Raw genomic sequence first — 72,089 nt, forward strand, 5'->3', positions numbered from 1 at the left:
CTATACATATTTGAAAAGCACTTATTTGGATGATAAAATGCTGCAAGTCCAAACATTGTCAGGTTTCCTCTTTGACTTCATAGTGCAGAAAACTACTTCTGTATTTTTATGAAAAGCTGCATTTTTAGTATTAGATTTAAAATGCATTTAACCCTGTATGATTGATTCCTGAAATGACAGTACTTGGAAAGCCAACAAAAGAAGATTTTAAGTTCATTAGAAGTTCAAGGGCAGGGTAAGCTACAGAATAAGACCATGCCTCACACACCGCAAGTAATTATTTGAGATGCATTTAAATTATGTGTCATAAAATCCTTTGTATTGTGACAATAAAGTTGCTCTGAGTATATCTTTGTTGCATATGTTTGTGGTGATATTTGTAATCTAAGCAATAAAGCTTGCCTGAAGATCAGATCAGAGGACAGAGCCAGCCACAGAGTTAAACATAGAGGTCAGGCAGTGGTGGCACACCTTTAATCACAGCACTTGTGATCTCATCCCTTTGCTACCAGTATTTGGGAAGTGCACACCCCATTAATCCCGGCACTAGGAAGGTTGAGACAGTAAGTGATATAGCTGGGTGGAGAAAGGCACATAAGGTGAGAGGAGACAAGAACTGAGCCCTTTTGGCTGAGGACTCGGGGGCATTCGGTCAGAGGATTCGTGGAGTTGGCCAGGTGAAAAGTGGCTATAGTTTCCTCTGATCTTTCATCATTTACCCTAATATCTGGCTCCGAATTTTTATTAAAATGCCATTTAGGATTCATTCAACATATGTTCTCTGAAATATCTTAACTCCCACATCATACAATTTTTTTGTTGTGGTTGTTTAGGTGGTCCCTCTAATAAAAGGAGTGGGCTATTTTCTTAATATGATGGTATTATGTATTTTATATCCAGTTCTATTCTTACTGAGTGACTAATACAATCATTTGGTCTCCAATATGAATTTATTGTTTGTTCATGCATTCAAATGGTTTAATTGGTATGTATAAATAAGAATATATTACTAAGACTATATATTTGATATAAATAATGTAAATAATACATAATATAAATATGTATTAAAAGAACATTCTCTTTTCACTATAAATTTATTTAGATTTTATTTTAGTTAAATCCTGTCAATCTAATAATTACATTTTACTTATTATTTATTATTAAATATTATTATTAACAATTCAGACTATATTTGCATTGGGGTGATGACAATAAAGAATAGTATGAAATGCACAGTGTTCTAGCATATCTTAAATTCTACAGAAATACTCAGCCTCTTGTTTGCTCTCACCAAATTTCAAAATTTAATTCAATTTAGTAGTGGTAAATAACTTGCGATATCATTTCTTGAATATTGTCAATAGATTTTTTCTTTTATTTTGATTATTTCTTTTTAATTTTCTTTTAATATTTTGCAATATTATATACCAACTTGGAGTGATGTCTATATTCTTTTATACATATAACATTTCAAATGCAAAGGATAATGAGTTTAATTACTGAATATATTTAATTTTGGACAATTAATACCATTTTAAATATAAGCTGTGATTTGGGTAAATTAAAATGTAAAAAAGTCTTTAATATGAAATTATTTAGATTTCTCAATTACTGCTTTTATTTTGGATATTTTTAAAAGACTACCCAAAATCCACAGATACAATCAAATAAAAAATACTTTAGGTAGACAGGCCCAACGGTGGAGACAAGCAGACGCAGGTAGGCCTGTGGCAGCAGCCCACAGAGGTAGACGGGCCCAGAGGCGGCCCACAGAGATAGACAGGCCGGCAGTAGCGGCCGACAGGGACATATAGGCCAGGTGGCGGCCCTCAGAGGTAGACAGGCCCGGCAGCAGTGACAAGCAGAGGTAGATAGGCCCGCAGCGGCAGCTGGCAGAGACATACAGGCCCGGCGGTGGCCCGTAGAGGAAGACAGACCCAGCGGCAGTTGACAGGGACATACAGGCCCAGCGGTGGACCACAGAGGTAGACAGGCCCAGGGATGGAGATAAGCAGACGCAGCTTGGAACAGGGGCGACTCTAACCCCAACACCTGGGGAAGAAGCTATCTCCGTGGGTCGGAACCAGAATGAATCTGAACACTCTGTCTGAGGACAACCCATGGCCCAGCTGCTGATCCTGTGAAACCCAACAACTTGGAGGTGTTGGTGAGACTACCCCGCTCAGCTGAAACCCATCTGGGAGGGGATTCAGATGCCTACAGTTTTAAGTCTGAAGAAACAAGATCAGCTGAGGAGTTGACAAATGAACAAAACGTGACCTGGGAACACAGAAGAAGACGCTACCCAGCCACCAAACCAGATCAACAGAATCATAAGTATATACTTCACTGACTGAAATCAGCTGCCCCTGAAGAAATAGCCCAATAGCACCAATTTAACCAAGAACCCCTACTAAACCAAGACTAAAAATTAGAACAAGAGAGGCACTCTCAGACACAGACACCACCTGCACTGCACAGAGGAAGAGATGAGTAGACGCCAGTACAAAAATACAGGCAACAACATAAAGACCTATATGGCAACATCAGAATGTAGTGATTCTACACCTGCAAGACCTGAACATACCAAGACAGAAGAAACAGAAGAAATCAACCCTAAAAATGACTTTAAAAAGATGATAGAGGCCCTTAAAGAAGAAATAAAACATCCTCTTAAAGAGGAAATAAAAACTTCCCTTAAAGAGGAAACGGAAAACTCCCTTAAAGAGGAAATAAAAACTTCCCTTAAAGAGGAAATGAAAAACTCCATTAAAGAGGAAATAAAAAACTCCCTTAAAGAAATGGAAGAAAAAAAAATGAACAAAAAATGGGAAGAAATCAAAGAAAGCCAAGAAAAAGCAATTAAACAGATGAAAGAAACATTTCAAGATCTGAAAAATAAATTTGAGACAATAAAGAAAACACATGCTGAGGGAATGCTGGAAATAGAAATCCTGACTAGACGAACCAGGAACTACAGAAACAAGCATAACCAACCGATTGCAAGAGATGGAACAGAGAATCTCTGACACTGAAGACACGATAGAGAAAATAGATTCGTCAGTCAAAGAAAACACTAAAGACAAAAAAGTCGTAACACAAAACGTCCAGGAAAATTGGGACACCATGAAAAGACCAAACCTAAGAATAATAGGGATAGAAGAAGGAGAAGAATACCAACTCAAAGGCACAGAAAATATATTCAACAAAATCATAGAAGAAAACTTTCCTAACTTAAAGAAAGAAATACCTATGAAGATACAAGAATCTTACAGAACACCGAATAGGCTGGATCCAAAAAAAAAAAGTCCCCTTGCCACATAATAATCAAAACACTAAACACACAGAACAAAGAAAAAATATTAAGAGCCACAAAGGAAAAAGACCAAGTAACATATAAAGGAAAACCCATCAGAATAATACCAGACTACTCAATAGAGACTATGAAAGCTAGAAGATCATGGACAAATCTCATGCAGACACTAAGAGACCACGGATGCCAACCCAGACTATTATACCCAGCAATACTCTCAATCACCATAGGCGGAGTAAACAAAATATTCCAGGATAAAACCAGATTTAATCAATACCTGTCCACAAACCCAGCCCTACAGAAAGCACTAGAAGGGAAAGTCCAACCCAAAGAAGCTAAACACATCCATGAAAAATCAAGCAATAGATAATCCCACGCCAACATACACCACAGAAGGACAACACAACACAACCACAAAAAAATAACAGGAATTAACAATCACTGGTCATTAATATCCATCAATATCAATGGTCTCAACTCACCTATAAAAAGACACAGGCTAACAGAATGGATAAGAAAACAGGACCCATCCATCTGCTGCATACAAGAAACACACCTTAACTTCAAAGACAGACACTACCTCTGAGTAAAGGGCTGGGAAAAGGCTTTCCAAACAAATGGACCTAAGAAACAAGCTGGTGTAGCTATCCTAATATCTAATAAAATTGACTTCAAACTAAAATCAATCAAAAGAGATCAGGATGGACATTACATATTTATCACGGGAAAAATCCACCAAGATGAAGTCTCGATTCTAAACATTTATGCTCCAAATACAAAAGCACCCACATTCATAAAAGAAACACTACTAAAGTTTAAAACACACATCAAACCCCACACATTAGTAGTGGGAGATTTTAACACACCACTCTCACCAAAAGATAGATCTACCAGACTGAAACTTAACAAAGAAATAAAGGACCTAACAGATGTTATGACTCAAATGGACCTAATAGATGTCTACAGAATATTCCATCCTAACACAAAAGAATATACCTTCTTCTCAGCACCCCATGGAACCTTCTCAAAAATTGACCACATGCTTGGACACAAAACAAATCTCAACATATACAAAAAATTGGAATAACCTCCTGTATCTTATCAGACCACCATGCCTTAAAGTTAGACCTCAACAACAACAAAAATTATAGAAAACCCACAAACTAATGGAAACTGAATAATGCCCACCTGAAACATCAATGGGTCAAGGAAGAAATAAAGAAAGAAATTAAAGATTTCCTAGAATTCAATGAAAATGAAAGTACAACATACCCAAACTTATGGGACAGTATGAAAGCAGTGCTAAGAGGAAAATTCATAGCTCTAAATGCACACACAAAGAAGATGGAGCAATCCCATACCAATGAATTAACAGCACAACTCAAAGCTCTAGAACAAAAAGAAACAAACTCACCCAGGAGAAATAGACACCAGGAAATAATCAAATTGAGGGCTGAAATCAACAAAATAGAAAACAAGAGAACAATACAAAAAATCAATGAAACAAAGAGTTGGTTCTTTGAAAAAATCAACAAGATAGACAAACCCCTAGCCAAATTAACCAAAAGGCAAAGAGAGAGCACCCAAATTCACAAAATCAGAAATGAAAAGGGAGACATAGCAACAGACAATGAGGAAATTGAGAGAATCATCAGATCATACTTCAAAAACCTCCACAAAAGTGGAAAACCAAGAAGAAATGGACAATTTTCTGGATAAATACCACATACCAAAATTAAATCCATTTAAATAGACCAATAACCCCTAAAGAAATAGAAACAGTCATCAAAAGTCTCCCAACCAAAAAAAGCCCAGGACCAGATGGTTTCAGTGCAGAATTCTACCAGACTTTCAAAGAAGAACTAATACCAATACTCTTTAAAGTGTTCCACACAATAGAAACAGAAGGAACACTACCAAACTCTTTTTATGAGACTACAATTACCCTGATACCCAAACCACACAAAGATGCAACAAAGAAAGAGAACTACAGACCAATCTCCCTCATGAACATTGATGCAAAAATACTCAACAAAATATTGGCAAACTGAATCCAAGAATACATCAAAACAATCATCCATCACGACCAAGTAGGATTCATCCCAGGGATGCAAGGATGGTTCAACATACGAAAATCAGTCAATGTAATACACCATATAAACAAACTGAAAGAAAAAAACCACATGATCATCTCCTTAGATGCTGAAAAAGCCTTTGATAAAATCCAACACCCCTTCATGATAAAGGTCTTAGAAAGATCAGGAATACAAGGAACATTTCTAAACATAATAAAAGCAATTTATAGCAAGCCAACAATAAACATCAAATTGAATGGAGAGAAACTCAAAGTGATACCACTAAATTCAGGAACAAGACAAGGCTGTCCACTCTCCCCATATTTATTCAATATAGTACTAGAAGTTCTAGCTAGAGCAATAAGACAACAAAAGGAGATCAAAGGGATACAAATTGGCAAGGAAGAAGTCAAACTTTCATGATTTGCAGATGATATGATAGTATACATAAGTGACCCCCAAAACTCTACCAGGGAACTCCTACAGCTGATAAACTCCTTCAGTAAAGTGGCAGGATACAAGATCAACTCAAAAAAATCAGTAGCCCTCCTATACACAAATGATAAAAGGGCTGAGAAAGAAGTCAGAGAAACATCACCCTTTACAATAGCCACAAATAATATAAAATGCCTTGGGATAACACTAACTAAACAAGTGAAAGACCTTTTTGATAAGAACTTTAAATCTCTAAAGAAAGAAATTGAAGAAGATATCAGAATATGGAAGGATCTCCCATGCTCATGGATAGGTAGGATTAACATAGTAAAAATGGCAATCTTACCAAAAGCAATCTACAGATTCAATGCAATCCCCATCAAAATCCCAACACAATTCTTCACAGACTTGGAAAGAAAAATACTCAACTTTATATGGAAAAACAAAAGACCCAGGATAGCTTAAAGAATCTTATACGATAAAGCAACCCTTGGAGGCATCACCATCCCTGACCTCAAACTCTACTATAGAGCTATAGTAATAAAAACAGCTTGGTACTGGTATAAAAACCGACATATGGACCAATGGAATCGAATTGAAGACCCTGACATTAATCCATGCACATATGAACACCTGATTTTTGACAAAGGAGCCAAAACTATACAATGGAAAAAAGAAAGTATCTTCAACAAATGGTGCTGGCATAACTGGATGTCAATATGTAAAAGATTACAAATAGATCCATATCTGTCACCATGCACAAAACTCAAGTCCATGTGGATCAAAGACCTAAACATAAATCCAGTTACACTAAACTTAAAAGAAAAGAAAATAGGAAGCACTCTTGAACGCATTGGCAACTAGGCAGTGGGACCAAGTCCTGTGCTCATTGCATGAGTTGGGTGTTTGAACCCTGGAGCTTATGCAGGGACACTTGGCTCAGTCTGGGAGGAAGGGACTGGACCTGCCTGGACTGAGTCTACCAGGTTGATCGCAGTCCTCGGGGGAGGACTTGTCCTGGAGGTGGTGGGAATGGGGAATAGGCTGGGAGTAAGGGGGGGGGGGGGGGGGGGGGAAAATAGGGGAACCCATGGCTGATATGTAGAACTGAATGGTATTGTAAAATAAAATATATATATATATATATATATATATATATATATATATATATATATATATAATAAAATACTTTATCAGGAATAATGCCATGTTTCCTTTAAGGTAGAATGCCTGCCAGCACTAGTCGGGTAAAATTTAAAGTCACAAAATTAAAATCACCATTTGGCAGTTCCCAAATCCGTAGTAATTTTAGTCCATCACGAGTACATACTAAAGGAAATGTAAAATGTGTTTGAAACATGGCAAGTGTACTTAGTCCTGACTGTTTCCCTGGCAAGTATTTATTAATTACATTTTTTAAAACTTTTTATTGATTCTTTGTGAATTTCATAACATGAACCCCAATATCACTCATCCTGCTATCCCTTTGTATTTGACCTCTGCCTTTGCAACCTCTCCAGCAAAAGAAAACAAAAAATAAATATAAAAAAATAAAATAAAATAAATTTGCTGTGGAAGCTGTAGTGTATCATGTTATGTCACTCAGTCTATCCTGTTGTTGCCCTGTGTTATGAAGATCCTGCAGCTTTGGTTCCGCTGGAGCTGGATCCTTCGCATGCTGCAGCAGTTCTTAGATGGGGTAGACGGTGGGGTGAGCCAACCCAAATCCAAGGATCTGTGCCTGGGTGACAGCTGAGTTGGTCAGGCAGTCAGTTCTACATCCATGCCGTCAGGGCGAGCTCTTCCCCTTTGTCCAAGTGAGGGGTGAGGGCAGATCTCCTGTTTGTTGCAACTGGCAAGAGGTAGGACCGGCTTTGGGCCAGCTCTCCCACCATCAGGCCACCAGGGCTAGCTCAACACATTGCCCAGGTGGAGGACATGGCCACTTCTGTCTCCCACAGGTGGTGAGGTGTGGGGCCAGCTCCCCGGTTCTCATACTCTCAGAGCAGGCTCTCATGCCCACACCACCAGGGTAAGCTCTGCTGTTCTGCCCAGGCAAGGTGCAGACTTGCTCTCCTGAGTGCTATAGCGAGGGGCAGGACCAGCTTACCATCTCTCAAGCCTTCAGGGTCAGCTCTGTGCAGCCTTTGTACATCAACATAACCCCCAGCAGTAGTCCAGACTAGTAGCAAAGACCATGTCCTCATGCCTGTTGGTGGTAACATGGGCCACAGACATTGACCCAAACCATTGCTGCGGGACCATGTACCCAGACATAACCCGCAATGGCAGCGGGCTATTCCTCACCACCATCACATCTCCATTCTGCCTTTCTTCATGGCGACTAAGCTATCCATTCTTCTTTCTTTACTACCATCTCTCCACCAGGTACTTACTCATCTTAGTGATATTGTCTCTGCCCACACCATGTGGTTGTGGGCAGGGCCTCTCCAGTGTCTCTCATGCCTTCCTGGCCCACACTGTGTGAGCTACAGGCAGAGGCATCTTGGGTGTCTTTTGCCCCAACTTCGCAACACAGTGTTGGCGGGCCACCTCAGGAATCCTCCACCTTCCCTGGCCCAGCAATGCTGTGGTTGCTCATGGGTATCCTCCACCCAGTATATATTTAATTTGGAACAATTAATTCCATTTTTAATATGAGCTGTGATTTGGTAAGAATTAAAATGTAATAAATATTTTAAATAAAATAATTTAGGTTTTAAAGTGTTCAATTATAGGATTATCAGCATTGCATATCAAAGTTGCAGAGAAACTGATGAATAAATTGGTTGGTAATTACTAAGCTACAAAACTCAAGATACCAACATATGCATTGCTACTGTACTTGTGGAGTCAAGGGATTCCAACCTTAAGTATCTGGAAAGTAAATATATCTTAGAATCTGAATTAGAGTCTTTTCTTTGGAAAATAATGGATTATGTTAAGGAATTAAAAGCAAAGCTCTGTGCTTCCCTTATGTATAGAAAAGAATCAGTGCCTAACCAATACATATATTGGATATATATATATATATATATATATATGTGTGTGTGTGTGTGTGTGTGTGTGTATGTCTGTATATATATATGGACTTTGGTGCATTTTCTAGAACATAATTTCTAAATATTTAGAATTTTGAGTGCCAAAATATCTATTACTCTGTGGTGGTATTGTGTTCCCCAAAATATTGTGCACCCTAATAAACTTATCTGGGGTCAGAGACAGAACAGCCACAACATTAAACATGAGGATAGGCAGTGGTAGCACACGCCTTTAATCCTTGCATTCCAGAGGCAGAAATCTATGTGTTCAAGGATACAGCCAAGCATGGTGACTCATGCCTTTAATCCCAGAAAGCTAGCCTTTAATCCCAGGGAGTGGTGGTAGAAAGCAGAAAGGTATATAAGGCATGAGAACCAGCAGCTAGAAGCATTTGGCTGGTTAAGCCTTCAGGCTTCTAACAGCAGTTCAGCTGAGATTCATTCTGGATGAGGACTCAGAGGCTTCCAGTCTGAGGAAACAAGACCAGCTGAGGAACTGACAATGTGAGGTGGCTGCAGCCTCTTCTGTTTTTCTGATCTTCCAGTGTTCACCCCAATACCTGGCTCAGGTTTGATTTTATTAATAAGAACTTTTAAGATTCATGCTACATTACTCACATCAGACTTCTAGGACACACCCCATATCTTCTGTTAACCTGGTTACTCAGGATTTAGACAATTATATAAAGTAGATTTAGAATGGGATCTGCACATGTCCCACAGATTAACCATATGCCTAGATTAAGGGGTTGGATTAGGGAGAGAAGACAAAAATGTTTCCCCCCACCTTTCATAGAGCATGACACATTATTATGTTTGGGGAGTTATTTTCATTGGCAGGATGGAAATGCATTAAAAATGATCAAAGAATAGTAAGAAGTTAAAGAGAGGTGACAAAACCAAAGTGGAAAATGTCTTCAATTGAATGGCATAGTTCATTGACAAGATCTAAATCTTTGAAGACAATGGGTTTTCTTCAACTCTTCTGTTGAATGGTAGAAACTAAATGTTTATGCAATTTTATGCCCCATTCAGACACTTGATTTTGCAATCTTAAGTTTAAAACTCTGGAAATTATTTTAGATAACTTTAATTTATTTTAAATGCCCAATGTTTATGTATGGCAAACCAGCAGAGAGATAATGATAACTACATGTTTATAATTATTTCTCATTATAACATAAATCTAAATTACAGTAAGTATCACAAAAAGTTTCAAAGAAGCATTTACTTGCCCTGGCTACATTCTGAAGCTGTGTTCCTAACTGTCACATGTCATATAGTAATAAATCTTAAAATACAATTGAGACCTATATTTTCTCAACTTTCTCCTCTTTAGCAATTATGTTTCACACTGTGTCTCTTATTGTCTGTGATTAACCACTTTATGCTATATTTTAAAATAGAATATTCCTTTATTTTTATTATTACATCTCCACAAATATATGAAGATACAAACACATGAAAATAGAAACCTAAAAATAGTTTTTGTAAATAATAGATATCAAATCTTCAAATGTATCACAAAATATTATGTGTCCATTGTAATGTCTTGGCTCCAGAAAATAGGTTCAATGCAATTTAATTTTAAATGAAATTGTAACCTTGAATTTTATCACAGACCTTACAAGATAGGTGTATAATCATTGGTAAATTAGATTTTAATAAGAGCATTCCAAATAACACAACAAATTCCACTTAAGATATTCCAGTACCCACTGTACTTCTTCATGTATGACTAGTGCTTTCAGTAGAAAAACATAAGAATTCTACTAAAGAGAGATGCTGATGATGACTATGTCTAAATCCTTGTTCTTTATGAGAATTTTATTGATTTTCCAAAAACATAGCAGTAATTAATGCTGGGAAAGGAAACTAAAATGATATTTGTAAGTGACAAAGCCAAAAAATCATGAAGGATAAAACTATTAAAGGTCATGGGAAATTGTAAAGTTTTAACATGATTTATATCAAAGCATATCAGGAGAAATGGTCTATTTCTTTATATGGACATCAATTCCATAAACATGCTAATTTTATTATACCTTTTGGGGTGTAACCTGAGTAATTGTGTGCTAGGAAATCCTCTTATCTGTGAATGGAATGACTTGATATAAATCTTATAAGTAAGCCCTTGTTAGCATGCTATTTTTTATTCATTTCACATACCAACCACAGATGCCCCTCTCTTCCCTCCTCTCTCCCCCCAGACTTGCCCCTCCACGCCCCCATTTGCTCCTCAGACAAGGTAAGGCCTCCCATGGGGAGTCAGCAGAGCTTGGTACATTCAGCTGAGGCAGGTCCAAGCCTCTCCTCCTGCATCAAAGCTGTGCAAAGTGTCCCACCATAGGTAGTGGGCTCCAAAAAGCCAGCTCATGCACCAGGGATGGATCCTGATCCTACTGCCAGGGGAGCCTTTAAGTAGATCAAGCTACACAACTGTCTTGCTTATGCAAAGAGACTAGTCCATGTAGGCTTCATCCAATAACTGATGGAAGCAGAGGCAGAGATCCACAGCCAAGCACAAGGCTGAGCTCCAGGAGTCCAGTTGAAGAGAGAGAGGAGGGATTCTATGAGCAAGGGGCATCAAGATCATGATGGGAAACCTACAGAGACAACCAGACCAAACTAGCATGTTATTTATGAATGACATAGTCTACCCCATGCTTTATTCACTAAGATTTTCATAATTATCTTACATCATTTTTACTCCCATAGGTGAATACTGTTGTTACAATCAAATGACACATACCAAAAAATTATTTTGCAATATATTTGTATATTTGTACTATCATCAATATTTGGAACATTTGCAACAGATATTATAATAATAGATACTGTCGTAGATAATTTTTTTTTATTGCTGTGAAAAGACATCATGAAACTGGCAGGTCTTATAAAGCAAAACATTTAACTGAAGTGACAGCTTACAGTTTCAGAGGTTTAGTCCATTATCATCATGGTGGGGAGCATAGCAGCATTCAGGAAGACACGGTGTTGGAGAAGTAACTGAGAGTCCCATGCCTTGCTGGTGACAGAATGTTATCTAAGACACTAGGCAGTGTCTTGAGCATATATGCAAACTCAAAGCCTGCCTCCACGGTGACAAATGTCCTCCAACAAGGTCACACCCACTCCAACAAGGCCACACCCACTCCAAGGCCACACCTCCTACTAGTGCCACTCCCTTTGGAGGCCATTCTCTTTAAATCACCACATATACTAAGTCAACCATTATGAAATGTAAGTCATTTTAGAAACATTAAGGGGAGAAATATTTTGGATTAGGCATTTCCAGTATAAATTTATGCCCCATTATAGAAACATTCACTTTTGTATTTTTCTTATCCCATCAGGAATAATCCAAGAAAATATTCTCCCACTAACACTACAGTTCACAAGTAGTGTGGAAACCCTTTGGAGGTCAATCACTTCAACAGAGTCACCAAAGACCATCAGAAAACACAGATATTTGCATTACAATTCATAACAGTACCAAAATTGTGGTTATGAAGTAGAATCAAAAAATATTTTATGGTTAGGATCACCACAACATGAGGAATTGTATTAAAGGATTGCAGCATTAGGAAGGTTGAGATCCATGGCACTAACAGTTCACATATGCCATGTGTATTTTGAAAAATCTGTGAATAGGTGTTACTACATTTAATTAATAGTAACCCTCGGTAAGAGAAAATTTACTTTATCCACATTAAATGTAATCGTTAACTAATTCTTCTCAAATAAAATTCATTTTAAAATGAACAAATTGAACCTTAACCAACAAAGTAATATCCACTTCTTTTTCAGATATTTACTATTTCTCAAAACATAAAATACATTAAGAAAAGAGCCTAGTAACAGTGAAAAAAATCATGCAGGCTTATCAGGCTAGAACTAGAAATGTTTCTTCTCTGTACCTTTGAAAAATAATTAATTAAAAAATTTCTAATATAAACACACAACCAATGGATCGTATTATATCCATGACTCCCATTTACAGTATCTTTATGACATCACTTCACAAAAAATGATATAAAATGACCTAATAGACAGTAACATTGGTTGCTTATTCCCCCTCCCAAAGAATGACTAGCTACTCATGATGTGTTAGGTTTTAACCTTCCTTGGAAAGCTAAAACCCCAAGTTTGCATCAGATCATATTAGAAAGTCTTGATTATTCCAAATGGAAAGCACAACTCACTTAGATGTACAAAAAAATTATTTAGTTTACTTTTAATGCTGCCTGAAAACAAGAGTTTCTTTGGGATTAAACACAACTCCACAAGTATGTCTTACACTGAGAATTTCACCACTTTGCTTTTAAAAGTGAAAAGTCAAGTAAATAAAATGCCATTTTCTCTTTATTTAAAGATTCAATAACTTTTAACATGGCAGTTTTCCACAAATGTCTCTACAGAATAAAAATAATTGCTCTCAAAATGCCAACAGAAGCTTTTACATAAATTGACAAGGTTTTAGTTAAAAATGTAATGTAAGTGCAAAGAAACAGAAATGAGCAAAACAAACTGTAAAGAATGTGAAATTTGGAGACTGAGCCATGCATGTACAACATGTTCTATGATTCCTTGACAGATATGAAATTATTGTCTGAGCATAAGCATAAATTCACAAGATGATGCAAGCCTATTAAAAGTTTCAAAATAAACCCTTCAGTTACAGTTGGGTAAGGTTTTGATTAGATGCCATGCCATTTTGATGAGGATGAGCTAATTGTTACAGTGTTCATATTTAAAAACTGAATATCAAGTCAGGCGGTGGTGGCGCACGCCTTTAATCCCAGCACTCGGGAGGCAGAGGCAGGCGGATCTCTGTGAGTTTGAGGCCAGCCTAGGCTACCAAGTGAGTTCCAGGAAAGGCGCAAAGCTGCACAGAGAAACCCTGTCTCGAAAAACCAAAAACAAAAACAAAAAAAAAAAAACAAAAAAAAACAAAAACAAAAAAAACCCTGTATATCAATGTACCAAAATATCTTAAGATATTTAGCAAGCTTGACATTGGACTAATGTAATTGAGGTCATCCTCAGTTATACAATTAGTGTGAGGAATGCCTGGGGTATATTATTGCTCATCTCAAAATTGTTTTTAAAAAAGACATTTGCTTTAGATCATACGAAACAATTGTCTTCAAAGTGAATATACCCATACATATAGGAACTTTATCTAACTGTATGGGGGAAAGCTCATGAATCCTCAATCATATACAAAGAACCATAGGCAACTAATGAGTGCTGAAAGCAGGAGAGGTTGTCTTTACCAGGAAAGAACACACCAATTGGTTGTCCAGTGCCAAAGGGCCAGCTTGTCACATACAAACAACACTGTATAGACTGATTAGGTTATATTTAGGAATATATGTATATAATACATGCAATAACCATTAGTGGGAAAAGAGGTAATGTAATTGAAGGAGAGTGGGGAGTGGTAAATGAAACGATTTGGAGTGGGAGAAATGTAATTGTAATTTCAGAAATTAATATAAAGCGAACTATATCTATAGAAATTCCTAAAAGAAAACCTGACAAAATATTTTCATTCACTCTGTAGTTTTAATATGTCCATAGCAAAACACCAAAAGCAGAAAATACAAAATACATTAAAACATTTGGACATAAGGGTAGGGTGAGAAGAGCAGGCATGCCAGCATGGACTCTAATGTGTAAGGGGTACTTATTGTACTGATGGAGCCTGGAGTCCAGCATGTACTTTGATAAGCTATTAGGCACTAGAAATAGCAATTTCTCCATTCTGCCAAAGGAGTGATAAAGAAATGGCTCCTTTGGAAGAGGAAAACTGGCTTCACAGGTTCCTGAGGAGTGCTGGCTTTTAGAATTTGAATCAGACAGTATGTATGTTTGATTTACAGTTAACCTTGTAGATATTTTTACAAACATCTTTGAACCATCAATAATCTATTAGGCCATTGCTAAAGACAATAATAGCTACAACAATTAAAACTACTCCAAATATTTAAGTCTTTTGTTTTACAGTTCAATCATAATACTTCATGTTTTTCATTTAACATGTCTGTTTCTATTTTTCTTTTCTTTCTTTTTTTATTTTTATTTTTTTGAGACAAGGTTTCTCTGTGTAGCTTTGGTGTCTTTCCTAAAACTCACTCTGTAGGCCAGGCTGGCCTCAAACTCATAGAGATCCACCTGCCTCTGCCTCCCGAGTGCTGGGATTAAAGGCGTGTGCCACTACCACCAGCAGCATGTCTGTTTCTATGGACATGATTTTAAGTCCTTAGACTACGATTTCTCTCTTGAATTCTGTTTGACAAAGGATTCCATCTGCTATCATCATATTCTTTTCTAAATTTTTGATTGAGCGTGATCTTCAACTGTCTTTAAGATCTCTGTAAATTCCAGGCTCATGATTCTCTCATTTACTGTAATCAGTTTACTTTTTCCTCTTAGTGTCTAGAGAGGCAATTCAAACAGTTTCACTTTTATTCAGCAATTTATTTCAAGGACAAAATGGAAAAGAAAATCAATTTTCCTTTATTTCTTTCCTTGTTATTTATTAATTGTGTGTTCATGCGTGTGCATGTGCCTTTGTATGTGCTTCTATGTGTGTGCTTCCATGTAAGTGTGCTTGTGTGTGTGTGTGTGTGTGTGTGTGTGTGTGTGTGTGTGTGTGTGTTCATGCTTGTACATGAATGCTGTGGCATATATAGAGAGGTAAGAACACAGCCAAGCAGGAAAATCCTATTTCATGTGTGCTCCAGGGAATGAAATCAGGGTGTGAGGCTTTATGGCACATACATTAATTCATTGAGCTAATCTGTTGCTCCATTAGATGTCTACTAAATACCTACCAAAATGACACAAATAAATTAAAATAGCCAAATGCATACACGTCATCATATGTAAGTATATTACCATACATAGAAACCTAAAGTGAGAAAGTGAACTTGGTTTGGTTACGAATTGTTCACTGAAGACTGCTGTGTTCAGAGTTTGGTCCACAAGTTTTGTATCGTATAATTGATAAGTAATTGGTTAATGTGGGTCCTAACTTAGTTAACAGATTGAACTGTTGATGTATGACTGGGAATAGTGAGAAACCAGAGGATGCACCTAATGGGTAGAAGTAGATCTTTGGGAGTGTGTCTGGAGTGCAATGTTGCTCCCAGCCTTTGCTTCTCTCTTTGTTTCCTCTCCCTCTTTCTCTCTCTCTCTCTGTCTCTCTGTCTCTCTGTCTCTCTCTCTCTCTCTCTCTCTGTGTGTGTGTGTGTGTGTGTGTGTGTGTGTGTGTGTGTGAGAAAGAGAGAGAGAGAGAGAGAGAGAGAGAGAGAGAGAGAGAGAGAGAGAGAGAGAGAGAGAAGGGGCCAATGTGAAATAAACAAAGTGTCCTTCAAAACACTCCTGCAGCCATGATTTCTGCTTAAGTTATGACCTTAATTAATAAATCTATCCAACAGTAGGCTGAAACCAGGAACCAAATGAAATTCCTCATTATTTTAAGTTATTGCTCTTGATTTCCTTTAGCAGTGAAAACTGATTAGCATCTTGCTATAACTAAGGTTTCGAGGAAACCTTTACCCCTTCCTACTGGATAAAATTAAGTCATCTTCCTAGGCAAAAAAAAAAAAAAATAAAATAAAATAAATAAAAAATTTTGCATCAATGAACAACATTGACGATTGCAAGATTAGCCTCAGGCTAACAAGACTGGTGTTTAATCTCTGCATTTCTGTGCTTCTTACACTCTTTTCCTAGCCTAGTCTTTTGGTGTTAAATAATCAGTATATACTAGTGCACAAAAGAAGATTAAAGCTTAGGTTCCACTGTGTTTGCCTTTCATAGTATTTGATGATACTCCTGTACAATGAAAAAAGTTTTCATATACAGTCTGAAACAGACATACTTTAAAAATTTAACAAAAAACATTTAATTCCTACTTTGCTTTAACCTAACTATATAGTTTTATAATCTCTAAATTTAAATTTTATTTTTATGCCCTGTTCGACTTCCCAACATGATGGAAGTACCCCTGAGAGTAACTTTTAACAACGCCCCCACAACTCTGGGGTCCTTGCTGCCACCAGGTAGCATGTAGCCAGGCCACAAACCTTTCTTGTCTGTATGAGCAAAAGCTAAATTTGCCATACTTGGAGAGCCCTCTGTATACTGAAGTGGGACTCTGCCATGCTGTGCTCAAGATGCTGGTGTCTCTGTACCACAGTCCACATGAAAAACACAACAAAGAAGTTGTTTCTTGCTCCATTTATGTGTTCTAGAATCCTTTTCTTTTTAAGCTTTCTCAGGTCTTATGTGGAAATTCCTGCCCCACTTTGGTTTGGCTCCAAATAGAGGCTTTTCTGCATCCTGCCTGGTTCTGCAGCCACTTATAAAATAATCACTCAGAGGCTTATATTGCCTATGAATGCTGGGCCTATTGTTCTGGCTTATTACTAACTAGGTCTTACAACTTAAATTAACCCATTTCTATAATCTATATTTTGCCATATGGCCATGGCATTACTAGTCTGTTGGCATCTTAAACTTTGAGCTGCTAGATGATCTTCCCTTCTTCTCTCTGTATCTCTACTTGGATTTCCCACCTGGCTCTATTCTGTCTTGTTGTAGGCCAAAGCCGCTTTATTCATCAACCAATGAGAGCAACACATATTCACAGAGTACAGAAGGATATCCAATATCACCTGGATTTATCATGTCCTCATTTTCATTTAGTATCAAGGCTCTTATATACTTCTCTTTTATTCTTCCTCATCCTGTGTTGGTGCTCATTTTCTCAAATGGTTTATGTTCTACAAAAACATTTGAATTTGGTTTTTGTAAAATTTGAGATTAAAGTTAACCTGTATTCCCTATTTACACAAAAAAACTAATGTAAACCATAACATTTTCTATAATCTCTTAAAGTTGAAATTATTAAAATTTCTAGAAGGAGCATTTTGCATTTTTATGATTTAGAAAAATAGTTGCCAGGCTCACAGGAAGTTAGAATATTTGTGTGAAATGTATATTGTTCATTTTTGAAGTTCAAATTGCTAAATAACTTCTGATGTTCTAGGAATAATTAACCTGAAGTAGGGATTTATCACCTTAGAAATTCCTTTGGCATGTCCTAACTGGTGTCTCAACTTGTACACCAAAGTCTCATTAAAGAGATGACTGCCTTTGTAAAGCACTTTCATTTGAACTGTGGTAAATGACTGGATTATAGTTTTGCCATCTCGTGCAAGTATTCCTTAGAATACTTTAAGTACTAAAGCCATCTTGTGCAGAACTGGTTGGTCTCTTGACCAGCCCTAAATTCCTGCCCACTAATCTGCATGGGGAAGTCCTATCAGCATTTAATAAAGGCCTCTCAGGAGTCTTTCTCTTCAGGTTCCCCATAATAGAACATGCCTTTTAAAATTGTCATTTAAAAAAAGGCCCTACTTTTTATCAGTGAATATATTTATTTATAGCTTCAAACCTCTATCAACATGGAAGTAGAACTACAGAAAATGTCTTGGTTACAAGCCTTATGACTATGAATTTGCCTCCATGGTTTGTATTTTACTGCCCCATTAAATAATTCTCACATTTTTTAATTGAGTCCACTTTTCAAAATATTTTTTCTAGTCTTTTCTACATTTCTTCTAACTTTCAGGGACAGGAGGAACAGACTGATAGACATAAGAGGTAAAAGTAGATTTTGCTTATTTTATCTTTAGCAATCACACAAGCAAATATGACTATAAATTTCATGTATGCAATGTTAACTATATATTTTACATGATATATCTAAATTGGTTAATTTCCAAATGTAACCATAAGTTTCTCTGATCCCACCCAACCCCACAGTCCCATGTTTCTCCAGTTCCGCCAGGCCCGCCTGGCCCCATGGCCCCTCAGCTGCTTATAAAATAATCACTCAGAGGCTTAATATTAATTTCCAGTTCTATAGCCTATTGGCTCAAGCTTCTTGCTAGCTAGCTCTTGCAGCTTAACTCAACCCATAACTATTAATCTATGTATCTCCATGTGTTCCATGGCTTTCCTTCATCCCATTACATGTTGCTCTTTGGATGGCAGTTGGGTGTCTCCCCCAACTCCATCCTTCTTTGTCTTGTCTTTAGTTTGAATGTACCACCTACCCATATTCTACCCAGCCATAAGCCAATGAATGCAGCTTTATCTTAGGAAGGAAATTCAGTTTAATAATTTTAAACATCAATAATTCTTTTCCTAACATTTTAATGTCTTCTAATTGATATTAAAAACAATCTTTCAGCATCTTTATAGTAAAAATTGGTCTTATTTTCAAAATTCTGAGTAGAACAACATTGTGTGGTTCACACGGAGCTTTATTTTGTGTGTACAGCTGTTATTCAAAAGTGGAGGCCAATAAATAAGTTAAATAGAAGATGGGCTTCAAAATAAAAGTTTAGAGTTCTCATCATTAGTTTTACATAGTTTTAAAGTCAAAGACCCTAATATATTCCATGGGAAAATAGGAATATAAGACAGATGGAGAGGTATATACCACTAGTGCCAGAACTTGAAAGGCTAAGGCAAGTCATCATTTTATTATCTTCATCTCAGCCGTAGATATACAGTAAGACATCAGAAAAAAAACAAAGATAAAGGCTGATATAGTGTCATGAGCTAGAAGGTCCATTATTCAGAAGAATCAGCAATCCAAGGTCAGCCTTGCCTGCATAGTAAAACTTCAGTAAGCCATATATATTTCATTTACACACATAAATACTTCCTATTATGGGAACTGAAGACTAGGGTGTTTAAAAAAAAGGGCTTCAAACTTTTGAAAAGTTTCAAGAATAAATGTTAATTTTGCTAAGCAAATGAAAGTAATAATTTGTGAAATATTAAGCCAATTTTCAATATAGGCACACCTAACAATTATTCCTGTGTTTATGTGTTACATTACCTTAGCTGCTTGAAAATGTCTAAATGCTGAAAAAGAGTTTTAAGGGGATGGAGATCTTTTGTATTTAGTGATTGAAGTGGCAAAGGTGAAGTCCCATATTGTCACCCTAATTTTTACTGATGTCATTTCTGGCCAAAATGGTATACCTGCATTCAATGAAGAAAATATTATCATCAATAGGCATCATGAAATGTGGGTATGAATATCATAAGAGGCATTCACCATTTTATGTCTTAGCCATATAGTCATGATGACTCATAAGCTATATCTTCAAAGGTTACCTTTGTTCCCGCTTTCTCTTTCTTTTATAAATCATATTATAGGAAAAGCAGTCTTGGATTGAATTGTAATCCAATAAAATAAAATCATGAGCCACTATAGTTCCAGAAAGTATAATACATCTTTTCTTGCAAATATGGTTTCTAGTGAGATTTCTGGAATATTGAACGTTCATAGCCGGGAGTGGGAAGGATCATAAACAGTTGTAGCTTGTGCAGGAATTCTTGCTTTTATTTGTCAAGAGGCTTCAGATAGATATAGGTTTTTCTCTCTTTTGAAATCCCAATTATTGCTCTTCCTGTACTGCCTCATAATTAGCATTGTGCTGTAGATTTATGCCCTTCATTCTGCTTTTTGATAAAACGTGTAACCACATAAAGATACTTTAATGTTCTTTAATGACACAGTTAATCTAATTTTATATTAATTTGGCATAGCAATTTAGATGCCTTTTCAGGCTTCTTTGATATCCTAATTAGTGACAGAAGCCAATGTGATAAGTTTCTGGTAACGAGAAAGAACATGAAATTGACTGACAATTATCACCCTAGTCATAAACATGAACCCAGACCAAGTCCAACTCAGAGCAGGAGAAAGAGTAGGTACAATTGCCCCAAACAGTTTTATGATGAACCCAGAATAGAAGTGGAAGCCATGATTTCAGAATCAGCCCTTGATTTGTAGTAATTGTTACAATTCCTACAGCATCCTTGAACCTGTTAACATGTGAGACACAAGCATGCACATGTGAAAGGAAATATAAAGCTAATTGTTTTTCAAGTTTCAACATTGTCATAGAATTAGTTTCCTTTTATAGTTGGTAAGTCCAAAACTGTGCTTTTAGTAGTGAAAGAGTAAAACCCCAAGTGAAATTATATGGCTTCAGAATTGCTATTTAACTCTATAGAAGTCAATCAAGGAGCATAGAATTTTGGACCTGGTAACTGTTTGTTTGAATTACTACCTTAATATAGGTTTGTAATTTTTTGTACTTATGAAATAATTACACATTGAGTTACACAATTACAAAATGATGATGTTTTATAGAAAACAATAATAAAATTAATTATGAAATCTCATAAAAATATGAAAAAAATAAACAAGGTTTCTTATACGATATCTCTACTATATTTGGAAACTTCCCACTGAACCAGCCTCATTGTGCAGTGGTTAACATAACTTTGAGTCCAGTAAGATAGACACATGCAAGTTACAGTAAATTTGTTTCCTAGGTACACATAAGTAGCAGCTGACAGTGGGAGCTTAAGATTCATTGTGAGCTGTACGTGATGGCTTAGGAAAATCTAGATATAATTTCCCAAGTGACTATTATTTTAGCACAACGTCTGCATTTGGTCAAGTAGAAAGTAATTTTTAAAAGTACTAATTTGCTGTGAGAGAGCAATATTGTGTCAGAGCTAAAGTATAAACTTTAAATCTTTTTCTGAAAGCGATAATTTTAGAAAGCAAGATTGGATAAGGACTTGCCTTTAATGGTGCTACTCAATTCTTGATTTTATTTCTCAGTTGGCCATGGTACTACTGTTACTACCTCTGTAAGAAAAGCCAGTTTACTCAATTTAAGCCTTCCCTTTTGCTGTGCCTTTTCAGTTCATAAACAATTCACACTTCTTGAACATGTCTTTGTAATCAAAGGAGGAAAAATAATAACTGTCTATTCTTTATTTCCCAAAATTAGAACATCTAATTAGAATGTAATTTCACCACGGGGAAAGTCACAAATCTTAATGACAGTGAGAACTGATGAAAAAAATTGTGTTTTCCAAATAATGATTTCAGAATTAAAGTTACTTAAAGGTAAGGACTAGTCACTATTCAGTGACACCAGTTTCTAGCAGATTGCATGAAATTTTGAGAATAAAGCCAGGAACCAGGAGAGCTAATATTTGAACCCAAGGCATTCTGATCTAGACAAAAGACATCGAATACTTCTTAATGTGCTAGCCACCATTCTTTGAGGTAGATGAATATATAACTCTAATAGCCTGTTTTCTCTTTTCTGACACTTGAAACAAATGCTTCAAGTTTACATAATCTGAAGTCTGATTAGGTGAAAAAAATTTAAAGTTAAAACTTTAGTATAATTGCAGGGTGGTGGTGGCACACACCTTTAATTCTAGCACTCAGGAGGCAGAGCCAGGCGGATCTCTGTGAATTCGAGGCCAGCCTAGACTACCAAGTGAGTTCCAGGAAAGGCGCAAAGCTACATAGAGAAACCCTGTCTCGAAAAACCAAAAAAAAAAAAAAAAAAAAAAAAAAAAAAAAAAAAAAAAAAAAAAAAAAAAAAAAAACCTTTAGTATAATATAATTTAAAAGTCATAGTGAGCTCTAGGTGTTCTAACAGTTTTAGAAGACTTTGCTGAGATTATGTTAAACATATTAAAATTTAAGAAAGTTAATGGTGGTAGCATTGTTGGAACCATTAAAATCAAAGTGATTAATTATAAAATATAGCAAAATTTTCATTGATAATTGAGAATTAATGTTATAAAAATAATTATTAAAATAATGTAACCTATTTCTCAGTAATTTCTTATGATTTAATTATGAAAGTCAAAGAAGTAACACTTTTTAAGTTTTTAAACATGCTATTGTTTGAATTTGTCTACTCCATAATTCAAAGTAAGCTAGTAATAAAAGTGGAGCTGTTAGAGGTGCCTGGGTCACCTGAAGAATAATGCCTGGGTTGATCTCCAGCCTAGCTAGTGGTAGGTAAGTGGTTCATCTGAGAAATGGCCTAATCTCTGCCTCTAAGCAGACTGTTTATTTTTAATCTGCTTCTTTGGGTGTCATATCAAAGCAATTAAATTGTGTTTGGAAAAGGTGGACAGAACGCTGGTGAGGTAGAAATAGTAAGATCCTGAATTGAAGCTACAATGGGTACATTGTGAGCACAGAATCTTTAGACCACCCTTTGCTCCATGGTAACACTATCAATAACAACAACAACAATAATAATAGTAAATAAGCCAGGTGTGATGTCATGTATCAATCACATGGAAGACAAAAGGAGGCAGATCTCTCTGAGTTTAAGACCAGCTTGGTCTACATAACGAGTTTCAGGATAATCAGGGATATGTATTGTGATCTGCCTAAAAATTGACCCCAAAAGAAAAGAAAGAAATTTTCTCAAGTGGAAAAGAAATAAAGGCATGTTTGGATATTTGAATACAGTGAGGTCTCAGGAGAAAATTCAAAGTCTATAAAATTAAAAACAAATACTTATGAGGTACATGTATTGTCATACACTTAGCATTTTGTGTATTAATTTTTATATCTGTAAGATGGGAATAACAAAACTAATATGATAGTTTTGGGCGATAATAAATTAGAAACTTAAGGTAAATTTTAGGAATGACAAATGACTTAAATATATAATCAATCTTGTTTTTCTTCCCTGTTTAATATTAGGAAAACAAGAAAATATATATCTAAGAAAACAGAAGTGCTGAAATATTGATACAACAATACAAACTAAATAATAGTTTCCTGAAATGAAGGGTAGAATATAATTCAGGGTATGCTCAAAATGAAGAGCCTTTGGCATCTTTTGAGAAATACTGCATTAAGGTAGGCGAGAAACCAGAGAGAAAATTTTGTGACACAGATCTTGATTTGGGTAGCTGAAGAAATATCTTTGTAGCAGGAGGAGCAGGAGAGAGCCTGCCTCAACAAGGTGGGTATAGAAAACTGACACACTACATTTGTCCTCTGACTACCACATACATACTGTGACACACATGTGTACTTTCACACACTAATGACAAATCACAAAACAAAATTAAAATCAAAGTATCTTAAGGCTTCTCTTCTCTATTTTATGATAGTGATATGACTTCTGATAGTCATAGAGACTCTCATAAAATCATTGGAACAAAGTAAGAAAGCAGACTACAATAGTGTGGCCTGGAATTTCATGCTGCAACTTGTTCAGCGTGGCCAGCTGAGCTCTAGCAAGGGCAGAAATGTTGTGTTAATGATGATGGTCTCTAAACTGTTGCTTAGAGGTTTACTACATATTGAGTGAATGTCCTTTCTTGACAAATCCAATATCATTATTAGAGCACTGTCATCCTGAGTCAATTAGAATTACCCACCAACATGCTGTAATGGGCATTACTCACTGTGGACAGAGTCGCTTTTTCCCCTGGTTGGTAAGATAAATGTTCAAGTGCTGTATTTTGCATTAATAGTCTGGTAGAAAGCATCAAATGTTGTTCATCTTTCTTGCTGTACACCTGTAGGGCTGAAATGATGTCTCTGGAACCTTTGCTCATAGCCTTCTGAGCACCTAGACAAGTACTGCATGAGGATGGAGGAGAAACATCCAGCCATGCAGGCTCTTTTTAGATGCCAAAAAGGAAAAATGAATAAATAAGCCCAACCCATAAAACCTATAAAAAATTGTGACTTGGCAGTATCAAGGTCTGGAATTAGGGATAAAGGTCATTGGGAAAATCTGAATTACTCTCTAGATCCTATTCTTCTTACACATTCTCACTAACTGTGATACATTTAGGAAAGAAAAAAAGAATTTAAACACAAAGGATGGCCTGTTTTTATCGGTTTATAATAAAACAATGTACACAAATGGGGGTCAGGCTTATGTTTCATAAACATAAGAAAAGTACATTTAAGTGTACATGTACGTAATATGTAGTAAGTATGTTAATTACATCTCATTTTATATTTATTTGACATTATTTTTATGTGTGTCTGTCCGTCTGAGTATATGTATGCCACATGTGTACGTTCCTGTGGAGGCTAGGAAAGGGGGTCACATCACCTTAGTCCTGAGTTTCAGGCAGTTAGGAAGAGCTCAGTACAGATCTAGGAACTGAACTGGGGTTCTCTGCCAGAACAGCAACCTCTCTAGCCTTGTAATTTATTGTTATAATATTAAAAATATTGGTTGGAACATAAACAATAAATTAATTAAATTAAAATATCTTTAAAATGTATATTTGATAAATATGTAGCCATGCAAGGCTCAACCAAACCAGTGAAGACAAAAATACAGAGAAGAAATGAACCTCAGGAGTAACAGTCAGTCCAAGGTAAAGGACAGAAAGCTACCATGCTAGGAAATATCTTCACTTTTTACATAATAGTGTCTTTTATGTCATTTATCTTTTTTGAGGGAAGGATTTTAGGAAAGAATGGGTGGGACAAGGCTGTAAAACATTCACTTGCCACATTTTGTGGAAAATATTTTTAAAGTATCTTTGGAATATAAAATCTTTATACCTTATCTTATTCACATGGATAAGTGTCAGTTGCAAAAAGTGGATATATAAAATTTGTTCAAAACGATGTTTCTTTTTTGGTGTTATTGATGTTCTTATTGTTATAAGTAGCATTTTTGGCAATCTTCCTCATTTAAAGTATTTCTCCCTTCCTGTCACTTGAGATGAGCAAGAAATTGGGTGTTTGTATATTGCCAGCTTACGTTAATGCGAGGTTACTCTTTAGGAAATGGGCATTGCTGGACAACTAATCCTCAAGAAATAGAACAGACAGAATTAAGGAGAAACTTCTGAGCAGTAAGTATTGTTAAGATGTGAAGGAGTTCATGCGTTCCTTTGTATATAAGCTTATATTATTACCAATTACCTAATAATATAAATGTATGTATAACCAAGGATGTGCAGTGACTGGAAGCCATGCATCTTAAGATATCCCAATTATTTTGGAAAATACTTGGAGATTCCTCCAATATTAAATATATAACACAATGTAGCTCAACCAATATACTGTGAGGTACTTGTTTGTCACCCATAAAAGCACTTCTATTGTCCATAGGAAGTTTATCATAATAACAGCACACTGGGAAAAATGTATATTCATATATATACATATGTGTGTGTGTGTGTGTGTGTGTGTGTAATTTACATACATGTAGTAATTTAGACATATACACACATATATAGTAATCCCTGGGTAACCAAATGAAAGATGAAAGAACAAATGAACAAATAAATGAGTAGTGGTGCATTTATAAAACATAAATTAGGATTACAGGAAAACAAAGTATTGATATGCACAGCTACATATTGATACCATAAATTAGTATGTTGAGTGATAAGAACCATAAGTAAAGGACATAGCCTGTTAGTTAACATTTAATAAAATGAGAATTACTCTCTATTTTTATAAATTAGAACCATAATTGCCAAAACTTGTAGATGTAACCAACCGTCTTATTAAATAAGAAACACAGAAACAATGTAAAAGAGAAAGCCGAGAGGTCAGAGCTCAGAGCTAAAATCTCACCCTTCCTCCTGCTGTCTCAGCTTTCCGAAAAAAGAGAGCTATTTCCTTTCTGTAAGTCGCTTTTCCAGTCATTGTGCCTTCTCATTGGTTGTAAACCCAAACATGTGACGGCCTCGTCACTGTCTGAATGTACAGCCCCCTAGGTCTTAAAGGCATATGTCTCCAATGCTGGCTGTATCCCTGAACACACAGAGATCTATGGGATTAAAGGCGTGTGCCACCACCGCCACACTCTTGCTATGGCTCTAATAGCTCTGACCCCCGGGCAACTTTATTTATTAACATACAATCAAAATCACATTTCAGTACAATTAGAATACCACCACAAAAACTGAAATAAACAAGGTGACAAAACAGGGCTGTAGTTGATAAAGAAGCTTTGGTAGCACTTGTTAGACTGTTCTTCCAAGGCACAGGATAAGAGGATATGGGGCTTCTGTCCTGTGGAGGAAATGATGCTTATGATTGGATGGAGAAAAAAACAAACTATAAGAAATTGAAATTGCCAATAACTTGATCTTGGGCTTCTCACCCCAAGAAAAGCAAATTTATGTCTTTATACATCACTCAGGCTATGGATGTTTGTTTTATAGCAGCACATACATATTTAGGCCAAAATGTAACTTTTTAAAAGTATAGAAATTTGGGTTTATGTGGGGAGAAAAACTATTATTAATGCTAAAATAGATAAAGGACAATGTAACAATAGCAAAAAATTGCAAAGTTGGGCAACAGTTGGAGGAGACACTAGAAAGGGATTCAAATATAACATATTACAAATGGCTTAGTTATGAAAACATACCAAAGTACGTTATGTTCAAATGAAGTACAGATTTATGTATTTGGAGTATATATTTACTGGCCAGATATGCACAAGCCAGTGATCATAACCAATCAAATGCTGCTACAAGATAAATTTGAAAATAATAATAAAAGTCCTCAGATATCAAATATATCACAGATTATAGCTTGGGACCAGGAAAGCACCATGAAAAGCATCTAAGGAAATATCACCTCTGCAAGACCATTAGAATAGTCAAGCCAAGCACAATCTGCTTGAAATATCACAAAGATATCTAAATCACACTGGATAAATAAACCCCAGTCATAAACAAGAGAAAAGCAGATACCAACAAGAATTCCATGCTCCAGCAAGGCAGAGCCTTCACTGATCACCTACCTGATGTATCTCAAAGGCTCATAGTACAGGTGGTGTAATTGGGATGATGAATGACTTTGAAGGATCAAAGTATACAGTGGGAGGTTAGGAACAATCTGAAATTAAAGGAACAATTCAGAAACAAGAAACTCAAACAGGTGACTAACCTAGATTTTGTCTGAAATCCAATTATGTGCTTTTCCCATCTCCATTTAAGTCTTTAGCTGAATATCAATTATTTTCAGCCAACAAAAGCATACACAATCTGAGCTAAACATGAAATGTCACTGTTGGAACACATGCTATCAGGCAATGTTTTCCACAAAAGAAATTGTTTTGGTAGTTTAGGATTAAATTTAACATGATGACTCTGAACTTAAAAAAAAAAGAAAAGAAAAAAGAAACAGACTGGATAGATATTCTTTGGGATTGATCTCCACATTGGCAAAGCTATGAAAAATAGCATGAAGAACAGACATAGATTCATTTGTCCTTGTGTGTTTTGTATCTATTTTTATTTGTCTTTAATAGTTAGCTATATGCATTACACCATCAGAAAAAATAGCATCCCCAGAGGGATGGATTTCTGAGGCTCTGCAGGACTTGTTCAACAAATCTGCCTTATAATAGATTGTTTTCCACAGAGATTAAACTGGAGAAAACATAAAATGATAAAAATGTACTTTAAAGTTGTCAAAAGTGAACATCTGAGTAAGAAAAGCTCATCTTTACCCATCAAGCCAAATTTCTTAGAAAAATATAGTACTTTAACAAATGGCATGATAAATTGCCCAAGTAACAACTTGTTATTTTATTTAAGGAACAGTAATAGACAACCACAGTCAGTTTCCTTCACTCACCAGAAGGGAAATGCAGAGGATGTGTTGGCTAAAACTATTTTTACTCTCTGCATTTCTTTTCCATTTCCAAATGTGCATCTCTCCTTTTGTGCACAATATACTAATTAACACAAGAAAGTCCTCCACTCATTCCTTCATAGAGCCTTCCAACTTATATTTAATTTCTTGAGTGATGAATCTTTACAGTGCAATATTCATGTTTTTCTTCTCTCCACATCCCAAAAGAGAGGGGAAAAAAAGAGTTGATCATGAAATGAGGGCTTGAAGAATGATTTTTCTCCTTAGTGCATCAGACAGCCTGAGGATTCTAGGTTACCTTGGAGAAATGCTTAAATGTATTAATTTGAGATACTCATGCATGTCCAGCATTTCCATAACATCAACATGATCCAAGTTTGATGTACAACTGACTGAATGTCAATACCTTTCTAGGACATTGCCTTTGCAGAGTCTACGTAGAATTAACCACAACCTTTAGGACAGCCTGCTCCAAGACAACACCCAAAGAATGAAAAAAAAATTCACAGATGCTGTGAGGGCTAGACCTTTTTTTGTTGTTTGTTTGTTTGTTTTGAGGCAGGGTTTCTCTGTGTAGCTTTGCGCCTTTACATCATAATGGGCAATATGGCACCACCAGAACCTAGTGGTCCTACAACAGCAAGGCATGAATATTCCAAGACAGATGAAGTAGAAGAAAATTACATTAAAATAACATTATAAAGAGAATAGAGACCCTTAAAGATGGGAGAGGGCTGGGGAGTGGAAGGAGAGAATAGAGGGGGATCTGTGGTTGTTATGTAAAATAAATAAAAAAATTTCTTAATAAAAAAATAAAAATTCCCATAAATAAATCAAGAAAAAGACAAACAAAAAAATAGAATAACTCAATAAATCACATAAAGAAAGCCAAGAAAAAACAATCAAATAGGTAAAGGAAACAGTTCAAGACTTGAAAATTGAAATAGAGGCAATAAAGAAAACACAAAGCAAAGGAAATCTAGAAATGGAAAATCTGAATAAGTGAACAAGAACTACATATGTAAGCATCTCTAGCAGACTACAAGAAATGGAAGAGAATTTCTCCAGGTTAAAGATACAATAGAAGGAATAGATTCATTGGTCAAAGGAAAGGTTAAGTCTAAAAAATTCTTCATATAAACATCCAGGAAACCTGGGACACCTTGAAAAGACCAAACCTAAGAATAACATGGATAGAAGAAGGAGAAAAATACCAGTTCAACAGCACAGAAAATATATCCAACAAAATCATAGAAGAAAACTTTCCCAACCTAAAGAAGGACATGCCTATGATGGTACAAGAAGTTTACAGAACACCAAAAAGACTGAACCAGATAAAAAAGTTCCCTCATTATATCATAATCAAACCACTAAACATATAAAATAAAGAAAGAATATTAACAGCTGAAAAGGAAAAACATCAAATAACATACAAAGGCATACATATCAGCATTACACTTGACTTCTCAATGGAGACTAAAAACCAGAATGTCCTGGAAAGACATTTTGCAGACACTAATAGACCATGGAGGCCAGCCCAGACTACTATACCCAGAAAAACTTTGAATCATCATAGACAAAGAAAACAAGATATTCCATGACATAACCAGATTTAAATAATACCTATCCACAAATCCAGCCCTCCATAAAGCACTAGAAGGAAAACTCAACAAAGGGGAGTTAGCTGCATTGATGAAAGTACAGGCAATGGATAATCTCACACCAACAAAACTCAAACAAGGGAAACACACACACACACACACACACACACACACACACACACACACTACCAACAACAAAAGCAAAAAAAAAAAAAAACCAGGAAATTAACAGTCACTGGTAATTAATGTCTCTTAATATCAATAAACTCAATTTATCTATAAATATACACAGGCTAATAGAATGGATATGAAAAGAGGATTCATCCTTCTGCTGCATACAAGAAACACACTTCAACTTCAAAGACAGACACTACCTCAGAGTAAAGGGTTGGGAAAAGACTATCCAATAAAAGAAGCAAGCTATGTCTATATCTAATAAAATGGACTTCAACCTACAATTAATCAAATGCACTCAAGGATGACATTACATATTCATCACAGGAAAAATCCAACAAGATAAAGTCTCAATTCTGAATATTTTTGCCCAAAATACAATGATGCCCACATATGTAAAAGAAACATTACTAAAACTTAATTCATGCATCAAACTCCACACACTAATAGTGGGAGACTTCAACTTCCCACTCTCACCAATGGACAGGTCTGCCAGTTAGGAACTTAACAGAGAAACAAGGGAACTAGGAAATGTTCTGACTCAAATGGACTTAATAGAGATCAACAGAACATTCCACCCAAACACAAAAGAATACACCTTCTTCTTAGCACCTCATGGAACCTTCTGTAAAATTGACCACATAGTCAGTCACAAAGATAATCTCAACAAATACAAAAAAAATTGGAATAGCCTCCTGTATTTTATCAGACCACCATGGCTTAAAGTTAGACTTAAACAACAACACAAATTACAAAAAGCCTATGAACTCATGGAAACTAAATGATGCTCAAATGAATCACCACTGGGTCAAAGAAGAAATAAAGAAAGAAATTAAAGACTTCTTAGAATTCAATAAAAATAAACACACAACATACTCTAACTTATGGGACACTATGAAAGCAATACTAAGAGGAAAATTCATATCACTAAAATCTATAGGGAAAAAAGAAGCAAACTCACCAAGGAGCAGTAGATAATAGAAATAATCAACCTCGGGGATAAAATCAACAAAATAGAAACAAAGAGAACAATACAAATTATCAATGAAACAAAGAGTTGGTTCTTTGAGAAAATCAACAAGATAGACAAACTCTTACCCAAACTAACCAAATGGCAGAGAGAGAACATCCAAATTAACAAAATCTGAAATGAAAAGGGGACATAACAAGAGATACTGAGGAAATCCAGAGAATAATTAGGTCATATTACAAAAATATGTGCTCCACAAACCTCAAAAATCTAAAAGAAATGGACAATTTTGAGGATAGGGACCCTATACTAAAATTACATCAAGACCAGATAAACAATTGAAATAGACTTATAACCCCTAAGGAAGTAGAAGCAGTCATTAAAACTCTCCAAAACAAGAAAAACCCATGGCCAGATGGCCTCAGTGCAGAATTCTACCAAAATTTTAAGGAAAAGCTAATATCAATACTCCTCCAATTGTTCCACACAATAGAAACAGAAGGAACATTGCCACTCTTTTTAAGAGCCTGTAGTTACCTCTTTAGCTCTTTGTTTCTTCCTTTTCTCATGTGGTCTTCATTTACCATGGTCTCCTATTCCTTGTTCTCCCTCTCTTTTCTTGATCCAGCTAGGATCTCCTGCTCTCTTTCCCTCGACCCTCGCCCTTCATTGCTTCCACTCATGTCCAGGCTGTTCATGTAGATCTCATCCATTTCTCCATGTCTTTTTTGGGGTCCCGTTTTCCAGGTAGTCTCACTGGTGATGTGAGTAGCAGTCCAGTCATCCTTGTTCCACATCTAGCATCCTCCTATGAGTGAGTACATACCATATTTGTCTTTCTGAGTCTGGGTTACCTCACTCAGGATGATTTTTTCTAGATCCATCCATTTGCCTGCAAACCTCATGATGTCATTGTTTTTCTCTGCTGAGTAGTATTCCATTGTGTATATGTGCCACAATTTATTTATCCATTCTTCAGTTGAAGGGCATCTAGGTTGTTTCCAGGTTTTGGCTATTACAAACAATGCTGATATGAACATAGAGGACTGGACCTGCCTGGACTGAGTCTATCAGGTTGATCCCAGTCCTGGGGGAGGCCTTGATCTGGAGGAGGTGGGGATGGGAGGTGAGCTGGGGAGAAGGGGAGGGGGACAGGAAGGGAGAGAACAAGGGAATCTGTGGCTATTATGTAGAACTGAATAGTATTGTAAAATAAAATAAAATTAAATTAAAAAAAAGAAATAATTCTGGAAATATTTTTGCTATCTAACTCACCCACATGCCCAAATGGCTAGACCTACAAGTTGCCTGTCTCTATTTACATTGTTCAAAGTGCAACCTGGAGCATGAAGCTAAAAGACACAAGGATGAGTGCACATGGGGAATGCAAAATGTGTCAAGGCTGTCTCCTATTTAAGCATTTGCCAGAGACAGATGCATATTATCATTAAAGGTATTTTTCTCTATTAAAAAAAAAGAACCTGTACTTACTCTAAAACACAAAACACTCAAAGATGCAATGAAGAAAGAGGATTATAGACCAATCTTCATGAACATTGATGCAAAAACACTCAATTAAATACTAGCAAACTGAATCCAAGAATACATAAAAAAAAAAAAAAATCAACCACCATGATCAAGTAGGTTTAATCCCAGAGATGCAGGGATGATTCATCATATGAAAATCTCTCAATGTAATCCACCGTATAAACAAACTGAAAGAAAAAAAAAAAACATGTTCATCTCTTTAGATGCTGAAAAAACTTTGACAAAATCCAACACTTGTTATGATAAAAGTCTTGAGAGATAAGGGATACAAGAAACATACCTAAACACAATAAAGTTTTTAATGCTATTACGGAAGGTTTAGAAGTAAAAGTTTGAAAAGCGACTTTAAACAAGTATGGGGAGAGCAGACAGCCTTGTCTTGTTCCTGATTTTAGTGGAATCGCTTTAAGTTTATTTCCATTTACTTTGATGTTGGCTGTAAATTGCCTTTATTATGTTTAGGTATGTTCGCTGCATTCGGGCCTATGCTGAGACATTTAGCGTTGGTGCAGGGAGGAGGGGACTGGACCTGCCTCAACTGAATCTACCAGGCCGGGCTGAATCCCTAGGGGAGACCTTGCCTTAGAGGAGGTGGGAATGGGGGTAGGTTGGGGGGAAGGCTGGGGAGTGGGAGGAGGGAGGACAGGGGAATCCGTGGCTGATATGCAAAATTAAATTAATTATAAAATAAAAAATAAAAATAGATGCAAAATCAAAAACAAAGTTTGAAACGTGAATAATAATGGCTAAGACCAAATATATTAATCCCTAATAAATCCATTTTAAATAGCATTATGGTAGTGTGTGATTCCCTGTAGCCAATTCTTGACGAGTTTCCTCAGACCTTCAATTTTTCTGATTCCTTGTCACCATATCATGAGCAACTGTATTCCATCCTATCCTTCTGCCATAATTGGTGACCTCACCACAGTCAGAAAGCAATGGCACCAACTACCCATGGATTTAACCATGGCAACACATGATTTAAAATAAACCTTTCTTCATTCTTGAATTGTTTCTCTCAGGTATTTTAGTTGTGGTAAATTAACAACATGTATGTAATCGTTCTATTCATAAATTAAAAATATACAACTTTGGCAGGCTTACTAAAAATATAACTGAATTGTTAAAAGGAATATTTATTAATTGTTTACATATTATTTATGCTCCTTGTACATTTCTATATGATTACAAAAATAATATGGTGTTTTAATTTTATGATTATACAGGTATTGCCTTATTTCTTTAACATAACAAACTAAAATATTATAAGGTAAAACAAAAACTATTATATCAGAGTTGTACAAGACAAACTAACAGAAGGAAAAGAGCTCAAGAAAAAGCACAAGAATCAGAGACTCAGTTGTTTTTGCACTCAGGAATCCCATAAAAACACTAAACAGGAAGCCATAATATATGCACAGTGTACCTGGTGAAGACCTGCACTTTCCCTGTGCGGTGCTTCAGTCTCTGTAAGTTCGTATGTACTGTATCATGGTGGTAAAGAGGGCCTTGTTTCCTTGGTGGCCTCCATGCCCTCTGGCACCTCGACTCTTTCTGCATCTTCTTCCATGGGAATTCCCCGAAACCTGAGTGGATGCATTTGATGGAGACATTCTGTTTAGGGCTCAGTGTTCCAAGGTCTCTCAGTCACTACATAAGGTCTAGCTGTGGATTTCTATATTTATTACCATCTGCTTCATAAGGAAGCTTCTGTGATGATGGCTATACAGGCACTGGTCATATTTGTCTACCTATAATTTAGTGTTTTAATTTTATGATTATATAGTTAATGTTTTAATTAAAAACGTTCTATCATCAAATTTCATTCTTTTTCGATTTTTTTTAAGACTATCTCAGGTCCTTGAAAATTACATACAAGTTTTACCATCTATGTTGCATTAGGTATATTGGAAATAGAACCCAAAGTAACAAAAACACTTCAGGTCTGTCAGGAAACCCACACATGTTCTGAATCAAAATGAAGAGAGTTTAAAAGATTTACAATTGAACACCACACAAATTTACTTACCAAGGTTCTATGAAAACAGAATTGAGCAAGGAACATTGATTAGATGAGTTCACACCCAAAGAAAGAAGAATTGGCAGAAAATATGGAACTTTGAATCTGTATCAGAGATGAATTTCATGGTCCTTACTATATTTCTCTGTAGTAGAAGATTAGCCATTTTTGTTGTTGTTATTCCTTTTTATTGCCTTTGAAAGCAGGTGTTAGATGGCCTCTGCCATTCTATCTTTCCTTTACCCCATTACATGTTGAACATTACCTTCATTCCTAGCTTCTGTGTACTGACATCATCATCACCGATGTCACAAGTGGTCAATACAGAGTAGGCTCCACCATTAATGTTTTGGCAGTTCTGCTATAGATTTCAAGTGTCGCCAGTGATCTATCACAGCTACAGAATCACCCCATTCTTGCTCCTGTGCGATGGCAACAGAGCAATTTAGAAATCAATCCCTGTCAACATACTTGCCCTTGCTCCACCTTTGTGCCTACTGATGTCCTCAGGCATTTGCTGCGAGCTCAAACCATTAACCTTACTCTGATGACTGAGTACCCAATGACTCATCATTACAGTATTGTCAGAAATGACAGGGAAAGAAAAGCCACAGCAGTCACATACAATAGTACCTATAATACAAAAACCGGAATCTTCCCTGCTCACAATCACTTCCTTATGATGTCTAAGAGTACTAGTGAGACACAAGGAAATGCAATCCTAGGAAAGCAGATCTGAGGTAATAAGTGCAGTTTGATTTATACGTTACAGTTAAATTTATAGTGGTTTTATTTGCACTAGTTTTGCCTGAGAGACAATTTAATGATTTGATCAAGGTCTTCAAAGGGAAATGATAAGGAGATATCTGATTTTACACTTGTCCTCACTATTTGTTCAGACTAGGATGAAGATCACAACAGATAATGACAACATTGAATAGTTATTCGGAATTATATGTATTTATCTCCTCCAGTGTGCTTTGTGGGAAGTTTTACATAAAACCCTTTCCCATTTTTAAAAATTATTCAATTAAATGTTATGAAACGTAAACTTGATTCAAGACAGGGTTCCGGTTTCACATTATCATCACAGAACATATACTTCAGGATAAAGTAATTTCATCATGTGGTAAAGACTGCTTTGATTTCTGTTTTATGAATGATGTGATTCTTTTCAGCAAAGGGGGTTTGTTTAAATGAGTATATGTATCTTACATTACATATGCAAATCACACAGATGTGCATGTAATAGCTATTACATATGTATATTTTATATATATACATATATAATAACTATTACATATATACATGTGAAGAAGTTTAACTTATGGGATGGGAAGATGGTTCAGTTGTTAAAGGCCACTACACAATCATGAGTAGCTGAGGTCAAACTCCAGCACACATGTAAATGCAGAAGTGGTATGCACTGGCAATCTCTGTGCCTCTGGGATAGATAGAGACAAGTGCATCCCTAAAGCTTACTGGCCAGGTTCAGTTGAAGACCGAGTCTCTAAAACTAAGAATGGAGAGGAACAGAGAGAGACTTCCGATGCAGACAGACATCTGCCCTCAGCATGTTGAAGTGTGTATTCATGCTCAAATGTGTGCACTAACATGAAAACAAACATGCACCACACTAAAAGAGAAGTGTAATTTATTTTATCTTTTATTTTAGTTTGCCCTTTAATCAATACTCAAATGTATGTAAATTATATAAATGCCTAACTTCTTTTGATCTGTGATCCATATTAATGATGACTCCACAGAACATCTAAGCAATAATCTGTTAGCCACATAAGGCAGTGCGAAAATTCCCTGTCATCTAATAATGAATTGCCATGTTTTCATTATTTCTGCAAACTTTTGCACTATTGTTTTCTAATGTGCCAATTGTCACTTTTTTATGCATCCTTATTTAGGTTGGTACAAACTGGAAATCTTACTCTTAATTATGATTATTTTTCCATGGAAATGATGGATGACATAGTTTAATTTTCAAAATTCATTTGATTTGTTTGTAGGAAAAAATTGACATAAGGAAAGAATGGATGTGTAGTGTTTGCCTTCCAGCTACTAGACACAGTACAGCAGGGACATACATCCATTTACTCATCGCTGTCAAAATAAAGCTGTCACATATATGCAGGACTTGTCAGTGTGCACATCGCAGCATTTTGTGAATGCTGAGTGTTGGCAGGTGGAAGTCTCCTTCTCTTCTTCCTAGATCCTGCCTTCCTCATGTTTGGTGCATTTATTTCCCCTTACCCCAGTTCCTTGCAGATGTCCTTAGACCACCGTTTCTCTTTACACTATCAATTGTCCTCTGAAAAGTTATACGCTGTATTTATATCCGATGAAACAAACTAGGAGACAATATTCACTTTGAATAAATTTAATACCTGTATAGGGACTGGAGTAAGTGATGAGTGAATATGTAGAGTGGATAAAGTCATGAGTGGGTATTATTGCTGAAATGGGCATGGCCATGTCAAGAACCAAAACTTGAGACCCACAGGAATGGCAAAGTCCTATACTGTCGTGTGCATCTTGGAGTGAAGTTCAGAGGGATGGCAAATCCTTCCTAAGGTCAGAGTACAAATTGACCAGTTTGTGCAAAACCTAGCAACTGCAAGTTACTACTCCAGGATGTTTACAGCCTAAAACTGCTTGCATACAGAGACCTCCTACCAAAACAAGATAAGCCCTCCCTTTTGGTGCTTCTAATAAAAGCACTGGGATTCTGTTTTGCTTTATAGGAGTTAGTATGGCTCCATCAAAGTACATACAGCCTACCTGATTCCTATTAATCTGTGTTCCTGTTCCTGTGTCTGTCCCATACCTGAAATACATTGATTATAATATAGCACATCTAGTATTTAACCAGAGACTGGATATAAATAAATAGATATATGTAGTCAGAAGTTTTCCTGTGTCCTGCCCAACCCTGTGAGGTCTAGACAAACCTCTCTCATCCACAGTCCTGCAACCACCTATAACATAATCATTCAGAGACTTAATATTAATTGTAAACTATATGGCCTATGGCTTTTATAACTTAAATTAACCCATTTCTATTAATCTATGTTTTACCACATAGTCCATGGTGTTACCTGTGTTCCATTACGTGCTGCTCCTTGGACTGCGGGATGGCATCTTTTCTCTCTCTCTTTTCTTCTTCTGCTCTCTCTGCTTGAATTTCCTGCCTGCCTCTAAGCTGCCTTGCCATAGGCCAAACAGCTTTATTTATCAACCAATCAGAGCAACACATATTCACAGCATACAGAAAGACATCTCACAACAGATATATATATATACATATACATATACATATATATATATACATATACATGTATATATATAATCTCTGTGACTGGAATAAATGAGTGCATTCCAACAGTAAGATGGGAAAGAAAATATGTTTATTTAAATCAAAAATTTTAATGAAAAATCTTTCTTATAATTATAATTAGAAATCATTCTTCCAGGGTCCATAGCATGGTCATCTCTTACTGTAAGGCAAGAGAAAAAGAGCCTGAGATAACAGGATAACATTCTTTCATTCTCTGACACAACATCTCTCAACATATGACATGTATTTTTCTCCAGTTCCTAACCAAAAGACAGAATGATTTGAAGACTCATTTCTGCCTTTACGTGGTTACCTATCATGATCTTCATCAATATTTTCATTGTGTTTTAACTTGCTATTTTGTATGTCAAAATTTAGAGTAGAGTTTAATGTTCGTCTCTGTATATCTATATGAATTTCAAAATGAAGGGTTATTTATTTTGTTCTGAAAACTAAGATTCTAGTATATGATGATTATTTACTTATCTTCTAAGATTTCTTCATTTTTGCATTTGTGACTTTTGGGGGTGGGGTTTGAGACAGGGTTTTCTGTGTAGTTTTGGTGCCTGTCATAGATCTTGCTCTGTAGACCAGGTTGGTCTTGAACTCACAAAGATCCGCCTGGCTCTGCCTCCTGAGTGCTGAGATTAAAGGCGTGTGCCACTGCTGCCTGACTCATTTATGACTTATTTATACCAGTTTAATATGAATGATACTGCATACAGGAGAATTTTTCATTAATATATGGTACTTACTGAAATGATTTTGACTATGCTGTAACTAGTCATATTTACATAAAGTTAATTTTTTTTTGTATCAAAAGTAATACAAATATCTGCCAAGGCCACTTTTTCAGCTTGGCCCCCTAAAATGTATTGGTATCTTCTCCATTAAAGTGTGGTGTTTTTCTGTTTTGATTGTCTGACAATGAGAAATATGCAATCGGGGAAACATCACTTATTTCCATTCTTTACAGGTCAAACAGCAGTGATTTGTTATTCATAACCTGAAGTCTCCCTCTTTCACAGATTATCTGCTTAATTTTCTTCTCACTATACCCAGTAATAAATTTTCTGAGTATGAACAGACTTCATATTCAGAGGGTGTTTCCTAAAAATAGCAGTCGAAAGCAAGCATCTGTCATCTTATGTCAGCTTCTCCTCTGTGAATCCCAGGGGATTCTATGCATCATTAGTATATAATCAGGTTTTGTTTTGAATTAAATATCAACAAAATAACAAAGTCAAAGAGAAATATAGGTTTTTACCTCATCTTAAAGTTGAAAAACCTTGTGGAAATAGCATGCTGCAAGAAAAATTATATTTCAAGAAAATAAATTTTATAAAAAATCATTTGAATATTTCCATATACAACTTTCAAGAGAGGAGAAAATATTTGAACTTGACTCAATATCCTTTATAATTTTTGGAAATGAAAATTCAATCTATTATTAAATTTGCTAGTTTCTGGCTTAAGCTATTCAGTGTTTCCTGTAGATGCATAAAATAAGAAAGTCCAGGTAGCTTTATAAAGACAATATGTTTACTTAATACTTAGGTCTGTGTCGACTATAACAAAACAAGTTTAGAACACAGAATACAGTGGACTTAGTGATAGCATTTCTGCTTTAGGATGTCAGTCAAAACTATGCAATTGAAAACAGCAGATATAAACTCCATTTAGGTAACCACTGCCCACTGATTCAAGGAAGCAAATAGCTGTCAGCTGTTTTAAACATGGTCAAACTGTATGGCTGGGGAAGTTATACGCCTAATAGAAGAATTTATTGAGTTGTAGTGCTTAATGGTCATGTCAAACCCTCTTATAAGTAGTTTTATTTAATGTTCAAGATTATTATTTCATGCTGTTAGTCCTCTTAGAGAAAAGTGTAAGCTTAAATCCTGGTTAATAATTCTGAATTGTTGGGAAAATAATCAAAACTCATAAAGCTCAAGGGAAGCATATATTGTACTATTTTGCTGTTTGTCTGTTTTCAATTTGACACAAATTATAGTCATCTGAGTAGACAATTCTCTCATTAAGTTGGCTTGTCAGCAAGTGTATGCCTGAAATTTTTTATTTGTTTAAGGATAGATATTGACGGGTGCAGCCCATTCTGAGTAACACACACTGGTTAATTGATTCTCAATTATATAAGAAAGCAGACTGAGCGATGTATGGAGAACAAGCCAGAAAGAAGCTTTCCTCCATTGGCTTCAGTTCTTAGAGGCTTTAGGTTCCTGCACTGCATATATCCGGTCCTGAATTCATTTGATGATTGAATGTAATAAGGAAGGTGAATTAAACTCTTCCCTCCTGAAAATAGTTTTGATCCTGCGATCAATATCACAGCAATAGACAGCAGAACTAAAAAGAAACTTGGCACCAAGTTCATGGAGTTTTACTGTGCAGAAATGACCACATTGTTTTGGAAAGATTTATTGTAAGACATTGGAACCTTGAGCTGGAAGTCACTGGATGCTAACTGAAGAACTTATTGTGTGGAACCTTGAAAGATAATAATTAAATGAGTTGCAGATGATGGAAGCTTGATTAGTGACTTCAGAAGGAAGAAAGACTCTATCAGGGAAGTTCACATGATATTTTAATTGAGAATATCTGGTTTCTAGTAAGCTGTGCCTGAAGAATAAGTTGTGATTAAAAAGACAGTATAACTGAAATAAAAGTTGCCTTTCCTGGGACAATTGATGCTGGTTATCAGATGCTGAAGAATCAGCTGCAATTAATAACAGATCAGCTGAGATGAAATACTCTGAAAAGTATTCCTCCAGGCCAGGCCACAGTTATGGCACAGAGGATACTAAAGCCATAGCTTAATCTGGAAGCCAACTCAGATACCAGAATTGACAGAATCATGGAGATAAGCTGAGACTTCACACCATGTGGCAGGTTTGGAGTCCTGAAATAAGAACAAAAAGGCCACTGGTGAAGGTCAGACTCAGTTGCAATGGAGACCTCAGCACATTAGACACACCAGAACCACAGAATGGTCATAAGTTAAAGTAGCAGTAATGGACTAGAGCTGTCCTCAGTCTAGGAGCAAAGCTGTGTGCATGCTGTAGAGGGCAGAACCAGGAAAGTAGAGCTACCCAAGCTGTTCTGCATACAGAAAATAATGAGTTCTAGACATCAGATATTGAACTATTTAAACTTCTGGACTTAGATTTTTGTTTTGAATTTGGTTTGTGATTGTGTCTCTTTTCTTATCTCTTGTAGTAGAGATTGTTTCATTTGCTTTTGATCTCATTTGAGTCCATAGACAAGATCTTGTCTTGGACTTTTAAAGAGAACTTGATATAGATAAATAAATGAAGATGGCCTCCATGAACTCATAAATTTGACCACCTGTCCTCTGGTAGTAACATTGTTTGGAAGGAATTAGATGATATGCCCTAGTTGGAGAAGATGTCACACAGAGGGTAGACTTAGAGGTTGCAAAGGACTTGTACCTTTCCAAGTCCCTCTCTCTGCCTCATGATTGTATCTCAAGATGTGAGCTCTCAGCTACTACTTCAGCACCATACTAGATTACCTGCTGCCATGCTTCCCATCATGATGATTATGGACTCTGACTCTTAGAAATGTAAGCTCCAAATAAACATCTTCTTTTATAAATTACCTTTGTTTTGTTGTTTTATCAGTGCAACAGAAATGAGATATTTTTTCATATTTATTTATGATTTATTTTCATATTTTTTCATATTTATTTATTTTTGTTTTATGTGTAAAAGCATTTACCTGAATGTATGTTTATGCACCATGTGGATACAGTACCCTCAGAGGCAAGAAGAGGGTATGAGATTCTCCTAACAGCAGTTATATATGATTGCTAGATGTCCTGTGGGTGCTGAGAATTTAACTTTGTTCCTCTGAAAGGGCATGCAGTACTTTTAACAACTCAAACATCTGTACCATCTCTCTATCCTTGAGAACTTGGATTTTAAAGTGTTGATGTTTTTAAAGATTGTGGTACTTCTAAAGTTCTATTGCATTTCATATTATAATATTAATATTAACATGATTTGGGAGATAAGCAAGAAAAGAAATATTATGGTTTAAAAGCTATGTGTTTGTGTATTAAGTTGACAAAAGTCCAGTTGCACTGGTCAGTGTTTTGACATAAGATAATAATCTGGGAAAAGAAAACCTTGGTTAGGAAAATTGTTTCCTCAAACTAACATGTTGGTAAGTTGTTAAAGTATTCTTGATTAATGGTTGGTGTGGGAGGGACTAGATGATTGTGGTTGGTTTTGTCTTGGCTGGTAGTCCAGGACTGTATTAGAAAGCTGACTGAAGAGAACACTGAGAACAAGCCAGTTAGTACCTTTCCTCGTGTTCTCTGCTTCATTTACTGGATCAAAGTTCCTGTCCTGCTTGAGTTTTTGTCTTAGCTTCCCTCAGTGATAAACTTTGATATGTACTTTTAAGAAAAAGAAATCCTTTCCTCCAAAAAGTTTACATAGTCAAGGTTTTATCACAGTTACAGAAAACAAAGTAAAACACACACAGGCACTCATACACACACAAACACACATACACACACTCATAAATATATGCACATGGCACAACACACATACAAATTACACACATATATAGAATGTCTAATGAGTATGTAACAAACAAAAATTACATTAAAAATTTCAGGTAAAAATAATTGACAAGCCTATATGACTTGTATACACTGCATGATTTCACCTCTGCTATTTGGGAAAAGACAAAAATACTGGAGTATTAAAAAGTTCAGTGGTTGCTAAAAATTTGGAAAGGAGGAAAGTATCAATAATAAAGAGATGAAAGAAAATTGTCCTAGCAGTGAAACTATTCTTTATAAAACTATCATGCTAGACACAAGTCATTGCATATCTTTCAAAAACCACAGTACTCACAGCACCAAAAGCTAACCTTAGTAGACTCTGGAGCATAATTATGTATCAAAATGCTTTCATTAATTATAATAAATATCTCATTCTTAATGTGAGTGCAAATAATTATCAAGAAAGGCTGTATATGTGTTGCCAGAGGGTAGTGAATAGAGCTGAAATGAAATATATCCTAATTTTTCATATTTTCTTTTTGCTTTGCTATTATAGTAAAATATCTCTATGAAATTCTGTTCATATATTTTAAGTGCATGCCCAATGAAAATATGAGTTGAGAAACTTTAGATTCTTGCCAGCTGAATAGAATTCTCACTGGCTCCTAAAATCATCCAAAAGTTTAGAAAATAAGAGTGTACTGCATGTTCTACATATGTTGACATAAGAATGTCATGAAATAGTGGATCTGGTAAAATGAAAACCACAATATAAGCTTTATTTAATTCTTTTCTTCATAGTGTAAGATATAAGAATAAGTTTACTTACCATTTTTATATGTGTACATGGAGAGATAGCCTATTATGTAGTCAATGAAAAACATTGACAATTCTAAAGTAGCATTCTCACATATATCTTATTTGATGTATATAATCACATTACATTTGCTCTAACTACTGAAGCTTGATAAAAATTTTCAGTATTTTTGGAAGTCTTAAGAATGGCACGAGTCATGAATAATTTATATAAAAATCCTATGACATTTAACTAAAATCATATATTCCACAGGCATATGTGTATTTATAGTCAGACACTTGTGTGTGTGTGTGTGTGTGTGTGTGTGTGTGTGCGCGCGCGCGCGCGCGCGCACGTGTTCACGCATGTGTGTGCACTTGTGCATGCAAGCACATACTCTATTACTAAGAACTTCAGCATTAAATTGGGGTCTTCCTGTATCCAATATCACAATGTCTGGTATTTTTCCGTTATGATCTTTATTTGGAAAAATGAAAGAAGATTATAATAGAATTGTTAGAAGTGGTTGGAATATAACAGAGTCATTCATTTTGAGTTTTTTTGATTATAGTCATTTGTCTTTCTGGAAGATCAATGCTTCATTAATATACAGCTGCAATCATTAAACCTCTACTCATTTCTCCAGTGCTTTATATTTTAAAGGGCAGTTCCACCTATATTGTTGGGAGGATACTTTAAATCTATCTTTGTTTTAAAGTATCTAAAGCTTTGATAAATGTAACATCATCCTACTTCTTTACACTGTTTATTTGTATACAATGTATAAATTAACAAAACCTTATAAATTTATGTTAAGTTTAACCTGAAAAAGAGTCTGTCTAAAATTAATCATAAGAGATAGACTTCTAATGGATCTTGTCACTTTGTAGAGAACAAAAATGGATACACAGGTGTTATGGAATACTTTTTAACCATGTGAAGATGTGTTTCATTTCTTTAATTATGGAAAGATGTGTTGCTTATTTAACTTGCCTACCTAAGGTAACCGATTAGTCTAATAAACAGCTGAAAAGGCAAGGACAAGGAAAGAGGCACAAGCAGGACTTCCAGGAAGGGAGAGTAAGTAGGAGGAGGAATTTAGGATGAGGGAAGAAAGAAAATGAGACACCAGGGAGACACCAGGAGCCAGCCAGCCAGATACAGAGGAAGCAGGAAAGTTGGACATACAGAATGAAAGAAAGGGAAAGAGCCCAGAGACAAAATATAGATGACTAGAAACAGGTTAAATTAAATTAAAAGAGGTAGTGGGGCCAGCTTAAGCTAAAGACAAGCATTCATAATTAGTAATAAGCCTCCATGCCTTTATTTTGGAGATGGTTATTGTCCTAAAGAAAATGCCAACTACACACAGGCCTGTGATCTCTGTGTATCTAGTTTTCTCATTTCTCTCACTGTGAACATTTCTGGCAAGTTATGCTGCCTAATATGAAATTTTGAGACTAACAGTGCCTCCAAGGTCTCAAGATGCACGCCTTTCACTAGCCATCTCTCTCCCCTGCCAACACTAACCTTCTTAAAATGAGCTTTTAGGTATTGGATATTTTAGAAATTAATTTAGAAGGAAAATGAAATGAGAGAGAATGGCAAAAGGAGCATTAAAAAGTGAGATATAGGAACAAAAAAGGAAAATATTAATCCATTATAATAAATATTTAAGTGCCTGATTAATTGGAAGATATTTAAATTACTATAAATAACTTCTCATTAGCAGCTACCATCTTGATAGACCCCCCAAGAGTAAAGTGAAAAAGCAGAGAGCTCTTTTTCTGGATTTTGAAGTTGGCAGTAACTTAGGAGGAAAGAAAGTGGATACTTTAAATGCATGATAAACCCAAGGGGACATAAATACACATGTTACTGATTAACTTTTATATTCAGATGCAAAGTAAACAGTTTGAGTCATTAAAATTATGATTGTTAAGAATTGAGCTGAAAGGCCTTTAATCTGAGAATACACCAATAGCAACACTACTACCTAATGCCTGTTTAAAATAAGGGTAGAAAATATTAAGTTCCTCAATATTTAATATTCTTTAATTTTTATTTAAAAGATCAGCCATGTAATAACATAATAGTTATAAAGCTTGAGCAGTTACACACACACACACACACACACACACACACACACATACACGCATATTTACCATATGTATCTGTGCTATTACTAGTTTTGATAGCTCTTTGAAAATATAGTATTTCTTTCCTTAGGCATTAATTGAAACACTTTATAAATTATTGATGTAAATGTTTTTGAATCATGAAAATAAAGATAAGCACTTTAAGTTATGAAGAAAAATATTAATAGCACCCAATAACAGTTCATATAGACTAACAGATCATAGACTTGGCTTGTGAGATTACAACAACTCACACAGACTAAAATAAATTTGGAGGCATAAGTAAGAAGACTGATAGAAATAGATCATATGTGGATAATTTGAAATTCCAGTCATTCCTACCAAATACAAGAAAAGCTCCTGAAATAAGAGACATCACATCTATAACTATATATTTGAAGATTGTCACATGCAAGAAGAATAAGTGTCTCTGCATGATAGAGTTTAAAAGAAGAAAAGCAATTGAAAGAACTTTTGTATTATATGTGACTGTCATGAGTGAGTGACATGCAGTAATTTATTTTATGCTTATAGCCCCACCACCTACACAGACTTCCCAGACTCCCAATAATGCCATTACAATACTTCCCAAAATAGAAATTAATTCTTTGTTGGTTGATGACAATCACAACATAATCATCTGAGGAAATGCTACCACACACATACCCAGAAATATGCTTTACTAGCTTCTTGGTATTTTTAAGCCAGTCAAAGTGAGGTTAAAATTTAACTATCAGAACTCTACTCCTTGTCAACTTGATACCGAAATGCATCTCAAAATATGACAAGGTTGCCTTTCTGGAATCCCAAAGGCTCAAATATTTCATAAAGCAAAATACAAGCATTTTGCCGACATTGGTCTCCACAGTCCGAACATGTTTAGTTATGCTCAGAAGTCCAATTCTCATCTGAGACTTGAGCTGATATTTTCCTGTACATCCTAAAATATGAAAAAAGAATCGAACATTTTTTCTCAATTTCTTTGTTTATTGAAAATAGGTATTTATCATACAATATATTCTGATTACAGTTTCTCCCCAGCCCCATTCCTCCCAGTTCCTTCCCACTTCACTGTGTGGATCATCTGGATCCATACTCTTCCTGTCTCTGGTTAGAAAACAAAGAGGCATCTAAGGAATAATAATAAAATAATATAATATAATTTAAAAATAAACAACTTGTTTATCACACAAGAATCCAAGATGAAAAAGAGCCAAACATACACACACACACACACACACACACACACACACACACACACACGCACACACACACACACACACATACACACACACACACACACACACACACATACAAAATGCATACAGTTGCAGAGACCCTATTTGAGCACTCAAGGTTCCCATAAAATTTGGAAATCATAGTCTGTTTTCCTTGACCATTTACTGCTTGGCATGGGGCCTATCCTTGCAAGAGGTTTGTTTCTACCCTAGGTCTTTGGGCTGTCCAGTCTTAACTATTCCTGGCCATCCAGACAACATAGGGGCATGGGCTCACTCTCATGGTAGCATGGGCCTCAAGTTAAACCAAACATTGGTTAGCCTCTCCCACAAGTTCTGAGTCATCACTGCCCCATCACATCTTGCAGGCAGGACAGATTAGAGTTTGAGAGTTCTTGTGGTTGATTAGTATCCAGGTTTCTCTTTCCATAGCCTGCAGAGTGTCTTTATGTGCCAAAGAGACTAGAACACAAGGGTGAAGATTCCATGAAGGCATCAGTTTGATCACTCTACATTCAATGCATGGAGTTGGGGAAAAGTCTCTGAAGGGCGGGAGCAAAGAATGTGGGAGTCAGAGGAGGGTGGGAGACACCAGGAGATCATAGCCCACCAAGTCAACTAAGCAGGGCTCACATGGGCTCACGTTTGGCTCACAGATTCAAATGCCAAGCACAGGGACTGTATGGCTTTGCACCAGGTCCTCTGTGAATAGGTTATGGCTGTTAGCTTGGAGGTTTTGTGAAACTACTAACAGTGGAAGCAAGTGTGTCTCTGATTCATTTTCCTGCTCATGGGACTCCTTTTCTCCTTTGGCTTGACTTGTGCACCCTGCTGTTTTCTAAAGAGAATAGGAAGGGGAGTGGATCTTGGGGAGAGAGGAGGTTGGGAGAGATGGGGGAGGGTTTCAGTGGAAGGGAAACTGTAGTTGGGATGTATTTTTTTAGAGAATAATCTATTTTCAATACTTTTTTTTAAAAAAAAGAGTTGTTTATCTAGTGAGACACCCTTAGATAATACTAGATAATATGAACGTTTCATTTGCAAGTAGCTATCAATTACAGATAACTTTTGGGTTAAGGATGGGGGGTATGAATCCACCTCTCCTTTCAGCTCTAGGACACCATCTGGTGCAGACTCATGCAAAGGGCTTGATTGCTTGCTGTCCTACATTCCTTCTGTCTCTTACAGTCTTCTTTCCCTCTCTTCCATAGAATTTCCTGAACCCTAAGAGGAGGGAATTTTTTTTAAGACATCTTATTTTTGACTGAGTGTTTTAAGTTCTCTCACACTGAATTTTTCCTGGCTTTGGGTATCTTTATGTGTTCTCATCTGCTGTAAGGGAATGCTTCTCTGATGATGTGCTGTGGATATCGCTCTGTAAAAATAAAATGCTGATTGGCCAGTAGCCAGGCAGGAAGCATAGGCAGGACAAGCAGAAAAGAGAATTCTGGGAATAGGAAGGCTGAGTCAGGGGATGCTGCCAGCCACCACAATGAGGAGTAGGATGTAAAGTACCAGTAAGCCACAAGCCATGTGGCAAGGTATAGATTAATAGAAATGGGTTAATTTAAGATGTAAGAACTAGATAGCCAGAAGCCTGAGCCATTAGGTCAAACAGTTTGAATAATATAAGCATCTGTATATTTATTTTATAAATGGGCTACGGGACTGCCAGGGCTTGGCAGACTCAGAGAGGAAAACTCAAGCTACAAATGGTGCCCAATGGGTTGGCAAGAGTTTCCACCTAAAACCTGAAAAAAAAAAAAAAGATTCTAAAATGGAGCTAAGAACAGCTTCTAGTTGTCTCTCTCAAGTTTAGCAGCAGAATGTGGGTTTGAGCTACTATGGCAGGATCCTGGCATACACCTTTGACTGACAGTATGGCTGGAATGAGGCATCTTCAAGCAGCACATTACACTGTGTGGTGGATTTAGTCTTTGCTAGTACAAAAAAAAAAAAAAAGAGGTTTCTGGCCTACATGCTGCTTTGATAGAAGCATAGAACCACTGTTTCTAAGAGTTGATGGCTCTCAGAACTGGTGGTAAATGTACCACCACCATGTTGGGAAGCTAAGGTGGGAGGTGCCACCAGCCAAAGCTGCTATTTTAGCCCTAGTAATGCTGCAGTTAAAAACAATAGATTCACAATAAGACAGATTCAGATAGAACAAAGCCAGCTTGGTATATTTGGGAATTTGGGCGTAGCTTCTCTTACTACTTCCTGCTGAAGGGGGGCGCTATATCTTATGGGGACATAAAGAAAATTTCATGATTATAGAAAAGGAAATAGCATAGATAGTTGTGGAGAAGTGGGATTGGGATGAGAGAATCAAACAGTGAGAGATGAGAAGAGAGAGTCAAGGGATGGAATATAAAGAGGGACAGTTAAAACTAACCACTACTCAAAATTCATGCTTTTGATATGCAATATTACAGACCATAGGCACACATTCTAAACAGGAGGATGTGATGATATTTTATTTGTCCTGAAATGTGGTGATATTTTATTTTGGCTTTAATAAATAAAGCTGGCCTTGAGATCAGAGGGAAAAGGCTAGCTGTTATAAGTAAACAAAGAAGTCAGGCAGTGGTAGCACACATCTTTAATCCTATCCATAGCAGGCAGGATTTCTGTGTGTTCAAGGCCATACTGGAAACAGAGCCAGATGTGATGGCACATTCCTTAATTCCAACACTAGTTAACCATGGAGCTCTGGAGGTCTGTACAGACAGGCAGGAAGTGGCAGAGCTGTGTAGGAAGAAGTAATGTAACTGAACAGAGAGCAAATCAGATGGCAGAACAGCAAGGCATATGTGTGTGGGTAGGCAAGAAGTAACTTGCATTTGGAAGCTACAGAGTTGGTGAAGTAAGGTTGGCTGGTGGCTTTCTATTTTTCCCTGATCTCTCCCAGGCTTTCACCCTTGTATGTGGCTCCATGTTTTTTTCACCCACAGAAGGAAGAAATAATAGCAAGTAAGGATTAGGACAGAGAAAGGATGAAACTCAGGAAGGAAAACAGTACATGTTGTAACTCAAGGTTGACCATCTGTGGCATCTGGTAGCATAATGTAGGCTCTGGTGGTTAGGCCTCCCTCTGCTGCTCTTTAAAGCCGTAGGCCTCTCCCTTGTGCTAGATTCACACAGTGTCTGCTTCTTTTCTTTGACAGGAATTCTATGTTTCAAGATCTTAAGTCATGTGGGTTCTCCATTTCTGCTTAGATTTCAACCTCTTAGCTTCATGTGCTTTCCCGTCAGAAATTATAAAGATCTTGACTCTCCATATAGTGTGTGACCTCCTAGGCCCTCCTTCATATTATGGTGGAAGCCTCCATGACATTTATGTTCTTCTTACCTGAAAACTTGTATTATACAGTTTATGCCAAGCTATTTGCCACCTCAAGGAGTTAACTGTCCCTTCTGTAATGTGACTGCATTAGCTTCTGAGGGCCTGTGTTTAGATCCTGGGAAAACAATTTTCTTATCACCCCTCTGACAGAGTTCCCCAGTGTCTCTGTCTGTCTCTCTGTCTCTGTCTCTCTCTGTCCCTCTGTCTCTGTCTCTCTGTCTCTGTCTCTATCTCTCTGTCTCTCTGTCTCTCTCTCTCTCCACACACACACACACACACACACACACACATATACACACACATACATTAAGGAAGTTTTTTCCAATTTTTCATGCCACTGCCTGAAATCAGAGGAGAGTCTGCACAAATCTGTCGGTGCATCATTTTTATTATCTTGTGGCAAGGTATTTGTTTTCCCTTTAATAGAACGTTGTTTCCCTTTAGTGAAAGCTGTTCACAACTTTTATTTTCTTTCTTCCTGGTTAGACTGGATATTTTTGAAAATCCTTTTGATCTTTACTTTGTTTCTTGAGTCCCATTGGATATCTGAGTAAAAGCAGCCCGCAATCCCAAAAGCACACCCTAACTGCTGTGCTATCTCAGAGCTTCCACCACCCAGTCAATTGTCTTATCACCTTTGCATTTAGCCATTTACAGAGATTCAGGATACGGACAAACAATAGGCAGATTCTTTGTCAAATGTAAAATATACAGCTTTTCACTCAATTTTCAATAGAGACCTTATTTCCATCTGATACTACAAGAGCACACTCTTCACTATCCACACTTTTATTAGTATTCTCATTTTCTGAACACATGACCGAAGTCATCTGTTAATCTAGAGGTCTGCATCTAAAACACATTTTGAATTCTGTTCATAAACAAATTCCAAATTCTAGAAACCATAAAATAATTTCTGGCACCCTTTCTCTGCATTAGTATCTTTTTTTTTTTTTTTTTTTTTTTTTTTTTTGGTGGTGTGACCAAAATATCTGACTTCAACAATTTTAAGTGGATGCGATTTGCTTTGGCTTACAGTTCAGATGTGTCAATCCCTTGTGGTATGGGAATGTGACAAAGTAGGAAAGTTCACATCATGATGCCCATGAAACAGAGAAAAAAAAAAAGAAAGAAATATGACGAACAATACACATCTCTGAACGATGTTAAGCTAATGGCCTACTTACTCCAAGTAGCACTTCCTCCTCTTCTAACCACTTGCCAATACCTGAATAAAAATCATCGATGTAGTAATCTATTCAATGGGCCAGAGCGCTAACAATTTCATAATATCTAGGCATCATCAATTTTGAAAGATATCTTATCATTGGAAATACAAAATTATGATCTTGCTTTGTCTTAGTTGGCTTGAGTAGGGATGTGTAGACGGGAGTAGGCGTGGAGGAGGGTGACTTTAACTTTGCTATATGACCTCACCCAAAGTGCAAAGCTGTGTGCAGTCAAAAAGATATGAGGTATACATTTTGATTTTGGATTAAAGTTTATGTGAAAACATAGATTATGGTAGCAATTCCCAGGTAACATCGATATAAATGATGTCTGAAACAAAATGCTGTCTAGTCTTCTCAGATGAAAGCAAGCTACTGGTCTTGGCATGATATATACAACTTGTGTATCTACCTGGCTAAATTGGGTGGAATTATTTCTTTGTTGATTCCTAGTGAAACACCTGTGTGTTACACACCAGCCACATGTTTACTTGATAATAAAACTTGTGTATTTTTCTACTAAATGAGTGAAGAACTTCTAGATTCAGAGTAAATTTTGCTTTGAATTATTGCTTCCCAACATAACTAATATAATTGACTTTCCATTTTTATTTATTTCCTTCTCTGATATGAAGTTCAACATCTCTAAAATGCCTGACCTTTCTTTATCAGCTAGACATATATATATATATATATATATATATATATATATATATATGTGTGTGTGTGTGTGTGTGTGTGTGTGTGTGTGTGTGTGTCTTTTCTGCTGAGTCTTTCTCACAGTGCTTACCTCTGTCTATGTTGCTTCTCTAAGTCATATTTATTCCATTTATTCTTTTCTTCATTATTTCTAATAATAAATCAGCAGAAATTAGCTCCTTTCCATCCTGTTTGTTTTACACATTATGTGCATATTCACATAGATTGAAAGGCCAGGGAAATCCTAGTTTGGACTACTGATTCTTTTTCCACATACACCATAGCAACACACAGTTATTCCAAGTACAAGAGCACATGTTTTTTATTTGTTGGTTTGCTTTTTATTTTCATGTAACATACTGTTAACTTCCCTATCCATTTGTTCCTTCTCTTTCCTATCTTGGATTTTTTTCTATGTTTACCCACTCAGCTTATATTTGGCTCAGATTTTGTCTCCAACTAAACCCAGGCAGCACATTTGACAATTAACTTACTCTGAGGAAACCTGCAGCAGTCCCTCTTTCATATTTGGACCAAAAACCTGTTCTAAGCATTCTCCACAGAAGCTATCATATCATAATTTACTTACTGTTCCTTCAGATTTAGCCTAATTTACAGAGTGTTGAAAAGTGGCATGAAATCAAATGCAATGAGTGTACAGTGTTTACAGTTAAGTTAGGTCATATAACTTGCTCTTAGCCACATTTTACAGACAGGAAATATAAAATCAGACAATTAATTCAACAATGGAGAATACATCATACATATAATTTCAGAACCAGGAATTAAATGATATATGAATCCTCTAGTAAATAATGATGGACATGGATTATTCATAATCAATATTCAAATATTGCAAACCTGGCTGTACATTATTTGCAATCCTTCCACTGCCTCCTCCAGTCTCTCTTGTTTCTCTAAAACCCTTATTCCATTTCTGGGTTCTTTAGGATTTTATGTCTATCCATCTATCATGTATATGTCTACCTATAATCTGAAAAATCACTGTTCAGCTTCTCTATATTCAATCACAACCATATAGAACATTAAAACCTTTTCCAGCCACTGAATTTTCTTCTGGCCACTTTTCTTCAAATATCTGGGAAGTTTGCTCTCTCATTCCTTCTCAGAATTAGAAAAATATTAGACCCATGCTGTATGCTTATGGCTATTTCTTTGTTATTCTAAAAATTACTACAGCCCAAGACAGACTATTGTCTTTAGTTTCCTCCCATTTATTTAAAATTCTATAAAAGTGGGGCATTTATTCACTAATTTGAGATATTAAAAGTATGACTTACATATTTCCCATGATATACTCCCTTGGTAGACATGCAAGAGACATGAATGGTTGTAAGATTGAAATATTTAGAAGTAAAGAAGTCAGGAGACTAAGAATAACATTTCCAAAGATAGAGAGTAAATGAGTAATGTATGTGGTTTGTATGGTTCAGGATTGCTGTTTCTGGACTAGGAAACTGTCAGTGAAAACAGGGTTCTTGCCATGATGTCTGACACCCCGATTTCCATCCCTGGGACCCATATGGTGGAAGAGATAGCTCATGCAAGTTGTCTTCTTGAATCCACATTTGTTTTCATCCGTAGCTTCTGACTTGTGGATTTGGTCAAGGAGGCAGTCCTTCTGAATGTATATTTTTATCTCCTTAAATGACTAATAAGTCTATTTGCTATTGAGTTGAGCATGAATCTAATTTACAGCTTAATGCAGCAAAGGAGACAGCTGGACGCCCAGGCGAAGAGGTAGGGCTTTTAGCAAATTCAGTCTCTAGGTACTGTATGAAGCTAGAATTCTATAGTATAGTATATTAAGTTAAACTTTACAGTTTTGTTAATTATTTTAGTGTACCAAATGCCTTAAATTGTTTATTGCTGGTAGCTTTATTTTAATTCACATATTAGTATTTCTCATTAAAATAGCTTGAAACCTTGGCTCATTGGATTTTGGTCTTAGTTCATTCTGTTCCTTTATTTTGAAATTAAGGTTACTTAACACATCTCCACTATTTTCAAACTTTTATTGTATTCTCATGTTCTGTGGGTTTTATACAAGTATAGGGACAGATCCACCTGAATCTCCTTTTCCAACCTTTCACTTTTTTTTCGATTTTTCTCTTCTATTTTTTTTCTTTACTAATCTACTTCAAGTGATGGGATGAGACTTCAAATTTATTACTAAATAAAAAGTAAAGTAAAAATCAAGGATAAGGCCAGGCGGTGGTGGCTCACACCTTTAATCCCAGCATTCGGGAGGCAGAGGCAGGCAGATCTTTGTGAGTTCGAGGTCAGCCTGGGCTACCAAGTGAGTTCCAAGAAAGGCGCAAAGCTACACAGAGAAACCCTGTCTCAAAAAACCAAAAAAAAAAAAAAAAAAAAAAAAAAAAAAAAAAAAAAATCAAGGATAAACAAATAATCTGGCATCTTAAGGACACAGAAGAAAATAGTGTTTCTAATAACTGAGATTCATATTTTACTTTTAAGAATAAAAGTACCTTTCTCTCACTATTCCCCTTCATCGCTCCATCTCTTGCTTCTTTATTTCTATTCACTATTTTCCTTCCTTCTTTGCCTTTTTTTTAAATCTATTAAAGGTATGATGAGACTAGAAGCTCTTTTTCTAGTGTAGTCATTTTGAAAAGGTCTATAGATAGCGATAAATGTAGGACCCTGTTAAATGTATAGAGGCAGAGATAACTATTAAAATGTGACTTTCAGTTTAGGAATTTAGCAAAGTGTTTGGTTTTTGTTCAGTTTTCTTTTGTTTGTTTTTCAAGGCAGGGTTTCTTTGTTTAGACCTGGCTGTCCTGGAACTTGCTCTGTTGACCAGGTTGGCTTTAAACTCACAGGGATCTGCCTGTCTTTGTCTCCTGAGCACTGGGATTAAAGTCATTCATCACTACTTCCTGGCTAAGTACATTCTTAAACATTGAAAATTACTAATATCTCATTTAGAGAAAAGAGGGAAGAAAGTAAAACAGATAGAGAAGATATTAGAGAAAGGAAGAAAAATAAAATCATGTATGTGTAAGTACTACAGCAGACCAATTACCAGTCCTCACAGGTAAGGTTCTGGGACAGGTTTGGCCTGTGCAATAATTTAAGGAGCCAGGCTGAGTCCAGCTAAGTAATCAATGACCTGATGCTAATGGACTGATTTCTTCAGTCCTGTTGTGTATTTTCTTTCTTTCTTTCTTTCTTTCTTTCTTTCTTTCTTTCTTTCTTTCTTTCTTTCTTTCTTTCTTCCTTTCTTTCTTTCTTTCTTTTGTTGTTGTTTGTTTTTGGTTTTTGGTTTTTTGTTGTTGTTGTTTTTTCGAGACAGGGTTTCTTTGTGTTGTTTTGGTGCCTGTCCTGGATCTCACTCTAAGGATCAGGCTGGCCTCGAACTCACAGAGATCCACCTGGCTCTGCCTCCCAAGTGCTGGGATTAAAGGCGTGCACCGCCACCACCGTGTTCTGTTGTATATTTTCAGAGATGCTGAATATCATCTTTATTTTTTGAGAGAAAAATTCTCCACAAAATATGTTAAAATAGAACTTTAGTTTAGCATCCACCGAAATAAGTACTGCTGTCAATAAGAGGCTTCCATTGTGAAGCCTATTTGAAGGGCATTGCATAAAGCTGAGTCTTATTTTTGCTAAGCTAAGCCAGGCATTATGTCTTACTTTCTGTGAATTTTGGTACTAGGCAACACATATTTATTTCCTTTTTAGGTAATTAATTCAAAATAATTTCTTCTCACATGTAGAGTTATGAAATTCTATCGGCTTCCTTTGGCATGAACTCCTCTTAGAAATATCTATATTCCAAAATTCTCTTTCTGCTGAGATACACAATATGAACACATGAGTCTCCTCAATTCTATAACTCACCATGAATTTTATACTAAATCAAAAGGGGATAGATCCCCCTGTTGTGTTGGACCACTGTATAAATTTAATAAATATATATTACAAACATAGAGTAAAAAACCCTAGATAGTATACTTGCAAATCTATTGAATCTATCATCACCTCATATAGTTAATGCTTAATAGAAATTTGTTTTAATAGTCACATGAAATCAATTTTGTTAGTAGACTAGATGGATAATTTCTCACTATAAACATTTCTTGTGTTAATTGACTTGTTTTTCCAATTTGAGATAATTTCAGACGTATATTTTGTGAGAAGAAAATAAAGCATTTCAGAATTGTTTGCCATTGATAATACTTGACCAGTTTTGCTTTGTCACCATTTGGAATGATGCAGAGATGGGTAGGCACATAGATAAGTAGATATACAGAGATATGAAAGCTGTTATTATATTTTTAAATTATTACTCACTGAAGTTAAGTCTGATTATGAAGACATGATGCCTTCTTGCTGTTAAATGCTTTAGTAATGCATATTTCATCTAAGCATATGTCTCACCATGGAAGATTATGTTTTAAGTAGATGGCTCAGACATACTTTCCAAGTTTTATGTTCTTTTTACATATTATCTGTACCTTCTTCTTTGAAGATGTTGAATTAGATTTACTTTATGGGTCTGGTATCCTCATATTTAATCAATATAACAGTGCAGAAAGGTTATTCTTGAATTCACAGAGCTGATTTTTAAATAACCAATCTTCAGATCTACTTAGAAACATGGCTTTGTGATCCATCCATGCTACAAGAAGAACATTGTCAATAGCTCTACCTGAGCATCTTAACTGTTGGCTAGATTTGATCTCTGTCCATATAGTTAGCTTTCCAAGGCTTTGGGCCCAGGATGAACATCTTCAGATTTCCCCACCCACTGATGTTGTAGACATATGAGAATCACCTTTCACAGTATACTAAGTCCACAAAACTGCGAGAATAATTTAATAATTTTAAGAATTCACTTTATTTGCCTATTTTAGTGCCTGAATTTTTTCATTTGCTACAGATCAATATGCAGTCAGAACTCTTCCAAAAATATAGTAGAAATAGCAAAAGCATAGGATGATATTCTAAATAAGAATGCCCACCTCATCTAAAACCTCCAATTGATTTTTACTTCATTCTCATAAAAGAATCTATACATGATCACACTTAGTATTTATTTATTCTGTCTTCTCAGCCACTTCCATACACTTCAAGAGGCTAATATTTGCTAATACATCTTATTCCCAATTTCTAAGTATCTTTAATTTGTCTAATGTCTTTACTTTACTTACTTAGGATCTTCTAGTTACAAACTTTTGGAAGGAAAATGAGAGAAGTGATTTTATGCAGCTTCATGTACAGTGTATGATTTTGAACTTGCCCCTTAATAATGATATTAACTATCCATGATGCCATTAAGATCACATCCTATACGTTTCTGTACAACATGTTATTTGGTTCATTTATACTACTAATGATTTATTCATGGAAGGTTCTTAGACACTTCAATTGCTGTAATTCTACCGAGTTTTACACAGTTTACTCTCTGATACAGAATTGTAGCAAAGAATCTTTTCTCACCTTTATTCCCATTTGTATCATTATTTCCTAATAACCCTTTTATTCAATAAGTTATAACATCACATTGCATTATATATGTTGATATTAACATTGTCACATATTTGGCAAATATATTCCAGGCAGGCTTGCTTTTATTTTCCCTTAAAATGTGCTCTGTCCTCAAACATTTCTTTCTCAGGGTCATGCACATCCACTTGTATGGAAACACACACACACACACACACACACACACACACACACACACACACCTCTTTTTATCTCAATTTTAACAGTTTCTATATTTTTTATAGCCACGAATAAATTCTTCAGCACCAAGGAAACTACTTTTTCCTAAGTTTGTTGGCTTGTTTGTTTGTCAGAGACAACATCCCAGTGGCTTGCTTGCTGTAGACACTTAGCACATAACTGATGTGTTGGCTTTGCTGAAGGGTCTTTCCAGAGGCAGAAAAAGCAAAGTGCTGGTTCTATATCCATCCTATTTTGGACCTCACTCTTAATGTTGAATCTCTCTACTGGCAGTTCAGTGAGCCAGTAAAGAGAAAACGGCATAAATCCTAGCATTTAAAAGTATACACCATGTTTCACATGACTTTCTTTTCCATTCTCCTGGGAAGAATGCGCGCGCGTGCGCGCGCGCGCACACACACACACACACACACACACGTTATATGTAGCTAACGGTTGTATTAGTATTTTAAGTGTATTTGCCTATAGAATGATGTAGCTACACAAAAGCAGTTGAATATACCATTTCTCACGTATAGATTTCTAAGGAAGAAAGTTTTACACATCTGTTCCCATCTCAAACCTCAATAAGCTGAAGTTGTCCAAAATATCCCCTTTCATCTTTGAGCAAGATTGAGATATCAGAGATGAGAAAGAACACAGATCATAAGGGATTTTCAGATTTAGAAACAGACATTGGCATGTCAGTCACATAGAACAGATAAAGCCTGTGGCAGTATCCAAGGACTTAGGAGCCATTCACTTTTGGAGGGCGCTCATGAACCTGTCCAAGCTGAATCCTTTATAAAAATCACTTTTGCAGCTTTTAACTGGATTTTGTGTTGACCAATTTTAAACATAGTTCTTGTAACTCTATAGATAAGAAAAGATAATATCATTAATATTCTAGAACAGCTAACATTTTTCAAATTTTAAAACTCACATATATATAATTACATTAAATTTTGTAGTTTGTACAATTTGTAAATGATTGAATATAATTATAGATCACATATAATTATTAAATCTAAATTTGAATTCAATACAAAATTTTCACAGGACTTAGTTCTTTAACATGAACCAGGTACATAAATACAATTTATATTATAGCCAGAATTCAAGGTGAGCAGTTACTTTTTAAATAATTTTTGTATTTCCAAAATATTTTGAAAAGTATGAATGTAACTTTTAAAAAGAAAAACTAGAAACATATAAAAGTAGTTATAAAATTAGAAAGTAAGGGATAGTAAAATGACTGAAATAGCTTTATTTAGTGTGGTTAATCATAAGAATTGTATGTACGCCAGGTGGTGGTGGCACACACCTTCAATCTCAGCACTCAGGAAGCAGAGGCAGGTGGATCTCAGTCAGTTCAAGGCCAGCCTGGGCTACACAGCGAGTTCCAGGACAGCCAGGACTGTTACACAGAGAAACCCTATCTCAAAAACAATTGTGTGTAAGGGATAGTGTGAAATAGTTCCTAACATATAAAGAATCCCTTATCTGAAATGGGGTGGGACCAGAAATGCTTCAGAGTTTGTATTTCACCTACTTATATTTTTCATGTCTGTATCTGGTTGAAATCTTAGTTTTAATTTGAAATTTATTAACCTTTCTCAGGATATTTCAAGCACTATTCTCACTCTACCTGCATTTGGGCTATGGCCCATCACTGGAGAAAAGGTATAGAATTTCACATTTTGGAGGTCCTGCATGTGACAAAGAGTTTCATTTTCTGATTTGTTTAAGGTTGTTAAATCATGTTTTCCCAAGAAGAAAGTGCCTGTCATGCAGCACTTCCATGCTTTCTAAGTTTTTTTTTTTAATTTGTTCTTTTTAAATTTGTACAAAATGAAACGTGTTCATATCTACTTCCTCTTTTGCCATTCACCTCTCTGCACATGCTTCCTACATCACGGCCGATGCCATATTCACCTCTTCATTTGCTTCTTAGCCCAGTAAGTCTAATTAGTGCTACCCTGTCCATGTGCGTGTGATTGTGTGGACAAACAGCAGAGTATGGATTTGTGTACCTACCTGTGGCTACAGATCCAAGAAAAAGCCATCTCTGTCAAATATTGATTGGTTACAATACTTAAAACAAAGTTTCCCTTGGTGCACTGGTCTCAACTCACTCACTGTCCAGTGGAATTTTAAGCTACAGAAAGATGAACTGCTTTGTGAATTTCACGTTAACTCTAGCAACACATGAAATTCAACAATTTTCTTTTTTTTCCCCGCTAGATAACAGTTTTGTAGTGCTGCTTTCTTACTGCACATTTCTTTATGTGCTTCATTCTGTTTTTATCATTCAGAAATCAAAAGTACCATGAAATGTAAGGGGAGCCATGACTTTAAATAAAACACCCGGATTAGTATAGCGAAGTGGACCTGACCCATGTTGGGCTCACTTATCTCATTCCAGCCTTGCCTTATCATTCTGTAAACTAAGTTTTGTGATACATGCCTCAAAATTTTAACATTTTGTACATTTCATTCCCACTTTCAATGGTAGTTCATTTTTCACAATAGCAGTTTTCACAGCACACTGTCTGACTTTGTGAGACTGATTTTTGACTCTCAGCATCTGTCTTCACACCAGTAAAAAGGCACAGTTTCTATCAAAATTGTGATTTTTTTTCATTATATATTTCCTTATTAAAATACAAGTAAGATTCTCCCACTAATTGGGCATCTTTTCCTGATTTGAGTAATACTTAATAATTTCTCATGCTAGTTTGATAGTTGTTGAAAAACAAGTTTAAAGACAGTAACTTCTGTCATATATCATGTTTGTCATCATCCCAACTTACTTACACCCACACCAAACTAGACATTGTGTTATCAGGTATCATCTTTCTCATATCCACACTTGTATTATATTGTTCAATAAAACAAGTTTTGCAGAAATGGTTCTGTTTGAGATTCTCAGATGAAAATGTTCTTAGATCATCAGGTTGGGTTCCAAATATCATCAGCTGCTTTTGTAAGGAAACAGCAAGGTTGAAATATTGAAGCAACAAAAACATTAAGATCAAAAGGGATTGGAAAGATGTGATCATAGTCAAGAGATGGTGACAGACTCAAGAGGATAGTGTGGATAAGTGTAGCTGAAGTTATCCTATTCCTGCCCAGCTCCCGCGGCCCTCAGACCCCAACAAACACACAGAGACATACATTATTTACAAACTGTGTGGCCTAATGGCTCAGGCTTCTTGTTAGCTGTTCTTATATCTTAAAGTAATCCATTTCTATTAATCTATAAGTTGCCACGTATTCCGTGGCTTTACCTGTTGCCTTTATATGCTGTTCTCTGGATGGCAGGATAGCATCTCCCCCTCAGCCCTCCTGTTCCCAGAATTCTCCTCTCTCTTTATCCTGCCTATACTTCCTACCTGGCTACTGGCCAGTCAGTACTTTCTTTATTAACCAATCAGAGCAACACATTCAGGGCATATAGACCATCCCACAGCAGATAAGCAACAAGTTCTCTCTTAGAGACTTGATAGGAAGCATGGTTCTCTCTACTTATTTCAAACTTAGACCTCTAGATTTATAAAAAAAAAATGAATAAATAAAATGAATTTCTATTTTTAATACAACTAATATGCAGAAATTTATCAGAATATCTTTAGGAAATTAATATTCCCACATGCCCACCTACATCCACATTATCTTCAGAAGGTACCATCATCTACCTTTCAATATTCAATGATATCAATTTCAGTGATATTGCCTAATTAAGATTCTATCTGTGCACATGACATGTTCATTGCATATAACATTTAAGTATGTGTCAACCTAGATGTTTGAATTAGTAATTAATTCTAAAACTTTGAGAATTTTAAATATTTCTTTTATTTTTGAGATTATGAGAACATCATATTCCCTTAGCTATCCTCCTACCAAAACATCATAATATACCCCTCCTTACTATTTTTCAAATTCATGGCTTCTTTCTTCATAAATGGTTGTTACATACATTGTGTGTGTGTATGGTATATGTATGTGTAACTGTTACATACATTGTATACCTATATGTATATGTGTATGTATATGTATGTGCATATGTATATATGTAGTATATATGTATATATATATATGTATATACATTTATATTCCCAAATGAGCAAGTACAGCTTGCTCAATTTGAATAATGTTTCTCCTATGTGTATTTTAAGACTGACCATTTGTTACTCACTAAAATAATGTATGTGCTCTCAAGGAGAAGATGATTTGTCCTGCTGCCAGCATTCTTTGGTTCCTGTAGCTCATTCTGTAGGGTTAAGGACTCCTGGACTTTCCCCTTCAATGTTAGCGTGTCTGTTGTTGTACTTGTTCCGTCATGTTTACACAGCCATGTTGGTGAGACTTTATAGTCGTACTTCCTGACATCCCTCAACAAGTGTTTTTAGAATGCATACATTACTGACTAGCGTGTTATTGTGAAGTAACTGATAGCGCCACAGTGTATAGTGGTTAACATTCAGCCTACATCAGCCTACAGTGACTTGCAGAACACTTTTAGGAAAACAAGGGCCTTCATTACTTTCTGCAGTTTCATCTTAAACTTCACTGCAATATTTCTCTCTTTCCTTCTGAAAATTAAGATTCTAAGCTTCACCCTAAGGAATCCATTTACAAACTTACCATAACTATACCAACATAGTTTAAAGATAAGTGATAATTTTATTAAATTCTTACAGAATTTTTATCTTCCAGTGAAGTAAGATTTTTTTGTAATCATCTTTCAATGAAGTAAGATTTACATCACGGGAGTATTTTATGAATTTTTCATATAGTTTTTAGTATTATCTTAATTCTGGAAGAATGCAATATCATGATTCAATTTTATCAATCATATTCCTGTTATTACTTTGCATATCTTTAGGTCAAATTATTATAGCAGATGTCTAACACTGTATTTTAATTTGTTCTTATTTACATCCAATTGAATTGTTGCCTAAAGGGGTCCCATGGAAATGCCCAAACCATCTAGCCTAATGCCAAGAGAATAGGTTGCTTTCCAAAAACTGACAGCAGGTCCCTTTGCTGAAGATGACACCCACACTACTCATTGAACATGGAGATGTTGGGCTGGTGTCTACATAGAACTTAATCCTTTCTATTCTAATGTCTTTGCTACGGGAAGGCACCAAAAGACAAATCCAGGCTATCAAAAGAGAAATGTAAACACCAAGCCAGGCACAAAATCGTTGCTCTAAAATTGGTCCTGTGTGCAAAATATGTTAAGGCAACGGTTATGGAAGTAACTAACAATGTCTGATTTGACTTAAGGCATACTCCATGAGCTGGAACCCATACCACCACTACAGAGACCTGGGGCAAAACCATTACTGGTCAAAAAAAAAAAAAAAGTAACAGTAAAATAACTCCTAATGATATCCTGTAATACTCATATTTAGCCACCATCAGATAACCTTCCTCTTGAAGCAGATGGAAATAAATATAGAGTCCTACAGAGAAACATTACATAGAAAAAGAGACCTTGGAACACACAACTCTAAAAGGGATGCCACCATCAAATCCCATCCCTCAGTATTCAGGTAAACCCAGAAAGAAGAGGCAGAAGGACTGTGAGAGTCATAGTGTATAGAGGACACTAGGAGAATAAGGCCATCCTAAGTCAACTGAGCAAAGTTTATGTGAGCTCACAGAGACTAAAGCAGCAAGCTCGGGGCCCTGCCGGGTCTGGACCAGTTCTTCCGTGCATGTATTATAGATTTCAGTTCAGTATTTTTATGGGACTCCTGAGTGTGTGAACAAGTGGGTCTCTGATCTTTATCTCTTACTTTGGGGCTTTTCTCCTTTTGTTTATTTGCTCCGTCTAATTTCAATGTGAATTTTTTTATTGTTTTATCTTATTATATTTTATTTTCTTATTTTTGGTTGTTAACTTTTAGAAGCCTATTCATTTCTGATGACAGATAGGGGATTGACCTGGATAAGAGGGGAGAAGGGGAGTAGTAGAGGGAGAATAACCATATCAGGAGATATTGTAAGAGAAAAGAATTCATTTTCAATAAAACGTGATACATTTTAAGAACAAAGAAAAAAGTAGCTTCTTCAAATAATTCGAGCATTTTAAATACATATGTTTCAAAGAAATTGAGGAAATTTTCAAATAAAAACTGGCTATTGAATGTGTTTTATCACTGTCATTGGGTCTGGGATTTGCACAGATATTGAGAATGAGGCCGCCAAATTCAGATGAGCAGAAGCAACTTTATTCCATTGCTGCGGGGTACCAAAACTTCTGACTAGCTAAGGCCACAGGCAGACCAGGTTCCGACTCTGTGACCCCCGAATAGAGGGAGTACAATCCTCTTTAAAGCACAAGCCACAGGGACTGGGGTCATGGGTGAGACAAGAAAAGAATTTTTACAATTTGAGGTTAAGTCTTGGGTACATTCTGGGAATTTACAACTTGTGTTAACATTTTCTGACTGGTAGCGCAACTGGTGATAACCAGGTGTTTTTACAAGCTTCACAGGGGTTTGCTTACTCTAGCCTATGGTTATCTTGACATAGTTCTTGACACGGCTGGAGTCTTGTCTTAATTTATAGCTAACTGTTCTCCTAGCTGCAGGGAACAGGGGGCAAAGATCATGCAACAGAAGAAGCAGAGTAAGAGACTAATGTTTTTGAATTATTGTGGACTCCACGTTTCTGCCTGGAGTATTTTAAGAGAATCAAACCTTTGATTCATCATCAGTATATAAATCTTCATACATTGTGTCTTCAAGGGTTTAGGTACCTAGGGGTGAATACTGTGAGCAGAGGACCAGGGGTTCCTCTGAAGAAATGCAGTTTTTTACAAATCTAATCAGTGCATTAATCTCACAGGGCCTGATCATTAAGAGCATCAAAAAAATGGAAGCCAATAGGGTTGTTAGCCAAAGGGACCAATTAAAGAGCATATGGAACAAGACAAATGATGGTTGTCTCTCTGTCTTTCAAGGAGTCTTACTTTGAGCTCTGGAAGAGTGTTTCCTACAACGCCTGAGTGATTAGCACAGAAACAACAGGATTCACACAAGGCAGCACATTTCCCCCTACCCATCCTTGTTTTAGGAGTAATAAGTCCAGTCCCCTTCTATTTTGTAGAACCATTGCTGCTAAAGAGGCTCCCTGTGCTTCAAGGTATGAGGTTGCTGCCTGGAAGCAGAATATGTCTTCTTCCTTGAGCTCAGAGAGACTGTTGTAACTAGCTAGGCTAGTGATCAGTGCTGCTGCTCCAAGGGCAGCAGAGCCTGTAATACTTATCTCCACGATTATGCAGATAAGAATTGGGGCTTCACTCTTATGTCATGCCCCCAGGGAGGAGTCCAAATATTTCCTGACAATGGGGACATCATAATAATATATTTGCGGGACAGTTTGGACTAAGACACAGGGTTCAGGTTGGTTTCCCACGGTGAAAAGGCTAGTTGACACACAGGGGTATAGACTCATGGTGCAGACATACCAAGACCCTCGGTGGGGAGGGCAACCAATGGTGGGAGTTGTTTAAGTTAAGATTATTGGAAGGCTTTGTGAGAATATATACATTTTTACATATTGATTAACAGGCAGTTTTATATGAGGGATAGTTACATGAATGGAAGCAGGTGGCAGCCCCTTGAAGGTCATCTAGGGTGAGAGGTCCTGTTGGTTAGGGACACAGTCCTGAGTGTTATGGGTGGCTGTGTAATCAGAAGACCCAATCCTATGGAAAAAGGTAGTCTAGGGTGCAGACATAACCAGCAGTCATCAGTGAGATTAGTATTGGTGGAATTAAGGACAGAGAAGGTGGCTAGGACCATTTCAAAGAATGGGTTCATAGGCACCAGGTGCTTATTCTGGCATTTTATTGTTTGTTTAGTTATTGCCAATACATTGATCCTTGGTGAGGTGACATTTGGAATATCTGGTTAGCGTGGGACTAAATTGTGAGGACCTGGATGGAGACTGTCAGAGGCTGGAGGAGGTCATGCAAAGGTCCCATGGGAAGGACAGAAGTCCTAACCTGTGATTGCCATATGATATATGGCATTCCATGCTCATTGCTGGACTACCATAACTTAAATCCCCAAGATCTTCCTGAGTCCCAGGAACTGTAAGCTTATGGGTACAAAGCATCCCATCTCTTAACTTGGGTTATAACAGGGTTATAGAATATGGGTTTTGTTCAGGAACCATTAACAGAAGATGATATTTTATAGAGAGGACCTTGTCAACATTCCAAAAGGGGGCCCAAGTTTCACATCCCCAGAATGGAGACAAGAATTCATTTTGACTGGAACAGCATGGGGTAGAGAGAGCCAGGCAAACATAATAGTATTTCCCTTGAAAATCTCTTGAAAAGCATTTATCAAGGGTTATGGATTCACATGATTTCCTAGGATTAGAACTGAGTTGCAGATCTCCCTTATGAGTGAGTTTTCCAGGTACCCCATTGAATACTAGGTCTGGCATTAAATGACACAAATCAGTCTTAAGGATTGGGACTGCCTCAAAATCTGTTTGAAGCATCTCAGATACTAAAAGTCCTCTCCAGAAATGTAGGAGTCTCCAAATAAAAGTAACAGAAGAGGGTGTTGGAAGGTTTCCCAAGGTTCCAGAAACTAGACTTAAGTAAATTCATGGTAGCTTGAGAGTCTCCTTTAGCAGGTCCTCGGGATATGACAAGGCCTTCTATCTGATGTCTAGATTGTCCCATGTTACATCAGGCGTGGGCTTGAGATGTGAATAGTGAGTCCACATCTTGATTCCATCGACCTTTATAGCAGTAGGGGTAGTCAGAATCATTGTGTGTGGTCCTTCCCAGAGTGGTCCAAGAACCTCTTTTTGATGTCTCTGGACCCAAACAAGGTCACCCAGTTTGTGTCTATGTGGTTTCTCAGAGGGTCACTCATAGACATGTCTCAGGAAAGAGAAAATGTGGTCCTGGACTGTTTGCAGAGACTGGACGGAGTTAAGAAATTTACAAGCAGACATCTTAGCCATGACTTCTGAAGGGAGTCTATCAAACATGATTTTATAGGGCATTAACCTAGAGTCGTATGGGGTGTTTCATACCCAGAACAGAGCAAAGGGTAAAAGGGCTATCCAGTCATGACCAGTTTATAGGGTTAATTTAGTTAGGATCTTCTTTAGTGTCTAATTCATTCTCTCTATTTGTTCAAAACTCTGGGTGTGGTATACAAAATGTAATTTCTAATTAGCCCCCAATATTTTAACTGTGTTTTGTGTTACCTTAGAGATGTGTGAAGGGGCCCCAAAATAGCTTGACCACACAGCATCCATCAGGCTTAGGGGCCTAGACACAGCTTCTGTGATAGGTTTATTGGTAGGCAACACCCAGATCCAGGAAAAGTGGTTGATACCACTCAGGGATCTACCCAGGGGTGAGGAAGTACCTGACACCCCAAACATTCCAACCATTAGATAAGGTGGCCAGATGTCCTTGAGTCTATAGTACACACCTATTTTTGTTTTGTTTTTGTTTAACAGATACCCCTGTTGTGCCCAGATCGTGACCCCCAGAGAGACCACCAAAGACGAGCATGCCGGAATGCAAAAGCAAGGTTTAATTCTGGTTATCCAAAAGCAATACAAGCCTAGGCAGGGACTTCGTCCAATACATCCAATGCAGTGGAGGCTGGAGGAAGTGCCCACCTATCTGCAAGCTCAGCTTTTAAAGGGAAAAATCACAAGGTTACATCATTTAGGGGTGCTAGTACGGGTACAATTCTGATTGGCTCGCTTCTAGGGACTTCTAGAAATTACTTCTAAGGGAGTGGTTGCCCGCCACCATTTCTCATTGGCTGCCCTCTGGTGGGGGCATTTCTGTGGTCAGTTACCCTGGAAACCAGGGAGAGGACATTCCATAGTCTGGCAGGCATTACCTTGTGACTATCTTGTGACTCTGTACTTTTACACTTCCTGGTTTCTGGAATCTGAACTGACTGGTTTCAGTAACTAATGGCCTATTCCCAAAAGGAGAAATCTTAGGCCTTAGTTTGGGGATGAAAGCATTTCTAAGATGGCTCATTTTGGTCTCACAGTTTTTGGGTGAAAGCATTTTGGTCTTATTTCTAAGATGGCTCATTTTGGTCTCATACCCCTAGACAATTGTCAGCCAATCAGGGTCCTGGACCCTGGAAATCCCCTCACCCTAACCTCTGCTATGATAAAAACCCTGCCCCATCTGAGCTCAGGGCTCTCTGCTCTCACAGCTGTGTCAGACAGACAGAGGGACCAAGCTCTGGAGCTATAAATAAAGACTCTTTGCTTTTACATGCACGATTTGGTCTCCGTGGTGGTCCTTTGGGTGTCCCTGCGATCTGGGTGTGATACCTCGGTAAAACCCCCACTCTATCCCCTACAGACAAAGAGAAGCTTAAACCAGGATTCCTAAGTGTAGATAAGACTTAGACCCCTTTTCCCCAGGTGGCTGTATCTGTTACAGGGACTTTGGAAAACACAATCAGGATATTCGACCAAAAGACTAAAAAAGGAGGCAGGTTAAAATAAATTATATGGACTGTGCCTTTAAGAACTAGCCTCACAAAGAAAGGAGAGTGCTCCTTCCAACCTCCCTGCTGTGACTGAGAGATTTGGAAGATCCTCCCTGGAGGCTTGTAACTTATGAAACACCTTACTTTTGCATTCTGTAACTAAAGTCTCCAGTGGCGGCTTTGGGGACGAGATCTAGGCACAACAAGACCCTCACTCTATTGTCTCAGAAAGGGGGCCTTAGACAAAGATATCTCAATATAGATAGACCCAGGCCAGCTTCAAGTCCCCAGAAACAAAAGAACAGAGTCAGGATGTCTGATGGTAACCAATTAACCACGAGATGCCCCTCTCCAGAGATAACATGACCAGACCCCAGAGATGAGTTGTAAAACTCCTGACAGGGCAAACAGATAAGCTAGAATAAGATAAAGTCCAGGCCCGGGGAAAAACTGGACCAATCAAGGATGGACCCGTACTAACCCCCTCCCCTCTAAGAAATTTTATGGGTTTTGCCTATAAAAACTAACTTCCCCAAGAAAGAGTAACTCTTCTCTGCCTCACTTGAGATGGCTTGAGTTGAGTTCCCTGTCATGACTTGTAACAGATAAACCTTGCTTTTGCATTCTGGTATGCTCGTCCTTGGTGGTCTCTCTGGGGGTTACGATCTGGGCACAACAATAGTCAACATAAAGTCTGCAATGGTTATTAATAACTCCCTGGCAGCCAGAGTAGCCTCTGTGGCTGCATGGTCTGATCTTCTATTACCTTGAGCTTCATAAGAGTATCCTTTTTGATGGCCTGGACAAAGAATGATGGCCAGACTTTTGGGGAGCCAAAAGGCAGACAGTAAGTCTAGGATTTTCTGTTTGTTTTTAGTAGTCTTTCCTTCAGCAGTGAGTAAGCCCCCTTCTCTATAAATGGCCCTGTGGACATGTGCCATTGCAAAAGCATAGTGACTGTTTGTATGAACATTAACAGCTTTGTCTTTTCCCAATTGTGGGACCTTAGTCAAAGCAATCAGTTCAGCCTTCAGAGCTGAAGTGCCAGGGGGCAGATATGTGGCTCAGATAGGCTCTGAGGGTGTGACTAGTGGGGCCTTGCATACCTGGTTCCTTCCCAAACAAAGTTGTTTCTGTCTGTGAAGTAGGTGAAGTCTGGATCTGGCCAGGGGATGCCAGTCAGGTCCTGCTGTGTCCCATGTACCTGTTGTACTATTTCTGTGCGGTCATGAATGATTTCTGAATCTCGATTGGGCATTGAGGTCGCTGGGTTAAGAGAAGCGCTTGGGAGGAACCTAATGCGAGGCAGATTGAGGTGCAAGGCATGGTAGTATGCAACCTAGCCTTTGTCATCCATTGATGGGGGTGGGTTGAGAACTTCCTCTACAGAGTGGGGGAATAGTTATGCTAATTGGTTGCCCCGGAGTCAATTTGTCAATGTCATTGACCAAGAGTGTCAGCTGAAATGATACAGAGGCAGCTCAGCCGCCCTGAGGCCATAGGATCTAATCTCTTGGACAAATAGCCCATAGGTTTCTTCCAAGGTCCAGGCTGTTGGGTTATGACATCCCATGTTGTCCTGGGTTAGCTGTTGGGTTAGCTCATCCATGAACAGTTGGAAGGGATTATGTATGTTTGGTAGGGCCAAATTGGGGGCCTTTAGCAAGGTCTCTTTTATTGTTTTGAAGGCCTTTTCCTGGGCCTCAGTCCAGAGGAAGGACTCCTCAGTCCCTCCAGTGAGTAGCCTCATAAATGGACTTAGCCATCTCATCAAACCCCAGTATCTATAGTCAGCAGAATGCTGCCAAACTCAAGAATTCTTGAAGCTGTTTGGGGGTCTTTGGGGCTGGAATACCCAAGGTAGTTTGTTTCTGGGCAGATGACAGCCATCTCTTACCTTCATTTAGGATGTATCCCAGGTATATGACTTCTGGGACACAGATATGGGCCTTTTTAGCAGATACCTTATATCTGAGGTGATCTAAGGTATCTGTAACAAATCTCTAGTTGCCTGTAGACAGGAGTCATAATCCTTGGAGGAAATCAAGAGGTCATCCATATCATTGGAAGAGGCTTACCTCAAGATATAAGGTCCGATACTCTCTTAAGTCCTGATGAAGGACTTCATCGAGGATTATTGAGGAATTCTTGAAACCTTGGGACAAGCTGTCTACTGAAGGCCCTGTCTGAGTCATGCCATTTGAAGGCAAAGATGGGCTGGATTTTTTGCCTTCCACAGTGAGACTAAAGAAAGTATCCTTGAGGTCCAGAACTGGATAGACTTGCAGCTCTGGGGAAAGAGAACTCAGGAGGGTATAAGGATTGAAGACAGTTGGATAAATATATTTATTATCCTCCTTGAGATCCTGCACTGGCTGATAATCAATAGTCCCTGGATTTTTGACCAGCAGACATGGAATGTTCCATAAGGGCCAGCAGGGTACCAAGACTTCATATTCTCAGAGCTAGACGATATGTGTAGTTGTACCCAATTTGGCTTCTTGAGTCAGTGGATATTGGTTTACCCAAACTGGCTAAGCACTGGCCTTTAAGGTAATCAAAACTGGGGGCTGTTGGATAGTCCACGCGGGTGGGTTGGTTTCTGCCTGTACTTCAGGGATGGAGCACTGGAGTTTAAGCACCAAGGAAGACATTTCTAAGGCTAGTGCCTTTGAGAAGAGTCTATAGTCTTCTTCTAGATCAAGACATAAAGCATAGACTTTGTGCTGTGGAGAAATCATCACCCCATTCCCAGTGAAGGGAATCTGGGCTTTCATCTTTGTCAGGAGGTCTCTTCCCAAACAAGGGTAAGTGTATTCAGGAATGACCCTGAAGGAGTGTGAAACCTTTTTCTTTCCCAGATCCACATTGCATTTTGTAGTCCAGGGACGCAGGGGAGTCCCTGTAGACCCTTACATGAATGTTTGTTTGTTCAATAGTGGCCCGAGTGGGGCTTTTCGCATGGAAAGATGAGCCCTGTTGTCCACTAGGAAATCAACTGGTTGCCCCTCCAGCTGTAAGGTTACCCAAAGCTCAATAAGGGGCTTCGAGCCCCATCCCCCTCAGTCATTCAAGTCTGTTAGTTTGAGAACCTTTTGACAATGTTTAGGTCCCTCTTGTCATTTCTTTCTCTAGTGACATTTTCCTTTCAAGTGGCTTATCTCCCAGCAGTATGTACATTGATTCTTTTTGAGACAAGGACATTCATTCTCTGCTCCCATTATTCCCCTGCCTGTTGGCTCTTTGGGACAGTTGCTGTTTTCTGGATTCAGTGGGCCCCCTGATCCTGTCTTCTGCTGACAGGATTTTGACCAGTCCTTGAGTTTGTCTATCTTTGGGTGTTTCTCTATTGTTATAAACTTTGGTCACCATGGCCATTAACTCAGACATATTCTTACCTTCGAATCCTTTGAGTCCTTGGGGTTTCCTTTTAATGTTCAGGGCTGCATGGTTAACAAAAGTCACATTGACTGCCATCTGATTTTCTGGTGCCTCAGGATCCAGTGGAGTATAGGTACCATAAGCTTCCATCATGCATTCGAGAAATGCACTTGGTAGTTCAATCTTTTCCTGCACTACCCGATTCACTTTGGACAAATGTGTGGGCTATCTAGCAGACACTTGGAGATCCCCCATTAGAATCTAGTGATGGACTTTCAGTCATTCCTTACCTGCAGCTGTGTTGAAAGTCCACCCCTCATCGGATGCAAAGTTGTGAAGGCTATATTAATAATAATCTCATCATTTGTGAGACAGCTGTCATCCCCATGGGCCAGCTTAC

The sequence above is a fragment of the Peromyscus leucopus genome, chromosome 20, assembly GCF_004664715.2.
Source record: "Peromyscus leucopus breed LL Stock chromosome 20, UCI_PerLeu_2.1, whole genome shotgun sequence".
NCBI lineage: Eukaryota > Metazoa > Chordata > Mammalia > Rodentia > Cricetidae > Peromyscus > Peromyscus leucopus.